Source organism: Psittacula echo, assembly GCF_963264785.1.
Source record: "Psittacula echo genome assembly, contig: SCAFFOLD_117, whole genome shotgun sequence".
Lineage (NCBI taxonomy): Eukaryota > Metazoa > Chordata > Aves > Psittaciformes > Psittacidae > Psittacula > Psittacula echo.
This window is the reverse complement of record NW_027664249.1, coordinates 1-53,758: the sequence shown is the minus strand read 5'-3', so window position 1 is coordinate 53,758 and position 53,758 is coordinate 1. Positions and strand designations below refer to the sequence as shown.

The 53,758-nt window shown below is 60.5% G+C and overlaps 3 protein-coding genes across 3 annotated transcripts; 1 reads left to right on the top strand and 2 right to left on the bottom strand.

Moving 5' to 3' along the window:
* Positions 1-6,561: 6,561 nt before the first annotated feature.
* Positions 6,562-17,008, top strand: MED25 (mediator complex subunit 25). Its single transcript, XM_080639808.1, is given in 12 exon segments — positions 6,562-6,678; positions 7,509-7,646; positions 9,367-9,452; positions 9,557-9,614; positions 9,807-9,914; positions 11,521-11,709; positions 13,931-14,020; positions 14,113-14,187; positions 14,767-14,859; positions 14,862-15,002; positions 15,175-15,313; positions 16,840-17,008. Coding segments are annotated over 12 exon segments (1,233 nt in total). The 5' UTR covers positions 6,562-6,675; the 3' UTR covers positions 16,953-17,008.
* A 1,087-nt stretch (positions 17,009-18,095) lies between these two features.
* Positions 18,096-37,186, bottom strand: LENG8 (leukocyte receptor cluster member 8). Its single transcript, XM_080639802.1, is given in 17 exon segments — positions 18,096-19,692; positions 21,184-21,391; positions 22,591-22,720; positions 22,818-22,886; positions 23,628-23,729; positions 25,760-26,051; positions 28,451-28,591; positions 30,220-30,510; positions 32,287-32,547; positions 33,355-33,517; positions 33,520-33,528; positions 34,148-34,379; positions 34,381-34,411; positions 35,137-35,249; positions 35,348-35,449; positions 36,811-36,970; positions 37,054-37,186. Coding segments are annotated over 17 exon segments (2,505 nt in total). The 5' UTR covers positions 37,092-37,186; the 3' UTR covers positions 18,096-19,529.
* Positions 37,187-38,998: 1,812 nt separating this feature from the next.
* Positions 38,999-52,828, bottom strand: U2AF2 (U2 small nuclear RNA auxiliary factor 2; the record flags this gene model as incomplete). The annotated part of the gene is given in 8 exon segments (XM_080639803.1): positions 38,999-39,477; positions 41,680-41,928; positions 48,416-48,502; positions 49,543-49,665; positions 49,846-49,925; positions 52,459-52,597; positions 52,711-52,788; positions 52,790-52,828. Coding segments are annotated over 8 exon segments (930 nt in total), but the record flags the coding sequence as incomplete, so codon positions are not given.
* Between the last annotated feature and the right edge of the window lie 930 nt (positions 52,829-53,758).

Here is a 53,758-nt window from a genome sequence, read left to right as displayed (position 1 = left end):
AAATGGGGGTTTTGGGGTGGGGAATGGGGGTTTTGGGGGGGGAATGGGGGTTTTGGGGAGGGAAATGGGGGTTTTGGGGGTGGAAATGGGGGTTTTTGGGGGGGGAAATGGGGGTTTTGGGGTGGAAATGGGGTTTTGAGGGAGGGAATGGGGGGTTTGGGGTGGGAAATGGGGGTTTTTGGGGGGGGAAATGGGGGTTTTGGGGTGGGAAATGGGGGTTTTGGGGTGGGGAATGGGGGTTTTGGGGGGGGAAATGGGGGTTTTGGGGAGGGAAATGGGGGTTTTGGGGTGGGAAATGGGGGTTTTGGGGGGGAAATGGGGGTTTTCGGGGGGGAAATGGGGGTTTGGGGGGGGAAATGGGGGTTTTGGGGTGGGGAATGGGGGTTTTGGGGAGGGAAATGGGGGTTTTGGGGGGGGAAATGGGGGTTTTGGGGTGGGGAATGGGGGTTTTGGGGTGGGAAATGGGGGTTTTGGGGGGGGAAATGGGGGTTTTGGGGTGGAAATGGGGGTTTTGGGGGGGGAAATGGGGGTTTTGGGGTGGGGAATGGGGGTTTTGGGGTGGGAAATGGGGGTTTTGGGGTGGAAATGGGGGTTTTGGGGTGGAAATGGGGGTTTTGGGGGGGAAATGGGGGTTTTGGGGTGGAAATGGGGGTTTGGGGGAGGGAAATGGGGGTTTTGGGGAGGGAAATGGGGGTTTTGGGGTGGGAATGGGGGTTTTGGGGGGGAAATGGGGGTTTTGGGGTGGAAATGGGGGTTTGGGGGAGGGAAATGGGGGTTTTGGGGTGGAAATGGGGGTTTTGGGGTGGAAATGGGGGTTTGGGGGAGGGAATGGGGGTTTTGGGGTGGAAATGGGGGTTTTGGGGTGGAAATGGGGGTTTTGGGAGGGAAATGGGGGTTTTGAGGTGGAAATGGGGGTTTGGGGGAGGGAATGGGGGTTTTGGGGGGGGAAATGGGGGTTTTGGGGTGGAAATGGGGGGTTTGGGGGGGAATGGGGGTTTTGGGGTGGAAATGGGGGTTTGGGGGAGGGAATGGGGGTTTTGGGGTGGAAATGGGGGTTTTGGGGTGGAAATGGGGGTTTGGGGGAGGGAATGGGGGTTTTGGGGGGGGAAATGGGGGTTTTGGGGTGGAAATGGGGGTTTTGGGGGAGGGAAATGGGGGTTTTGGTGTGCTCAGTGGGGGGAGAAATGGGGTCTTTGGGGGGGGCTGTGGTGTGCCCATGGTGGGGGGGGGGGGTGTCACGTGTTGGGGTGCCCATGGGGGGGGTGTCACGTGCGTGGGTCTCCCGTGTCCCCAGCGCGGGATCCACTTCTCGGTGGTGGCGCCCCGGAAGCTCCCTGCGCTGCGGGCGCTGTTCGAGAAGGCCGCGCCCCCTCCCGCCGCGCTGGAGCCCCCCCCCAAGGAGTGCGGGCAGGACCCGAGGCACCTCGTGCTTGTGCGGGGGGTGGCGCTGCCCGGTGCGGGCTGGGATGGGATGGGATGGGATGGGATGGGATGGGATGGGGATGGGGATGGGATGGGGATGGGGATGGGATGGGATGGGATGGGGATGGGGATGGGATGGGGATGGGATGGGGATGGGGATGGGATGGGGATGGGATGGGGATGGGGATGGGATGGGGATGGGATGGGGATGGGATGGGATGGGGATGGGATGGGATGGGGATGGGATGGGGATGGGATGGGGATGGGATGGGATGGGGATGGGATGGGATGGGATGGGGATGGGATGGGGATGGGATGGGATGGGGATGGGGATGGGATGGGGATGGGATGGGGATGGGATGGGATGGGGATGGGATGGGATGGGATGGGGATGGGATGGGGATGGGATGGGGATGGGGATGGGATGGGATGGGGATGGGGATGGGATGGGGATGGGGATGGGATGGGGATGGGATGGGGATGGGGATGGGATGGGGATGGGATGGGGATGGGGATGGGATGGGGATGGGATGGGGATGGGGATGGGGATGGGGATGGGATGGGGATGGGATGGGGATGGGATGGGGATGGGGATGGGATGGGGATGGGATGGGGATGGGGATGGGATGGGGATGGGATGGGGATGGGATGGGGATGGGATGGGGATGGGATGGGATGGGATGGGGATGGGATGGGGATGGGGATGGGATGGGGATGGGATGGGGATGGGGATGGGATGGGGATGGGATGGGGATGGGATGGGGATGGGGATGGGATGGGGATGGGATGGGGATGGGATGGGGATGGGATGGGGATGGGGATGGGGATTGGGATGGGATGGGGATGGGGATGGGATGGGGATGGGGATGAAATGCAATGCATTGTAGGTGTGTCTATTGATATGGGATATGAATACAAGGTACGGATGCAGGGTGTGGATGCAGGGTATGGATGCAGGGTGTGGATGCAGGGTGTGGATGCAGGGTGTGGATGCAGGGTGTGGATGCAGGGTGTGGATGCAGGGTGTGGATGCAGGGTATGGATACAGGGTATGGATGCAGGGTGTGGATGCAGGGTGTGGATACAGGGTATGGATGCAGGGTGTGGATGCAGGGTGTGGATACAGGGTATGGATGCAGGGTGTGGATGCAGGATGTGGATGCAGGGTGTGGATACAGGGTATGGATGCAGGGTGTGGATGCAGGATGTGGATGCAGGGTATGGATGCAGGGTATGGATGCATGGTGTGGATGCAGGGTGTGGATGCAGGATGTGGATGCAGGGTGTGGATACAGGGTGTGGATGCAGGGTATGGATACAGGGTATGGATGCAGGGTGTGGATACAGGGTGTGGATACAGGGTGTGGATACAGGGTGTGGATGCAGGGTGTGGATGCAGGGTATGGATGCAGGGTGTGGATGCAGGGTGTGGATGCAGGGTATGGATGCAGGGTGTGGATACAGGGTATGGATGCAGGGTGTGGATACAGGGTATGGATGCAGGGTGTGGATGCAGGGTGTGGATGCAGGGTATGGATGCAGGGTATGGATGCAGGGTGTGGATGCAGGGTGTGGATACAGGGTATGGATGCAGGGTGTGGATGCAGGATGTGGATGCAGGGTGTGGATACAGGGTGTGGATGCAGGGTATGGATACAGGGTATGGATGCAGGGTGTGGATGCAGGGTGTGGATGCAGGGTGTGGATACAGGGTGTGGATGCAGGGTATGGATGCAGGGTATGGATGCAGGGTGTGGATGCAGGGTGTGGATACAGGGTGTGGATGCAGGGTGTGGATGCAGGGTGTGGATACAGGGTATGGATGCAGGGTGTGGATGCAGGGTGTGGATGCAGGGTGTGGATACAGGGTGTGGATGCAGGGTATGGATGCAGGGTGTGGATGCAGGGTGTGGATGCAGGGTGTGGATGCAGGGTGTGGATACAGGGTGTGGATGCAGGGTGTGGATACAGGGTGTGGATACAGGGTGTGGATACAGGGTGTGGATGCAGGGTGTGGATGCAGGGTATGGATGCAGGGTGTGGATGCAGGGTGTGGATGCAGGGTGTGGATGCAGGGTGTGGATACAGGGTGTGGATGCAGGGTGTGGATGCAGGGTGTGGATGCAGGGTGTGGATACAGGGTGTGGATGCAGGGTATGGATGCAGGGTGTGGATGCAGGGTGTGGATGCAGGGTGTGGATACAGGGTGTGGATACAGGGTGTGGATGCAGGGTGTGGATGCAGGGTATGGATGCAGGGTGTGGATGCAGGGTGTGGATGCAGGGTGTGGATACAGGGTGTGGATGCAGGGTGTGGATGCAGGGTGTGGATGCAGGGTGTGGATACAGGGTGTGGATGCAGGGTATGGATGCAGGGTGTGGATGCAGGGTGTGGATGCAGGGTGTGGATACAGGGTGTGGATACAGGGTATGGATGCAGGGTGTGGATGCAGGGTGTGGATGCAGGGTGTGGATACAGGGTGTGGATGCAGGGTGTGGATACAGGGTGTGGATACAGGGTGTGGATACAGGGTGTGGATGCAGGGTGTGGATGCAGGGTATGGATGCAGGGTGTGGATGCAGGGTGTGGATGCAGGGTGTGGATGCAGGGTGTGGATACAGGGTGTGGATGCAGGGTGTGGATGCAGGGTGTGGATGCAGGGTGTGGATACAGGGTGTGGATGCAGGGTATGGATGCAGGGTGTGGATGCAGGGTGTGGATACAGGGTGTGGATGCAGGGTGTGGATGCAGGGTGTGGATACAGGGTGTGGATACAGGGTGTGGATGCAGGGTGTGGATGCAGGGTATGGATGCAGGGTGTGGATGCAGGGTGTGGATGCAGGGTGTGGATACAGGGTGTGGATGCAGGGTGTGGATGCAGGGTGTGGATGCAGGGTGTGGATACAGGGTGTGGATGCAGGGTATGGATGCAGGGTGTGGATGCAGGGTGTGGATGCAGGGTGTGGATACAGGGTGTGGATACAGGGTATGGATGCAGGGTGTGGATGCAGGGTGTGGATGCAGGGTATGGATACAGGGTGTGGATACAGGGTATGGATGCAGGGTATGGATGCAGGGTGTGGATGCAGGGTATGGATGCAGGGTGTGGATGCAGGGTATGGATGCAGGGTATGGATACAGGGTATGGATGCAGGGTATGGATGCAGGGTGTGGATACAGGGTATGGATGCAGGGTATGGATGCAGGGTGTGGATACAGGGTGTGGATGCAGGGTATGGATACAGGGTATGGATGCAGGGTGTGGATGCAGGGTGTGGATGCAGGGTGTGGATGCAGGGTATGGATACAGGGTGTGGATACAGGGTGTGGATGCAGGGTATGGATGCAGGGTGTGGATACAGGGTGTGGATGCAGGGTATGGATACAGGGTATGGATGCAGGGTATGGATACAGGGTATGGATACAGGGTATGGATACAGGGTATGGATGCAGGGTATGGATACAGGGTATGGATGCAGGGTGTGGATACAGGGTGTGGATGCAGGGTGTGGATACAGGGTGTGGACGTGGGCTTTGGGACCATGTCCTCACTCCCCCCCCCCCCCCAGGCAGCTCCACCGGCTCCAGCTCCCTCCAAGCCAAGCCCAGCGCCGCCCCCCCTGCGCTGCCCCCCTCGGCCCCACAACTGCCCCCGGCCCCACAAGCAGCCCCCCCCAGCGGGCCCCAGCCCTACCAGGTACCGCCCCCCCCCCGCAACCCCCCCCCAAGGACCATGGGGGGTCCCTTTGCTGCCCCCCCCCCCCCAACCCCCCCTTTTTGCCCCCCCAGGTGCCCCCCCCCAGCTCTCTCAATGCAGCCCAAGCTGCTGCTCAATCGGCCGTGGAGGCAGCCAAGAACCAGAAGACTTTGGCCACTCGATGTGAGCTTTGGGGGGGGGGTTTCCGGGGGGGGGGGGGGGCACCTCCCATTTAGGTCAATGGGGGGTTTGGGGGGGTCCTGCCCCATAGGGGACATCGGGGGAGTTGGTTTGGGGGGGTCATCAGTCCCATATGGATATAAGGGGGGTCCAATCCCTATCTGCTATATGGGGGGGTCCATCCCTATGTGCTATATGGGGGTTCCATCCCTATGTGCTATATGGGGGGGTCCCATCCCTATGTGCTATATGGGGGGGTCCATCCCTATGTGCTATATGGGGGTCCCATCCCTATGTGCTATATGGGGGGGTCCATCCCTATGTGCTATATGGGAGGTCACATCGCTATGTGCTATATGGGGGGGGTCCATCCCTACGTGCTATATGGGGGGGTCATCCCTACGTGCTATATGGGGGGGGTCCATCCCTATGTGCTATATGGGGGGGGTCCATCCCTACGTGCTATATGGGGGGGGTCCATCCCTATGTGCTATATGGGGGGTCCATCCCTATGTGCTATATGGGGGCGTCCATCCCTATGTGCTATATGGGGGGGTCCATCCCTATGTGCTATATGGGGGGGTCCCATCCCTATGTGCTATATGGGGGGGTCCATCCCTATGTGCTATATGGGGGGGGTCCATCCCTATGTGCTATATGGGGGGGGTCCATCCCTATGTGCTATATAGGGGGGTCCATCCCTATGTGCTATATGGGGGGGTCCATCCCTATGTGCTATATGGGGGTCCATCCCTATGTGCTATATGAGGGGGTCCATCCCTATGTGCTATATGGGGGGGGTCCATCCCTATGTGCTATATGGGGGGGTCCATCCCTATGTGCTATATAGGGGGGTCCATCCCTATGTGCTATATGGGGGGGTCCATCCCTATGTGCTATATAGGGGGGTCCATCCCTATGTGCTATATGGGGGGGTCCATCCCTATGTGCTATATGGGGGGTCCATCCCTATGTGCTATATGGGGGGTCCCCTCCCTATGTGCTATATGGGGGGTCCCCTCCCTATGTGCTATATGGGGGGTCCATCCCTATGTGCTATATGGGGGGTCCCCTCCCTATGTGCTATATGGGGGGTTCCCATCTCTATATGGGTATAGGCAGGGTTATAATGGGAGGGGGTCAGTGGGGGGGGGGTCTCGCTGGGTCTCTGACCCCCCCCCCCCATTTCCCCCCCCCCCCAAGTCCCTTCGCTGCCCCCCCCCCTGCAGCCGCCGTTCCCGCAGCCCCCGGCCCAGCCCCTCGGCCCCCCCAAGCTGCCCCCCCCGGGCCAGGGGGGGCCCCCCCCGCCCCCCCCCGCGGGGCTCCTGCCCCCCCCCGCCGCCGGCCAGGCCCCGCCGCAGCCCCCGGCCCCCACCATGGTACGAGGGGGGGGCCCCATAGGGGTGCATGGGGGGGGATGGTCCCATAGGGGTGCATGGGGGGGGGATGGTCCCATAGGGGTGCATGGGGGGGGGGAAGGTCGCATAGGGGTGCATGGGGGGGGGAAGGTCCCATAGGGGTGCATGGGGGGGGGAAGGTCCCATAGGGGTGCATGGGGGGGGAAGGTCCCATAGGGATGCATGGGGGGGGGAAGGTCCCATAGGGGTGCATGGGGGGGGAAGGTCCCATAGGGGTGCATGGGGGGGGGAAGGTCCCATAGGGGTGCATGGGGGGGGGAAGGTCCCATAGGGATGCATAGGGGGGGAAGGTCCCATAGGGGTGCATGGTGGGGGGGAAGGTCCCATAGGGGTGCATGGGGGGGGTGTTTAAGGGGGGTCCCAGCCCCATAGGGGTGCATGGGGGGGGATATTGGGGGGTCCCAGCCCCATAGGGGTGCATGGGGGGGGATATTGGGGGGGTCCCAGCCCCATAGGGGTGCATGGGGGGGGATATTGGGGGGTCCCAGCCCCATAGGGGTGCATGGGGGGGGTGTTTAAAGGGGTCCCAGCCCCTTAGGGGTGCATGGGGGGGGATATTGGGGGGTCCCAGCCCCATAGGGGTGCATGGGGGGGGTGTTTAAGGGGGTCCCAGCCCCATAGGGGTGCATGGGGGGGGATATTGGGGGGTCCCAGCCCCATAGGGGTGCATGGGGGGGGATATTGGGGGGTCCCAGCCCCATAGGGGTGCATGAGGGGGGTGTTTAAGGGGGTCCCCATGTGTTCTATGGGGGGGGGTGCAGCCCCTGAGCCCCCTCTTGTCCCCCCCATAGGCCAGTGGGGGCCCCCCCAGCGCTGCCCCCCCCCAGGCCGCTGCTCCCCCCCTGGGAGCTGCCCCCCCCCTGCCCGGCCCCCCCCAGCCCGTGGGGAACAAGGTCCTGGCCTGGAGCGGGGTCCTGGAGTGGCAGGAGGTGAGGGGGGCACCCATGGGTGCTATGGGGGGGTCAATGGGTGCTATGGGGGGGCACCCATGGGTGCTATGGGGGGGTCAATGGGTGCTATGGGGGGGCACCCATGGGTGCTATGGGGGGTCAATGGGTGCTATGGGGGGGGCACCCATGGGTGCTATGGGGGGTCAATGGGTGCTATGGGGGGGTCAGTGGGTGCTATGGGGGGTCAATGGGTGCTATGGAGGGGTCACTGGGTGCTATGGGGGGTCAGTGGGTGCTATGGGGGGGCACCCATGGGTGCTATGGGGGGTCAATGGGTGCTATGGGGGGGTCAGTGGGTGCTATGGGGGGTCAATGGGTGCTATGGGGGGGTCACTGGGTGCTATGGGGGGTCAATGGGTGCTATGGGGGGGTCACTGGGTGCTATGGGGGGTCAATGGGTGCTATGGGGGGGTCACTGGGTGCTATGGGGGGGTCACTGGGTGCTATGGCGGGGCACCCATGGGTGCTATGGGGGGGTCACTGGGTGCTATGAGGGGTCAATGGGTGCTATGGGGGGGTCACTGGGTGCTATGGGAGGGTCAGTGGGTGCTATGGCGGGGCACCCATGGGTGCTATGGGGGGGTCACTGGGTGCTATGGGGGGTCACTGGGTGCTATGGGGGGGTCACTGGGTGCTATGGCGGGGCACCCATGGGTGCTATGGGGGGGTCACTGGGTGCTATGGGGGGTCAATGGGTGCTATGGGGGGGTCACTGGGTGCTATGGGGGGTCAGTGGGTGCTATGGGGGGGTCACTGGGTGCTATGGGGGGTCAGTGGGTGCTATGGCGGGGCACCCATGGGTGCTATGGGGGGTCAATGGGTGCTATGGGGGGGGCACCCATGGGTGCTATGGGGGGTCACTGGGTGCTATGGGAGGGTCAGTGGGTGCTATGAGCAGTGCCTGTGGGTGGCATGGGATGTCTGTGGGTGCTGTGGGGTGCCTATGGGTGCCCTTGGGACTGTTCGAATCCCCTTGGGGTGCAGGAGGGGAATGTTGGGGATCAGCAAAGGGGGGAACCCCATCACCCCCTTTGTGCCCCCCCCATTGTGCCCCCCATCACCCCCATTGTGCCCCCCATCACCCCCCATCACCCCCATTGTGCCCCCATCACCCTCTTTGTGCCCCCCATAACCCCCATTGTGCCCCCCTCACCCCCATTGTGCCCCCATCACCCCCATTGTGCCCCCATCACCCCCCCATCACCCCCATTGTGCCCCCCATCACCCCCATTGTGCCCCCATCACCCCCATTGTGCCCCCCATCACCCCCATTGTGCCCCCATCACCCCCATTGTGCCCCCCCCTTTATGCCCCCATCACCCCCATTGTGCCCCCCATCACCCCCATTGTGCCCCCCTCAACCCCATTGTGCCCCCATCACCCCCATTGTGCCCCCATCACCCCCCCATCACCCCCATTGTGCCCCCCATCACCCCCATTGTGCCCCCCATCACCCCCATTGTGCCCCCATCACCCCCATTGTGCCCCCCCCTTTATGCCCCCATCACCCCCATTGTGCCCCCATCACCCCCATTGTGCCCCCATCACCCCCCCCATCACCCCCATTGTGCCCCCCCATCACCCCCCCATCACCCCCATTGTGCCCCCCCCTTTATGCCCCCATCACCCCCATTGTGCCCCATCACCCCCCATTGTGCCCCCATCACCCCCATTGTGCCCCCCCCTTTGTGCCCCCCAGAAGCCCAAACCCGCCTCCGTTGACTCCAGCACCAAGCTCACGCGCTCCCTGCCCTGCCAGGTCTATGTGAACGCCGGCGAGAACCTGTAAGGGGGGGGGCCCCAAAGCCTTTTTGGGGGGGGGGGGGGGGGCCGGGGTCAAGACCCCCCCCAATCACCCCCATTTCCTGCCCCCCCCCCCCCCCCCATAGCAAGACCGACCAATGGCCTCAGAAGCTCATCATGCAGCTGATCCCACAGCAGCTCCTGGTGAGTGGGGGGGGCCCCATAATGGGGGTGTCAATGCCCCCCCCCCCCCCCTTATGGGGCTGTTGAAGGGGGGGGGGGTGGGCATCGGGACCCCCCAAATCCATCCCAAAGCCCCCATAGGGCCCCAAAGGGGGGGTTTGGGGTGAGCCTGACCCCCCCCCCCCCCCCCCCCCCCCCCCCCCCCAATTCCAGACCACGCTGGGGCCGCTCTTCCGCAATTCCCGCATGGTTCAGTTCCACTTCACCAACAAGGACCTGGAGTCGCTCAAAGGCCTCTACAGGATCATGGGCAACGGCTTCGTAAGGCCCCCGAGAGCCCCAGAGCCCCGCTGGGGACCCCGAAAACCCCTTTGGGGACCCTGAAAACCCCTTTGGGGACCCCAAAAACCAACTCAGGGGACCCCAAAAACCCCTTTGGGGACCCCGGAAACCCCTTTGGGGACCCCAAAATCCAACCGGGGGACCCCAAAAACCCCTTTGGGGACCCTGAAAACCCCTTTGGGGACCCCAAAAACCAACTCAGGGACCCCAAAAACCCCTTTGGGGACCCCGGAAACCCCTTTGGGGACCCCAAAATCCAACCCGGGGACCCCCAAAAACCCCTTTGGGGACCCTGAAAACCCCTTTGGGGACCCAAAAACCAACTCAGGGACCCCGAAAACCCCTTTGGGGACCCCGAAAACCCCTTTGGGGACCCTGAAAACCCCTTTGGGGACCCAAAAACCAACCCGGGGACCCTGAAAACCCCTTTGGGGACCCAAAAACCAACCCGGGGACCCCGAAAACCCCTTTGGGGACCCCGAAAACCCCTTTGGGGACCCAAAAACCAACTCGGGGACCCCCAAAAAACCTCATTGGGGACCCCAAAAACCAACTCAGGGACCCCAAAAACCCCTTTGGGGACCCAAAACCTCATTGGGGACCCCAAAAACCCCTTTGGGGACCCCAAAATCCAAACCAGGGACCCCAAAAACCCCTTTGGGGACACAAAAACCTCATTGGGGACCCCAAAAACCCCTTTGGGGACCCAAAAACCAACTCGGGGACCCCAAAAACCTCATTGGGGACCCCAAAAACCAACTCAGGGACCCCAAAAACCCCTTTGGGGACCCAAAACCTCATTGGGGACCCCAAAAACCAACTCGGGGACCCCAAAAACCCCATTGGGGACCCCAAAATCCAACCCAGGGACCCCAAAAACCCCTTTGGGGACACAAAAACCTCATTGGGGACCCCAAAAACCAACCCGGGGACCCAAAAACCAACCCAGGGACCCCAAAAAACCCCTTTGGAGAACCTAAAAACCCCATTGGGGACCCCAAAAACCCCATTGGAGACCCAAAAACCCACCCGGGGACCCCAAAAACCTCATTGGGGGCCCCAAAAACCAACCCAGGGACCCAAAAAACCCCATTGGGGACCCCAAAAACCAACCAGGGACCCCAAAAACCCCTTTGGGGACCCCAAAAACCAACCCGGGGACCCCAAAAACCAACCCGGGGACCCCAAAAACCTCATTGGGGGCCCCAAAAACCAACCCAGGGACCCCAAAAACCCCATTGGGGACCCCAAAAACCAACCCAGGGACCCCAAAAACCCCAATTGGGGACCCAAAACCTCATTGGGGACCCCAAAAACCCCTTTGGGGACCCCAGAAACCAACCCGGGGACCTCAAAAACCTCATTGGGGACCCAAAAACCAATGCGGGGACCCCAAAAACCCCATTGGGGACCCCAAAAAGCCACTCAGGAACCCCAACAACCCAAGTGGGGACCCCAAGCCCCACCCACGGGCTGTCCCCAGCCCCTGTCCCTGTGCTCCCATGTCCTGTGTCCATGTCCCATGTCCAGAGCGTGTCCTTAGCGTGTCCTTAGCGTGTCCTTAGCGTGTTCTCCCGTGTTCCAGGCGGGATGCGTGCACTTCCCGCACACAGCCCCATGTGATGTGCGCGTCCTGATGCTCCTCTACTCCTCCAAGAAGAAGATCTTCATGGGGCTCATCCCCTATGACCAGAGCGGCTTCGTCAATGGCATCCGCCAGGTCATCACCAACCACAAGCAAGTGCAGCAGCACAAGCTGGACCAGCAGCGCGCGGTGAGCACCCACAGCATCCCTATGGTACCCATAGAGCACCCACAGCATCCCTGTGGTACCCATAGAGCAGCCACAGCATCCCTATGGTACCCATAGAGCAGCCACAGCATCCTTATGGTACCCATAGAGCACCCACAGCATCCCTATGGTACCCATAGAGCACCCACAGCATCCCTGTGGTACCCATAGAGCACCCACAGCATCCTTATGGTACCCATAGAGCACCCACAGCATCCCTATGGTACCCATAGAGCACCCACAGCATCCCTATGGTACCCATAGAGCAGCCACAGCATCCCTATGGTACCCATAGAGCACCCACAGCATCCCTATGGTACCCATAGAGCACCCACAGCATCCCTATGGTACCCATAGAGCAGCCACAGCATCCCTATGGTACCCATAGAGCACCCACAGCATCCCTATGGTACCCATAGAGCAGCCACAGCATCCTTATGGTACCCATAGAGCACCCACAGCATCCCTATGGTACCCATAGAGCACCCACAGCATCCCTATGGTACCCATAGAGCAGCCACAGCATCCCTATGGTACCCATAGAGCACCCACAGCATCCCTATGGTACCCATAGAGCAGCCACAGCATCCCTATGGTACCCATAGAGCACCCACGGCATCCCTATGGTACCCATAGAGCAGCCACAGCATCCCTATGGTACCCATAGAGCACCCACAGCATCCTTATGGTACCCATAGAGCAGCCACAGCATCCCTATGGTACCCATAGAGCACCCACAGCATCCCTATGGTACCCATAGAGCACCCACGGCATCCCTATGGTACCCATAGAGCAGCCACAGCATCCTTATGGTACCCATAGAGCAGCCACAGCATCCTTATGGTACCCATAGAGCAGCCACAGCATCCCTATGGTACCCATAGAGCACCCACAGCATCCTTATGGTACCCATAGAGCACCCCTGGCATCCCTATGGTACCCATAGAGCAGCCACAGCATCCCTATGGTACCCATAGAGCACCCACAGCATCCTTATGGTACCCATAGAGCACCCACAGCATCCTTATGGTACCCATAGAGCAGCCACAGCATCCCGATGGTACCCATAGAGCACCCACAGCATCCTTATGGTACCCATAGAGCACCCCCGGCATCCCTGTGGTACCCATGGAGCACCCATGGCATCCATAGCACCCATAGCGCACTCCCAGCATCCCTATGGTACCCATAGAGCACCCACGGCATCCATAGCACCCATAGCGCACACAGCATCTGTACAACATCCATAGCATCCATAGAGCATCCATAGCACCCATAGAGTGTCCATAGCACCCCTAGAGCATCCGTGGCACCCATAGCATCCATAGAGCACAATGGCATCCTCCAGGTCACCACCAACCACAAGCAGGTTCAGCAGCACCCATAGAGCACCCATAGCAGCCATATGGCACCCACAGCATCCATAGTACCCATAGAGCACCCATAGCAGCCATATGGCACCCACAGCATCCATAGCACCCATAGAGCACCCATAGCAGCCGTATGGCACCCACAGCATCTATAGAGCACCCATAGCACCCCTATGGCACCCACAGCATCTCTAGAGCATCCAGAGCACCCATAGCACCCCTGTGGTACCCACAGCATCTCTAGAGCATCCATAGCACCCATAGAGCATCCATCGCACCCATAGAGCACCCATAGCACCCTTATGGCACCCACAGCATCCATAGCACCCATAGAGCACCTATAGCAGCCCTATGGCACCCACAGCATCTATACAGCACCCATAGCACCCGTATGGCACCCACAGCATCTCTGGAGCATCCATAGCACCCATACAGCACCCACAGCACCCCTGTGGCACCCACAGCATCTATAGAGCATCCATAGCACCCATAGAGCATCCGTCGCACCTATAGAGCACCCATAGCACCCTTATGGCACCCACAGCATCCATAGCACCCATAGAGCACCCATAGCAGCCCTATGGCACCCACAGCATCTCTAGAGCATCCAGAGCATCCATACAGCACCCACAGCACCCCTGTGGCACCCACAGCATCTCTAGAGCATCCAGAGCACCCATAGCACCCCTGTGGTACCCACAGCATCCATAGCACCCATAGAGCACCCATAGCACCCTTACGGCACCCACAGCACCCATAGAGCACCCCTAGCAGCCCTATGGCCCCTATGGGGGTGTTTCCTGCCCCCCCTCACCCCATTCTCTCCCCCACAGTTGGGGGGCTCAGCCCCTGTCCCTGCAGCTGCCTCCTTCCTGCCCAAGCAGCCGGGGGCCCTCCCCGTGGCCTCGGGGGTGCAACCCCAGGTAAAGGGGGGGGGGGGGAAGGTTTGGGGGGGCCCCATAGGGAGGTTTGGGGGGGCCCTGGCCCCCCCCCATCCCCCTGACCCCCCCTATAGCTGCCAGGGCAGCAGCTCAGCCCCGGGCTGGCCTCGGTCGGCATCATGGAGGAGCAGCAGCGGCAGCAGAGCCTGGTCTGGGGGGGCTATGGGGGGCTATGGGGGGGGCTATGGGGGTCTATGGGGGGGGCTATGGGGGTCTATGGGGGGGCTATGGGGGGGGTCTTTGGGGGGGTCTATGGGGGGTCTTTGGGGGGGCTATGGGAGTCTATGGGGGGGTCTATGGGAGTCTATGGGGGGGTTATGGAGGGGCTATGGGGGGGTCTTCGGGGGGGCTATGGTTGTCTTTGGGGAGGGTTTGGGGTGTCCTGGGGGGTTTGGGGCCATGCAGCAGGGGTTAGATAGGTTTGGGGGAGCCCTTAGTACCTTGGGGGGGTCCTGGGTGGGGGGCTTTGGGGCCATTGGAAAGGGTTGGGTAGGGTTGGGGGGGTCCTGGTGGGGTTGGGGGGGCCCTGAGGACCATGGGGAGGATTTGGGGGGGCCCTGGCTGGATCTGGGGGTGCTTTGGGGCCATTTGGAGGCGGTTACAGAGGCCTAAGGGGGGGGATCGGGGTCCTTCAATGTTGGGGTGCTGGGGGGGGGTCCCTTTCCCCCATTGGGGCCCCATTTGGGGGTGCCCCCCCCAACACCCCCATTCCCCCCCCCCCCCCCCAGTTACAGCTCCGGGCCCAGCAGCAGGCAGCAGCCAATCAGCAACAAGCTCCGCCCCCCTCGGCCCCGCCCGCCCCCGCCGCGGCCCCGCCCCCTGCACCCCCCCCGCGGGGCCGCCACCGCCTGCCCCCCCCCAGGCTGGACCATCCCAAAGCGGCGGCGCGGGGGGGGCTCTGCTGCGCCCCCAGAACCCCGGAGCCAACCCCCAGCTGCGGAGCCTGCTCCTGAGCCAGCAACCGGTGAGGGGGGGCCCCATGGGACACCCCCCCCCCATAATGGGACATCCCAGAGGCAGGGAACCCCCCCTTGTAAAAAGGGGGGGGGGGAGGTTAAGTGTTGGGACACCCCCATAATGGCTTGGGGGGGGGGGTTGACCCCCCCCTCCCTGACCCCTTTTCCCCCCCCCCCAAGCAGGCGGCGGTGCCCCCCCCCGCGCAGGCTCTGCACCACCTCCCGCAGCCGCTGCTCCCGCACCAGGGCCTGAACCCACTGCTGCACCCGCCCCCCCCCGCGCAGCCGTGGATGGGGCCCCCCCGTGCGCCCATTGCTGGTGAGACCCCCCTGGGCAGCCCATAATAACCCCCATAGACAGCCCATAATAACCCCCATAGGCATCCCAAAATAACCCCCATAGACAGCCCATAATAACCCCCATAGACACCCCATAATAACCCCCATAGGCATCCCAAAATAACCCCCATAGACACCCCATAATAACCCCCATAGACACCCCATAATAACCCCCATAGACAGCCCATAATAACCCCCATAGGCATCCCAAAATAACCCCCATAGACAGCCCATAATAACCCCCATAGACACCCCATAATAACCCCCATAGGCATCCCAAAATAACCCCCATAGACACCCCATAATAACCCCCATAGACACCCCATAATAACCCCCATAGACAGCCCATAATAACCCCCATAGGCATCCCAAAATAACCCCCATAGACAGCCCATAATAACCCCCATAGGCATCCCAAAATAACCCCCATAGACAGCCCATAATAACCCCCATAGGCATCCCAAAATAACCCCCATAGGCATCCCAAAATAACCCCCATAGACACCCCATAATAACCCCCATAGACACCCCATAATAACCCCCATAGGCATCCCAAAATAACCCCCATAGACACCCCATAATAACCCCCATAGACACCCCATAATAACCCCCATAGACAGCCCATAATAACCCCCATAGGCATCCCAAAATAACCCCCATAGACACCCCATAATAACCCCCATAGACACCCCATAATAACCCCCATAGACAGCCCATAATAACCCCCATAGGCATCCCAAAATAACCCCCATAGACAGCCCATAATAACCCCCATAGGCATCCCAAAATAACCCCCATAGACAGCCCATAATAACCCCCATAGGCATCCCAAAATAACCCCCATAGGCATCCCAAAATAACCCCCATAGACACCCCATAATAACCCCCATAGACACCCCATAATAACCCCCATAGACAGCCCATAATAACCCCCATAGACACCCCATAATAACCCCCATAGACACCCCATTATAACCCCCATAGACAGCCCATAATAACCCCCATAGACACCCCATAATAACCCCCATAGACATCCCATAATAACCCCCATAGTCATCCCATTATAACCCCCATAGACATCCCATAATAACCCCCATAGCCCATAATAACCCCCATAGACATCCCATAATAACCCCCATAGACACCCCATAATAACCCCCATAGACAGCCCATAATACCCCTGGGACCTCAACCCCCTCCAAGACCCTCCCATAACCACCCCCAGCCCCCCAAATACCCTTTGGACCCCCCCAATTACCCCAATGCCCCCCCAATTACCCCCAATTACCCCAATCCCCCCCAATTACCCCAATCCCCCCCAATTACCCCCAATCCCAAATACCCCAATGCCCCCCAATCCCCCCAATTACCCCAATCCCCCCAATTACCCCCAATTACCCCAATGCCCCCCCAATCCCCCCCAATTACCCCAATGCTCCCCAATTACCCCAATGCCCCTCAGTTACCCCCCAATTACCCCAATGCCCCCCCCTTTTTCCCCCCCAGGTCAGATGCTGCTGCCCCCCGGCCCCCCCCGTGGTCCCATTCCCCCCCCGGGGCTGCCCCCGGTGCAGGCGCCCAGCGTGATGGAGGAGGACATCCTCATGGACCTCATCTAGGGGGGACCCCCCCCCCCCGGGACCGGTTTTGGGGTGTCCCTGCCCTCCCCCCCCGTTTTTTGCTCAATAAACGGGCTCCAAGGGAGGGGCTTTGGGGGTGCTCAAGGGGTTGGGGGGGGGGTCCCCAATGTTGGGGGTCCCTTTGGGGGGGGGGGGGTCTGGTGATGGTGACCTGAGCCCATCCGGAGTGCCCCAAACCTGAGCCCAAACCAGCTTGAATGGCCCCAAACCTGAGCCCAACTGCCCCAGAAGGGCCTCTGAAAGCAGCCAAACTGCCCCACACCTGCCCAAATTGCCCCCCCCCCCCGGCCTGAATTGCCCCAAAGCAGCTGAAAGTGTCCCCAGAATTGCTCTTCCTGATGCTTTGGAGCTGGGTTGGGGGCAGTTTGGGCATAGTTTGGGGGAATTTCAGCTGTTTGGGGTTGATTTTGGGCTGCTTTGGGGACTTCTGGGCCATGTGGGGGCTTGTTTAGGACAAGCAAAGCAATTTGGGGCGTCATTGGAGCCGATTTGGGGCAATTCGGGTGAGTTCGGGGCATTTCAGGCTGGTTCGGGCTCTTCTGGGGCACTTCCAGCTCCTTAGGGGCATTTTCAGGCGTTTTGGGGGCAATTTGATCAGGTTTGGGGGCGCTTGGGGTGGCTTTGGGGCATTTCTGGCTGCTTTTCAGGCCCTTTGGGGCAATTTGGGTTGGGTTTTTGCTCTTCTAGGGCGATTCAAGCAGCTTTGGGGGCATTTTGGGGGCATTTCAGGTGGGCTTTGGAGCGAGGTGAGCTGGGTGCGGGTCATTTGGGCGCGTTGGAGGCATGGAGCGAGCTGCAGTACCCGCTATGGCCACACGGTGGCAGCAGAGCCGCTGTACCCGCTATGGCCACAGGCGCCCTCCTGCAGTACCACGGCACCACCACACGCTGGCAGCAGCGAGCTGCAGTACCCGCTATGGCCACACGGGGGCAGCAGCGAGCTGCAGGACCCGCTATGACCGCAAGGGCTCCACTGCAGTACCAGCTATGGCCACACGGTGGCAGCAGAGCCGCTGTACCCGCTATGGCCACAAGGCGCCCCCCACTCTGAAGGGGAGGGGCTGAGGGGCCCCATCCTCCATTAACACAGGTTGTGCCCCTCCCCCACTCTCCGCATGGAAATTTCGTGTTTATTCTGTCCAAAAAAAGGGGGGAATCGGTTAAAAGGGGGCGGGGGGGAGGGGCCGGTGACAGCGCGGCCCCGGGAGGGGGGGTAAGGGTGGGGGGAGGGGCGTGCTTTACCTGCGAAGAGACGTGTTGGGGGGTGGGGGAGGGGCGGGAGGGGGTGGGGGGAGGGGCAATAAATTAAATACGGAAAAAAGTAACGAAAAAAAGAAAAAAACGGGGATGAAAACGGGGAAATTCGAGCGTCGCGATCGCGGTCCTGTGGGGGGAGGGGCGGAGGGGGGAGGGGTCCGTTTCTTCCCCCTTCCCCCCCTTCGTTCTCCGCAGCCGCTGTTCGCTGATTGGTGGCTTGCTTGGTTGCTGAGGCGCTGATTGGCTGCTGGCTTGGTTGGTGGCTGCGCGGCGGCTGCTGATTGGCTGCGGCTTGGTGGGGGGAGGGGCGGGCAGGCGGCACCTCGGCAGCAGGAAGAGAGAGTGTCAGTGGGGGAGGGGCGGGAGCGAGCGGCCCCTCCCCCCACCTCCCCCCCCCCCCGCAGCGCCCTTCCCCCACCCATTGCCCCTCCCCCCCCGCCCCTTCCCCCTCCCCTCCCCCCAGAGACCCGGCTCGTTATGGGGCGACCCCTGCCCCTCCCCCACCCCCAGCTGGGGGTCACTTGGGGGGCAGCCGTGGGTCACTTGGGGGTCCAAAGTGAGGCAGTGTCCAGTTGGGGGGCAGCAGTGGGGCAGCACCCAGGTGGGGTTCGGTTGTGGGGCACTGCCCTGCTGCGGGTCAGCTGAGAGTCACTTGGGGGGCAGCAGTGGGGCAGCTCCCGGCTGTAGCTCTGCTGTGGGTCACAGGAGGGGGGGCTGGGGGGCAGCACCTGGCTGTGGGTCACTGGGTGGCGGGGGTCCAAAGTGGAACAGCATCCAGCTGTGGGGCAGCAATGGGGCAGCTCCCAGCTGTGGGGCAGCAATGGGTCAGCACCCAGCAGTGGGGCAGCAGTGGGGCAGCTCCCAGCCGTGGGGCAGCTCCCAGCCGTGGGGCAGCAATGGGGCAGCTCCCAGGAGTGGGGCAGCTCCCAGCCGTGGGGCAACAGTGGGGCAGCTCCCAGCAGTGGGGCAGCTCCCAGCCGTGGGGCAGCAGTGGGGCAGCTCCCAGCCGTGGGGCAGCAGTGGGGCAGCTCCCAGCAGTGGGGCAGCTCCCAGCCGTGGGGCAGCAGTGGGGCAGCTCCCAGCCGTGGGGCAGCAGTGGGGCAGCTCCCAGCAGTGGGGCAGCTCCCAGCCGTGGGGCAGCTCCCAGCCGTGGGGCAGCAGTGGGGCAGCTCCCAGCCGTGGGGCAGCTCCCAGCCGTGGGTCACTGCCCAGCTGTGGCTCTGCCGTGGGTCCCGGGGGGGGGTGGGGGGGCGGCGCAGGTCCCGCCGTGGGGCAGCGCCGTGGGGCAGCGGCGGGGGCTCAGCAGGGGGGCAGCGCGGGGAGGCTCCGCTTGCAGTCGATGGCGCTGCCGTCGGGGCCGCTGTAGGTGAGCGGCAGCGCCCCCAGGAAGCGGCGGCGGCTCTCGGCGGTGTCCAGGGCCAGCGCGGCCCCGACCGCGGCCACCGGCAGCGTCGGCCGGAAGCTGAGGAGAGAAGGAGGTCAGGGGGGGCCGAGCCCCACACATGGGGGGCAGAGCCCCATAGATGTGGAGGGACACGGCCCCGGGGGGGAGGACGTGGCCCCATAGACAAGGGACACAGCCCCATGGATGGGGGACACAGCCCCATAGATGGAGGATGGGGCCCCATAGATGTAGCCCCATAGATGGGGGACACAGCCCCACACATGGGGGGCAGAGCCCCATAGATGAAGGATGCGACCCCATGGGTGTGGAGGGACACGGCCCTAGGGGGGAGGATGTGGCCCCATAGACAAGGGACATAGACCCATAGATGGAGGATGGGGCCCCATAGATGTAGCCCCATAGATGGGGGACACAGCCCCACACATGGGGGGCAGAGCCCCATAGATGTGGAGGGACACAGCCCTGGGGGGGGGGGGGGTGGCCCTATAGACAAGGGACACAGCCCCATAGATGGGGGACACAGCCCCATAGATGGGGGACACAGCCCCACAGATGCGGCCCCAGAGATGGGGCACACGGCCCCATAGGCATGGGGGACAGATCCCCACACTTGGGGGGCACAGCCCACATGTGGAGGATGTGGCCCCATAGACAGAGGGCACAGCCCCATAGATGTGGATACAGCCTGGGGGGGGGGGGATATGCAGCCCCCCACATGTGGGGCAGAAACATGGGCTCGTGCACTCACTATGGGGCAGGACCGGCATCTCACACCCCCCATAGGCCAAATATGGGGCACAACTGGGACTCACGCAGCCCCTATGGGGCAGACCCGGGCCTCATCCCTCCCTATCCCCATTATGGGGCAGGAATAGGGGGCTCCATCCCGCTATGGGGCAGAAAAGGGGCTTCCACCCCTAATAAGGGGCAGAACTGGGGCTCACCCCCCCTCTATCCCCACTATGGGGGTCTCTCATGCCCACCATGGGGCAGAAATAGGGCTCCCAACCCCAACGTGGGGCAGAACTGGAGCTCTCATACCCAATATGGGGCAGAAATGGGGTCTCCCACCCTACTATAGGGCAGAATGGGGGCTTCCACCCTCACTATGGGGCAGAAACGGGGTCTCCTACCCCTCTATTGGGCAGAAATGGGGTCTCCCACCCTACTATAGGGCAGAAAGGGGGCTTCCACCCTCACTATGGGGCAGAAACGGAGTCTCCCACCCCTCTATGGGTCACAAACGGGGTCTCCCACCCCTCTCTGTGCCACACACGGGGTCTCCCACCCCTCTCTGTGCCACACACGGGGTCTCCCACCCCTCTATGGGGCACACACGGGGTCTCCCACCCCTCTATGGGGCACACACGGGGTCTCCCACCCCTCTCTGTGCCACACACGGGGTCTCCCACCCCTCTATGGGGCACACACGGGGTCTCCCCTCCCCCTCACTCACCTGCTGCCACCGCCGCGGCTCCGTCTCCCCCATCCCCCCCTCCCCCCCCGCCCCTCCCCCCCCTCCCCCCCCGCCCCTCCCCCCGCACGTACGCTCGCAGGAGGGCGCGCAGGGCCCCGCGCCGCTCGCGCTCGATGAAGAGGTCAATGAGGCGCGCGGGGGACGGCGGCAGCGCCCGGTACAGGCGGAAGAAGCGGCGGAAATTGCCCAGGGCCCAGCAAGAGCGGAGCGAAAGGACCTGGGCCACGAGCGCCTCCTGGCGGACGGGAGGACGCAAAGCAGCGAGCTCCAGGGTCAGCTCTGCCATAGGGAGAGAGAGGGGGGAGCGATGGGGCTGGGCTCTGCCATAGGGAGAGAGAGGGGGGAGCGATGGGGCTGGGCTCTGCCATAGGGAGAGAGAGGGGGGAGCGATGGGGCTGGGCTGTGCCATAGGGAGAGAGAGGGGGGAGCGATGGGGCTGGGCTGTGCCATAGGGAGAGAGAGGGGGGAGCGATGGGGCTGGGCTGTGCCATAGGGAGAGAGAGGGGGGAGCGATGGGGCTGGGCTGTGCCATAGGGAGAGAGAGGGGGGAGCGATGGGGCTGGGCTGTGCCATAGGGAGAGAGAGGGGGGAGCGATGGGGCTGGGCTCTGCCATAGGGAGAGAGGGGGGAGCTATGGGGCGATGGAGCCGGGCTCCAGCATCTGCTCTGCAATGGGACATGGATGTGGATATGGGGTAACGGGGTCAGGATGTGGGGGTCAATGGGGGGACAGACGTGGGGCGCAAGGTAATGGGGTTAGACATGGTTGGGGGGCGAACCCACCTATATGGGGGTTCAGGCTATGGGGTTGAGGATATGGGGGGCAGGAAGCGGGGTTAATGGGGGGCAGGATGTGGGATGTGAACCCCAAACCCCCTCTAACATGATGTGGGTTTGCTGCAGGGGAACATGTGGGTTCTATGGGGCAGCTGTGGGTCACGCTATGGGGCAGCTGTGGGGCTCACCTCCCGAGTTGCGGGTGAACATGCAGTACAGGATGCAGGGGCTATGGGGCGCTATGGGTCACGCTATGGGTCATGCTATGGGGCAGCTATGGGTCACGCTATGGGGCAGGCTATGGGGCTCACCTCCCGAGTTGCGCGTGAACATGCAGTACAGGATGCAGGGGCTATGGGTCACGCTATGGGGCAGGCTATGGGGCAGGCTATGGGGCAGGCTATGGGGCTCACCTCCCGAGTTGCGGGTGAACATGCAGTACAGGATGCAGGGGCTATGGGTCACGCTATGGGGCAGGCTATGGGTCACGCTATGGGGCAGGCTATGGGGCAGGCTATGGGGCAGGCTATGGGTCACGCTATGGGTCACGCTATGGGGCAGGCTATGGGTCACGCTATGGGGCAGGCTATGGGGCAGGCTATGGGGCTCACCTCCCGAGTTGCGCGTGAACATGCAGTACAGGATGCAGGGGCTATGGGTCACGCTATGGGGCAGGCTATGGGGCACGCTATGGGGCTCACCTCCCGAGTTGCGCGTGAACATGCAGTACAGGATGCGATAGGCCGTGAACTCGCCCTGGTTCCCGGGCAGGTTCTCGCTGTAAAGCGCCTTCAGCTGCGTCTGGCACTGATTGAACTCCTCGTGGTCACCCTATGGGGGGGGGGGGACACAGGACCCTCAATGGGGGGGGGTCACACACACGGGGGGGGGGGGGTCCGGTTTTGGGGGGGGGTACCCCCAAACCCACCTTCTCGAGCGCGATGCGGGCGTGAGCCTCATAGACCTCAACAGTGAACTCGGTGCGGACGCCCTGGACCTGGGAGGGGGGCAATGGGGGGCAATGGGGTGAGACCCCCCCCCAATACAAGAGACCCCCCCCCAAGGAGTTCAGGGGGTCCCCAAAAGGTTTAAACCCCCCCCAAAGTGATGGGGACCCCCCTAAAGGGGTCCAGAACCCCCCATAAGTGATGGGGACCCCCCTAAAGGGTCCAGAACCCCCCCATAAGTGATGGGGACCCCCCTACAGGGTCCAGAACCCCCCCCATAAGTGATGGGGACCCCCCTAAAGGGGTCCAGAACCCCCCCATAAGTGATGGGGACCCCCCTAAAGGGGTCCAGAACCCCCCCATAAGTGATGGGGACCCCCCTAAAGGGGTCCAGAACCCCCCCATAAGTGATGGGGACCCCCCTAAAGGGTCCAGAACCCCCCCATAAGTGATGGGGAACCCCCTAAAAGGGTCCAGACCCCCCCCCATAAGTGATGGGGACCCCCCTAAAGGGGTCCAGAACCCCCCCATAAGTGATGGGGACCCCCCTAAAGGGGTCCAGAACCCCCCCATAAGTGATGGGGACCCCCCTACAGGGGTCCAGAACCCCCCCATAAGTGATGGGGACCCCCCTAAAGGGGTCCAGAACCCCCCCATAAGTGATGGGGACCCCCCTAAAGGGGTCCAGAACCCCCCCATAAGTGATGGGGACCCCCCTAAAGGGGTCCAGAACCCCCCCATAAGTGATGGGGACCCCCCCATGGCCCCCCCCCGGCCCCTGGGGCTCTCACGGTCAGGTCCTGCCGGATGGACTTGAGCTGCTCGCAGGCGAAGGCGTAATCCTGGTGCTGCTGCCAGTGCGCCCGCACCAGCGCCAGCGCCCGCACCAGCACCTGCAATGGCAGCGGAGCAGCGCTAGGGGGAGCGCTAGGGGAGCGCTAGCGGGAGCGCTATGGGGAGGGCTATGGGGAGGGCTATGGGGAGGGCTATGGGGAGCGCTAGGGGGAGCGCTAGGGGGAGCGCTAGCGGGAGCGCTATGGGGAGGGCTAGGGGGAGGGCTAGGGGGAGGGCTAGGGGGAGGGCTATGGGGAGGGCTATGGGGAGGGCTATGGGGAGCGCTATGGGGAGGGCTATGGGGAGGGCTAGGGGGAGGGCTATGGGGAGGGCTAGGGGGAGGGCTATGGGGAGGGCTAGGGGGAGTGCTATGGGGATGGTTATGGGGAGGGCTATGGGGAGGGCTATAGGGAGGGCTATGGGGAGGGCTATAGGGAGGGCTATGGGGAGGGCTATGGGGGAGGGCTATGGGGGAGCGCTATGGGGAGGGCTAGGGGGAGGGCTAGGGGGAGGGCTAGGGGGAGGGCTATGGGGAGTGCTATGGGGAGGGCTAGGGGGAGTGCTATGGGGAGGGTTATGGGGAGGGCTATGGGGAGGGCTATGGGGGAGCGCTAGGGGAGCGCTAGGGGGAGGGCTATGGGGAGGGCTATGGGGAGGGCTATGGGGAGGGCTATAGGGAGGGCTATGGGGAGGGCTATAGGGAGGGCTATGGGGAGGGCTATGGGGGAGCGCTATGGGGAGGGCTATGGGGAGGGCTATGGGGAGCGCTATGGGGAGGGCTATGGGGAGTGCTATGGGGAGGGTTATGGGGAGGGTTATGGGGAGGGTTATGGGGGGAGCTATGGGGAGGGCTATGGGGAGGGTTATGGGGAGGGTTATGGGGAGGGTTATGGGGGGAGCTATGGGGAGGGCTATGGGGAGGGTTATGGGGAGGGCTATGGGGAGGGCTATGGGGAGGGTTATGGGGAGGGTTATGGGGGGAGCTATGGGGAGGGCTATGGGGAGGGCTATGGGGAGGGCTATGGGGAGCGCTATGGGGAGGGTTATGGGGAGGGCTATGGGGAGCGCTAGGGGGAGCACTAGGGGAGCGCTATGGGGAGGGCTATGGGGAGCGGTATGGGGAGGGCTATGGGGAGGGCTATGGGGAGGGCTATGGGGAGCGCTATGGGGAGGGTTATGGGGAGGGCTATGGGGAGCGCTATGGGGAGCGCTATGGGGAGTGCTATGGGGAGGGCTATGGGGAGGGCTATTGGGAGGGTTATGGGGAGGGTTATGGGGAGGGCTATGGGGAGCGCTATGGGGAGGGTTATGGGGAGGGCTATGGGGAGGGCTATGAGGAGTGCTATGGGGAGGGTTATGGGGAGGGCTATGGGGAGGGCTATGGGGAGGGCTATTGGGAGGGTTATGGGGAGGGTTATGGGGAGGGCTATGGGGAGCGCTATGGGGAGGGCTATGGGGAGGGCTATGGGGCAGGCTATGGGGCAGGCTATGGGGCACAGATCAGCCACAGGTACCACTTGGTTCCGGGTGCCTACAGGTGTCTCTAGGGGTGTCCATGTGCATCTACATGCGTGTGCCTGTGTGCGCTTATGTGTGTCTATAGATGCTATGAATATCCATAGGTGCTGTAGATGTCTATCTGTGCCTGTAGGTGCTATAGGTGTCTATAGCTGTCTATGTGTGTCTATAGGTGTCTATAGCTGTCTATGTGTGTCTATAGGTGTCTATAGCTGTGTATGTGTGTCTATAGGTGTCTATAGCTGTCTATGTGTGTCTATAAGTATCTATAGGTGTCTATGTGTGTCTATAGGTATCTATAGCTGTCTATGTGTGTCTATAGGTATCTATAGCTGTCTATGTGTGTCTATAGGTATCTATAGGTGTCTATGTGTGTCTATAGGTGTCTATGTGTGTCTATAGCTGTCTATAGGTGTCTATGTGTGTCTATAGGTGTCTATGTGTCTATAGGTGTCTATAGGTATCTGTGTGTGTCCATAGGTGTCTATGTGTGTCTATGTGTGTCCATAGGTATCTATAGGTATCTATAGGTGTCTATAGGTGTCTATAGGTATCTACAGGTGCCACTCACCGGCACGGGCCGCACGGTGGCGGGGTCGGGGGCGCAGGTCAGCCGCAGGTACCGCTTGGTGACGTCCTGGCAGGTTCCCAGGATCTGGAGCTGGTTCCAATCGGGCCCGGGGCCGGGTCCCGGCGGCTCCGCAGCGGCCCCTAGGGGCAGCACCAGCGGCTCGGAGCGCAGGCGGCGGCCGGGGCCCGGCTGGAACCGCGCTGCCCGGCGCTGCCGCTTCGCCTCCTTCTCCGGGTCCTCGGGCTCCAGCGGCGCCCGGCGGCGGGGACGGCGCCCGGGACCTGGCTCCGGCCTGGAATAACGTGGGATGGGGTCAGGAATGGGAGGGGGGTAAGGAAGGAGAGCCCATGGGATGGGGGTGAGGAATGGGATGGGGTAAGGAAGGAGAGCCCATGGGATGGGGTCAGGAATGGGAGGGGGGTAAGGAAGGAGAGCCCATGGGATGGGGGTGAGGAATGGGATGGGGGTAAGGAAGGAGAGCCCATGGGATGGGGGTGAGGAATGGGATGGGGTAAGGAAGGAGAGCCCATGGGATGGGGTCAGGAATGGGAGGGGGGTAAGGAAGGAGAGCCCATGGGATGGGGTCAGGAATGGGAGGGGGGTAAGGAAGGAGAGCCCATGGGATGGGGGTGAGGAATGGGATGGGGTAAGGAAGGAGAGCCCATGGGATGGGGGTGAGGAATGGGATGGGGGTAAGGAAGGAGAGCCCATGGGATGGGGGTGAGGAATGGGATGGGGGTAAGGAAGGAGAGCCCATGGGATGGGGGTGAGGAATGGGATGGGGTAAGGAAGGAGAGCCCATGGGATGGGGTAAGGAATGGGATGGGGTAAGGAAGGAGAGCCCATGGGATGGGGGTGAGGAATGGGATGGGGGTAAGGAAGGAGAGCCCATGGGATGGGGTCAGGAATGGGATGGGGGTAAGGAAGGAGAGCCCATGGGATGGGGTCAGGAATGGGATGGGGGTAAGGAAGGAGAGCCCATGGGATGGGGTCAGGAATGGGAGGGGGGTAAGGAAGGAGAGCCCATGGGATGGGGTCAGGAATGGGAGGGGGTAAGGAAGGAGAGCCCATGGGATGGGGTCAGGAATGGGAGGGGGATAAGGAAGGAGAGCCCATGGGATGGGGTCAGGAATGGGAGGGGGATAAGGAAGGAGAGCCCATGGGATGGGGGTCAGGAATGGGAGGGGGATAAGGAAGGAGAGCCCATGGGATGGGGTCAGGAATGGGAGGGGGATAAGGAAGGAGAGCCCATGGGATGGGGGTCAGGAATGGGAGGGGGATAAGGAAGGAGAGCCCATGGGATGGGGGTCAGGAATGGGAGGGGGATAAGGAAGGAGAGCCCATGGGATGGGGTCAGGAATGGGAGGGGGGTAAGGAAGGAGAGCCCATGGGATGGGGGTGAGGAATGGGATGGGGTAAGGAAGGAGAGCCCATGGGATGGGGTCAGGAATGGGATGGGGGTAAGGAAGGAGAGCCCATGGGATGGGGGTGAGGAATGGGATGGGGTAAGGAAGGAGAGCCCATGGGATGGGGGTGAGGAATGGGATGGGGGTAAGGAAGGAGAGCCCATGGGATGGGGGTGAGGAATGGGATGGGGTAAGGAAGGAGAGCCCATGGGATGGGGTCGGGAATGGAGCCCATGGGATGGGGTCAGGGATGGAACCCATGGGATGGGGTCAGGGATGGAACCCATGGGATGGGGTCGGGAATGGAGCCCATGGGATGGGGTCAGGGATGGAGCCCATGGGATGGGGTCAGGGATGGAACCCATGGGATGGGGTCAGGGATGGAACCCATGGGATGGGGTCAGGGATGGAACCCATGGGATGGGGTCAGGGATGGAACCCATGGGATGGGCTTGGGAATGGAGCCCATGGGATGGGGTCGGGGATGGAACCCATGGGATGGGGTCGGGGATGGAACCCATGGGATGGGGTCAGGGATGGAGCCCATGGGATGGGGTCAGGGATGGAACCCATGGGATGGGGTCAGGGATGGAGCCCATGGGATGGGGTCAGGGATGGAGCCCATGGGATGGGGTCAGGGATGGAAGCCATGGGATGGGGTCAGGGATGGAGCCCATGGGATGGGGTCAGGGATGGAGCCCATGGGATGGGGTCAGGGATGGAAGCCATGGGATGGGGTCAGGGATGGAGCCCATGGGATGGGGTCAGGAATGGAGCCCATGGGATGGGGTCGGGAATGGAACCCATGGGATGGGGGTGAGGAATGGGATGGGGGTAAGGAAGGAGAGCCCATGGGATGGGGTCAGGAATGGAGCCCATGGGATGGGGTCGGGAATGGAGCCCATGGGATGGGGTCAGGGATGGAACCCATGGGATGGGGTCGGGAATGGAACCCATGGGATGGGGTCAGGGATGGAGCCCATGGGATGGGGTCAGGGATGGAGCCCATGGGATGGGGTCAGGGATGGAACCCATGGGATGGGGTCAGGAATGGAACCCATGGGATGGGGTCAGGAATGGAACCCATGGGATGGGGTCAGGGATGGAGCCCATGGGATGGGGTCAGGGATGGAGCCCATGGGATGGGGTCAGGGATGGAACCCATGGGATGGGGTCAGGGATGGAACCCATGGGATGGGGGGCTCAGAGACTGGGATCCAGCCCCACATCCCATGGGCATGGGGGGGATGAGGGGCCCCAGCCCGGGATAAGGGCGCTCAGGTACCTCTTGCCTCTCTGCACCCGCAGGCGGCCGCCACGTTCCGCCGGCCCCCCCCGGCCCCCCCGGCTCTTGGGGGGCCCCCGGCGGGTCCCGGGGCGCCCCTCGGGGCCCGATCCTGAGCTCTCCGAGTCCGAGTGGGAGTCACTGGAGGGGGGGCGAAAAGGGGGGGGGGTTAAAGGACATGGGGGGGGCTATGGGGGGGCACTGGGGGCAAGTTTGGGGGGGAGTTAAGGGTTATGGGGGGGTTGTGGGGGGTGGGAGCGCGTGGGGGTATTTTGGGGTGGTTTCCCGTTGGTTTTGGGGTGTTTCTGAGTGGTCTGGGGGTAGTTTGGGGGTGTTTGGGGAGATGGAGGGGGAGTTTTGGGGGGCTTTCAGGTTATTTGGGAGTGTTTCCGGGGGGGTTTGGGGTGTTTCAGGCTGATTTCAGGGTGTTTCGGGCTGATTTTGGGGTGCTTAGGGCTGATTTTGGGGTGTTCTGAGGTGATTTTGGGGTGTTTCAGGCTGATTTTGGGGTGTTTCAGGCTGATTCTGGGCTGATTTTGGGGTGCTCCGGGCTGATTTCGGGGTGTTCGGGGTTGATTTCGGGGTGTTCGGGGCTGATTTTGGGGTGTTCCGGGCTGATTTTGGGGTGTTTGGGGCTGATTTCGGGGTGTTCGGGGCTGATTCCGGGCTGATTTTGGGGTGTTTGGGGCTGATTTTGGGGTGTTCTGGGTTGATTTTGGGGTGTTCCGGGCTGATTTCGGGGTGTTCGGGGCTGATTTCGGGGTGTTCGGGGCTGATTTTGGGGTGTTCCGGGCTGATTTTGGGTGATTTTAGGGTATTTCAGGCTGATTTTGGGGTGTTCGGGGCTGATTCCGGGCTGATTTTGGGCTGTTCGGGGCTGATTTCGGGCTGTTCGGGGTTGATTTCGGGCTGTTCGGGGCTGATTTTGGGCTGTTCGGGGCTGATTTCGGGCTGTTCGGGGCTGATTTCGGGGTGTTCGGGGCTGATTCCGGGCTGTTCGGGGCTGATTTCGGGGTGTTCGGGGCTGATTCCGGGCTGTTCGGGACTGATTCCGGGCTGTTCGGGGCTGATTTTGGGCTGTTCGGGGCTGATTTCGGGCTGTTCGGGGCTGATTTCGGGGTGTTCGGGGCTGATTCCGGGCTGAATTTGGGGTGTTCGGGGTTGATTTCGGGCTGATTTTGGGGTGTTCCGGGCTGATTCCGGGCTGTTCGGGGCTGATTTTGGGCTGTTCGGGGCTGATTCCGGGCTGTTCGGGGCTGATTTCGGGCTGTTCGGGGCTGATTCCGGGCTGTTCGGGGCTGATTCCGGGCTGTTCGGGGCTGATTTTGGGGTGTTCGGGGCTGATTTTGGGCTGTTCGGGGCTGATTCCGGGCTGTTCGGGGCTGATTTCGGGCTGTTCGGGGCTGATTTTGGGGTGTTCGGGGCTGATTTTGGGCTGTTCGGGGCTGATTCCGGGCTGTTCGGGGTTGATTTCGGGCTGTTCGGGGCTGATTCCGGGCTGTTCGGGGTTGATTTCAGGCTGTTCGGGGCTGATTCCGGGCTGTTCGGGGCTGATTTCGGGCTGTTCGGGGCTGATTCCGGGCTGTTCGGGGCTGATTTTGGGATGTTCGGGGTTGATTTTGGGGTGTTCGGGGCTGATTTTGGGCTGTTCGGGGCTGATTCCGGGCTGTTCGGGGCTGATTCCGGGCTGTTCGGGGCTGATTCCGGGCTGTTCGGGGTTGATTTTGGGGTGTTCGGGGCTGTCGGGGGCGCTGGGTCCCGCCGCCCACCTGCGTCGGAAGCGGCGCGCCGGCGAGCGGGACGAGGAGCGGGAGCGGGAGCGGGAGGCGCCGCTGGAGGAGGAGCTGTTCTCCTTCATGAACACGTTCCTGTTCCCGAACTTGGTGCCCAACGCGTGCCCCCGGGAGCGGCCGGCGCCGGCGCCGCCGCGGTGCGGGGGGGGCCCCCCCAACGGACCCCCCCCGGCCCTGGGGGGGGGCTGGGACCCCCCCGAGCTTCCGGCCGCGGCCCAACGGGGCGGGGGCTTCTTGGGGCTGCCGGAGGGGGCGTCACGGGACAGGCTGCGGAGACACATCCCTATGGAGCGTCCCTATGGAGCGTCCCTATGGAGCGTCCCTATGGAGCGTCCCTATGGAGCCTCCCTATGGAGCGTCCCTATGGAGTGTCCCTATGGAGCGTCCCTATGGAACGTCCCTATGGAGCGTCCCTATGGAGCGTCCCTATGGAGCGTCCCTATGGAGCATCCCTATGGAACATCCCTATGGAGCGTCCCTATGGAGCATCCCTATGGAGCATCCCTATGGAGCGTCCCTATGGAGCGTCCCTATGGAGCATCCCTATGGAACATCCCTATGGAACATCCCTATGGAGCGTCCCTATGGAGCGTCCCTATGGAGCGTCCCTATGGAGCATCCCTATGGAGCATCCCTATGGAGCGTCCCTATGGAGCGTCCCTATGGAACGTCCCTATGGAGCGTCCCTATGGAGCGTCCCTATGGAACATCCCTATGGAACATCCCTATGGAACATCCCTATGGAGCCTCCCTATGGAGCGTCCCTATGGAGCGTCCCTATGGAACATCCCTATGGAACATCCCTATGGAGCGTCCCTATGGAGCGTCCCTATGGAGCGTCCCTATGGAGCATCCCTATGGAGCATCCCTATGGAGCATCCCTATGGAGCGTCCCTATGGAACGTCCCTATGGAGCGTCCCTATGGAGCGTCCCTATGGAACGTCCCTATGGAACATCCCTATGGAACATCCCTATGGAGCCTCCCTATGGAGCGTCCCTATGGAGCGTCCCTATGGAGCGTCCCTATGGAGCGTCCCTATGGAACGTCCCTATGGAGCGTCCCTATGGAGCGTCCCTATGGAGCGTCCCTATGGAACGTCCCTATGGAGCGTCCCTATGGAGCGTCCCTATGGAACATCCCTATGGAGCGTCCCGATGGAGCGTCCCGATGGAGCGTCCCGATGGAGCATCCCTATGGAGCATCCCTATGGAACATCCCTATGGAACGTCCCGATGGAGCGTCCCGATGGAGCGTCCCTATGGAGCGTCCCGATGGAGCGTCCCGATGGAGCGTCCCTATGGAGCCTCCCTATGGAGCGTCCCGATGGAGCGTCCCGATGGAGCGTCCCTATGGAGCGTCCCTATGGAGCGTCCCTATGGAGCGTCCCTATGGAACGTCCCTATGGAGCGTCCCGATGGAGCGTCCCGATGGAGCGTCCCGATGGAAGGTCCCTATGGAACGTCCCTATGGAGCCTCCCTATGGAGCCTCCCTATGGAGCCTCCCTATGGAGCGTCCCGATGGAGCACCCCTATGGAGCGTCCCTATGGAACGTCCCTATGGAGCGTCCCTATGGAGCGTCCCTATGGAGCGTCCCTATGGAGCCTCCCTATGGAGCGTCCCTATGGAACGTCCCTATGGAGCGTCCCTATGGAGCCTCCCTATGGAGCGTCCCGATGGAGCGTCCCGATGGAGCGTCCCTATGGAGCGTCCCTATGGAGCGTCCCTATGGAGCCTCCCTATGGAGCGTCCCTATGGAACGTCCCTATGGAGCGTCCCTATGGAGCCTCCCTATGGAGCGTCCCTATGGAGCGTCCCGATGGAGCACCCCTATGGAGCGTCCCTATGGAACGTCCCTATGGAGCGTCCCTATGGAGCGTCCCTATGGAGCCTCCCTATGGAGCGTCCCTACGGAGCATCCCCATAGAACCTCAATGTCACATCCCTACGGAGCATCCCCATCGATCTGAGGTGTCCTGGGTGGCTCTGCCCTCCCCCTGGCTCTGTGTGTCCGGGGGGCGATTCCCGGCATTCCCGGCTCACCCAGGCAGCGGCTCCCGGCTCCAGTCGATGGTGAAGGCGGATCCGTCCTGGAGGCGGGCCTGGAGCACTTCCTTGAGCAGCTTCTCGGTGCGGTCCTTGTCCTCCTCGGACTCGCAGGCGGTGAAGCAGCGCTGCACGTACTCCTTCATGTCCTGCGGCCAGTCCTCGGGCTTCCCGCTGGGAATGCCGGCACGCCGCATCAGCAAACAGGGAATGCCGGAAGGGGAGGGGGCGACGGGATTTGGGGTCTCTGAGGAACAGCTTGAGGGGATACATCCCTGTGGAGCATCCGTATGGAGCAGGGAATGGGAGAATACGGGGAATATTGGGGGTCTCCGAGGGGGGATTTGGGGTATCTATAGAGGGGATCTGGGGGTCTCTATAGGGGGGATCTGGGGGCCTCTATAGGGGGGATCTGGGGGCCTCTATAGGGGGGATCTGGGGGCCCCTATAGGGGGGATCTGGGGGTCTCTATAGGGGGGAACTGGGGGTCTATGGGGGGGGTTGGGGGTCTCTATAGGGGGCATCTGGGGGTCTCTATAGGGGGGATCTGGGGGCCTCTATAGGGGGGATCTGGGGGTCTCCATGGGGGGGATTTATGGCGGGTTGGGGGTCTCTATAAGGGGGATCTGGGGGTCTATTGGGGGGGTTTGGGGGTCTCCATGGGGGGGATCTGGGGGTCTGGGGGGGGGGTTGGGGGTCTCTATAGAGGGGATCTGGGGGTCTATTGGGGGGGTTTGGGGGTCTCCATGGGGGGATCTGGGGGTCTCTATAAGGGGGATCTGGGGGCCTCCATAGGGGGGGTTTGGGGGTCTCCATGGGGGGATCTGGGGGCCTCTATAGGGGGGATCTGGGGGTCTATGGGGGGGGGTTGAGGGTCTCTACAGAGGGGATCTGGGGGTCTCCATGGGGGGGATCTGGGGGTCTCTGGGGGTCTATTGGGGGGGTTTGGGGGTCTCCATAGGGGGGATCTGGGGGTCTCCATGGGGGGGATTTGGGGTTCTCTATGGGGGGCTCTGGGGGTCTCGGGGGGTATTTGGGGGGCTCTGTCTCCCCCCCCGCCCTCACCCATGTCCATGGTGCTTGTCAGAGCCCGGCTGGGAGGCAAAGGTGGGTGCGGGGGGGGCCGGGGGGGCCCCGCGCTGCTGCTGCTGCTGCTCGGGGGGGGCGGCGAACCCGGAGCCGCTCAGCACAAACGGGCGCTTCGGGAGCTGGAACTTGAGCCCCCCGAGCCGGGGGCCTCTGTGGGGGGGGGACATGGGTCAGGGTGGGGGCAAAGGGGTGCAAGGGGGGGAGAAAAGGGGGGGAAGAAGGGGGGAAAAGGGGGGGAAAAAGGGGGGGCAAAAAGGAAGGGCAAAGGGGGGGAAATGGGGGGAAGGGGAGAGGAAAAAAGGGGGAAAAGGGGGTGGAAGGGGGGGAAGAAGGGGGGGAAGAAGGGGGGGGAAGAAGGGGGGGAAGAAGGGGGGGGAAGAAGGGGGGGAAGAAGGGGGGGGTAAGAAGGGGGGGTAAGAAGGGGGGGTAAAGAAGGGGGGGGTAAGAAGGGGGGGTAAAGAAGGGGGGGTAAAGAAGGGGGGTAAGAAGGGGGGGTAGGGGGGGGGAAGAAGGGGGGGGATGAAGGGGGGGGAAGAAGGGGGGGAAGAAGGGGGGGAGGAAGGGGGGAAGAAGGGGGGGGAAGAAGGGGGGGAAGGGGGAGGAAAGGGGGTAAGAAGGGGGTTTGGGGGGGAGGAAGTGTGGGTAAGGGGGAATGGGGGGAAAAAGAAGGGGGTAAAGGGAGTTTAGGGGGGAAAAGGGAAGGGAATAAGTGGGGAAAAGGGGGTCTGGGGGGGGATCATGGGGTGCCCCCCCCTTGGGGGTCTCTTACGCTTCATGCGGCTCCAGAGCTGCCCCTTCTTGCCCTTGGGGCCGGGCCCTTCATTGTTGTAGCCGTGGGGGGAGTACGGGGGGGGCGCAGCGGCCGCTTGGGGGGTCCCCGAGCCCCCCCCGCCAGGCGTGGGAGGAGCCGCAGCCGCCCCCGCCATGGGGAGGGTGCTGTGGGGGGGGGGGGGCTGCGGGGGGGGGTTGGGGGGCAGCTGAGGCTGGGGGCTGCCATAGGGGGGGCTTCGTCCAGCCCCGGCACTGGCGGCTGCTGGGGGGGGGACAAAGAGTGGTTGGGGGGGGGGTGTCCCAATGCTTTGGGTCCCCCCCCATAAAGCAATGGATGTGGCCCCCCCATAATGTGGGTCCCCCCCCCCCATAACGCAATGTCTGGGTCCCCCCCATAACGCAATGTGTGGGTCCCCCCCCCATAACGCAATGTGTGGGTCCCCCCCCCATAACGCAATGTGTGGGTCCCCCCCCCCCATAACGCAATGTGTGGGTCCCCCCATAACGAATGTGTGGGTCCCCCCCCCATAACGCAATGTGTGGGTCCCCCCCCATAACGCAATGTGTGGGTCCCCCCATAACGCAATGTGTGGGTTCCCCCCCCATAACGCCATGTGTGGGTCCCCCCCCCATAACGCAATGTGTGGGTCCCCCCCCCCATAACGCAATGTCTGGGTCCCCCCATAACGCAACGTGTGGGTCCCCCCCCCCATAACGCAATGTCTGGGTCCCCCCCATAACGCAATGTGTGGGTCCCCCCCCCCATAACGCAATGTGTGGGTTCCCCCCCCCATAACGCAATGTGTGGGTCCCCCCCCCATAACAACGCAACGTATTGGGTCCCCCCCCCACAATGTAATGTGTGGGTCCCCCCCATAACGCAACGTGTGGGTCCCCCCCCACATAACGCAATGTGTGGGTCCCCCCCATAACGCAACGTGTGGGTCCCCCCCCACATAACGCAATGTGTGGGTCCCCCCCCCTCACCTGGCCAAGGCCGCTCTGCTGGGGGGCTGTTGGGGGGCCGCAGCGTAGCCCCCCCCCGCCCCATAGGCCGCTGTTGTCGGCGTCGTTGTCGCCCCATAACCCGAGTAAACCCCCTGCAATGAGACCCCCCCCCCGTCAGCGCCTGCGCCCCACAAGTGCCCCCCACAAGTGCCCCCCCCCCATATCCCTGCCCCACACTTGGGGGTCTCACCATAGGGTAGTAGTAGCCATAGGGGTAGTAGCTGCCATAGGGCTGGTACCACTGGTAGTAGGGCGGCTGCTGCAGGTTGGGGTCCCCCTGCGAGGAGGAGTACTGGGGGGGGGGGGGAAGGGGGGGGCAGTTGGGGGGTGCCCCATAACCACAGACCCCCCCCCAAGAGCATCCTGTGCCCCCCAAGAGCACACAGAGACCCATAAGAGCCCCTTAAGAGCCTCTAGGACCCCCCGAACCTCTTTAAGAGCCTCTGGGACCCCCCTTTACCCCTTTAAGAGCCTCTAGGACCCCCCGAACCCCTTTAAGAGCCTCTCGGACCCCCCCGAACCCCTTTAAAAGCCTCTGGGACCCCCCCGAACCCCTTTAAGAGCCTCTGGGACCCCCCCGAACCCCTTTAAGAGCCTCTGGGACCCCCCCGAACCCCTTTAAGAGCCTCTGGGACCCCCCCGAACCCCTTTAAGAGCCTCTGGCACCCCCCTGAACCCCTTTAAGAGCCTCTGGGACCCCCCCGAACCCCTTTAAGAGCCTCTGGGACCCCCCTTTACCCCTTTAAGAGCCTCTGGAACCCCCCCGAACCCCTTTAAGAGCCTCTGGGACCCCCCCGAACCCATTTAAGAGCCTCTGGGACCCCCCTGAACCCCTTTAAAAGCCTCTGGGACCCCCCCGAACCCCTTTAAGAGCCTCTGGGACCCCCCTGAACCTCTTTAAGAGCCTCTGGGACCCCCCCGAACCCCTTTAAGAGCCTCTCGGACCCCCCCGAACCCCTTTAAGAGCCTCTGGGACCCCCCCGAACCCCTTTAAGAGCCTCTGGGACGCCCCCGAACCCCTTTAAGAGCCTCTAGGACCCCCCCGAACCCCTTTAAGAGCCTCTGGGACCCTCCCGAACCACTTTAAGAGCCTCTGAGACCCCCCCCGAACCCCTTTAAGAGCCTCTGGGACCCCCCTGAACCCCTTTAAGAGCCTCTGGGACCCCCCTGAACCCCTTTAAGAGCCTCTGGGACCCCCCCGAACCCCTTTAAGAGCCTCTGGGACCCCCCCGAACCCCTTTAAGAGCCTCTGGCACCCCCCCGAACCCCTTTAAGAGCCTCTGGGACCCCCCCGAACCCCTTTAAGAGCCTCTGGCACCCCCCCGAACCCTTTTAAGAGCCTCTGGCACCCCCCCGAGCCCCTTTAAGAGCCTCTGGGACCCCCCCGAACCCCTTTAAGAGCCTCTGGGACCCCCCCGAACCCCTTTAAGAGCCTCTGGGACCCCCCCGAACCCCTTTAAGAGCCTCTGGGACCCGCTTTAAGAGCCCCTGGTGCCCCCTTAACCCCCTCCGAGGTCCCCAGTGCACGCTCAGGCCCGCTCTCTGCTCCCCAGGCCCCAACAGGACCCCTCTGGGCCTCCATAGCCGCCCTCAGGACCCTCCTCAGCCCCATCAGGCCCCATCCGGACCCCCCCTCTCATTCCCCCCCTTCACCTGCGCTCCGCCGCCCGCCGCTCCCTTCCCTCCGGCGGCCGCCGCTTTGCTGATGCTGGCCAGCGCCTGCCGCGCCTTCTCCCACTCGGGGTTCTCATGGGCCGGCGGCTCCAGAGCCCCCTCCCGGGCCCCGCCGCTGCCCAGCGCGTACTGCCCGGCCCTGCGGGGAGCGGACGCGCACCGGAAGGCTCGGATGCGGTGTCCGGACCCGCCCCAAGGTTCCCCCCCAAGCCCCGCGCTCACCACTCGGGCGCCCGCTGGTCCCCGATGTTGGCGGCCATCGGCGGGGCCTGGCCTAGGCCCGGCAATGGCGGAGCCCAAGATGGCGGCGCTGCCTCAGCCGGAGCTTCCTCCTCCTGCCTCCCTCCCCGAGGGCTTCACTTCCGGTGGCGCCGCGGGAGGGCCAATGGGAGAGCGGGGAGGCAGGAAAGGGGCGGGGCGAAAGGGCAGTGGGAGGAGGGGCTTTGGGGAGCGGTGGCCAATGGGAGAGAGGAACGCGGGGGGTGGTGGCCAATGGGGAGGCAGGGATTGGGGGGGGACGGTGGTCGGGAAGGGTCAAACCGTTCTCAAAGCGCAACGGGATGTGATGGGGGGGCAGGAGCAGGGCAGGAGTCAGTGCCCCATAGCAGGGGGCTCAGTGCCCCATAGAAGGGGCTCAGTGCCCCATAGCAGGGGGCTCAGTGCCCCATAGAAGGGGCTCAATGCCCCAGAAGTGGGGTATCAATGCCCCATAATGGAGAGCTTCCTTGCCCCATACCTGGGGGTATCAACACCCCATAACTGAGGAGTCAATGCCCCATGAAGGGGCTCAAGACCCCATAGCCGGGGGGGCTCAGTGCCCCCATATTGGGGGAATTAGTGCCCCATAAATGGGGGGTCACTGCCCCATAAGTGGGGGTCTGCGCCCCATAACTCAGGAGTTGGTGTCCCGTAACTTGGGGGTCTGTACCCCATAACTGGGGCCCAGTGCCCCTTAACCCCATCAGTGGGGGTCACTGCCCCACAAGTAGGGGGGGTCTTTTCCCCATAAGTGGGGGTCTGTACCCCATAACTGGAGCTCAGCACCCTATAACCCCATCAATGGGGGTCACTGCCCCATAACTGGGCATCAGTGCCCCATAGCCCCAGAAGCGGGGACTCAATGCCCCATAGCCCCATAAGTAAGGGTCACTGCCCCATAAGTGGGGGTCACAGCCCCATAACTGGGCATCACTGCCCCATAAGTGGGGGTCACAGCCCCATAACTGGGCGTCAGTGCCCCATAGCCCCGTAAGTAGGGGTCACTGCCCCATAAGTGGGGGTCACAGCCCCATAACTGGGCATCAGTGCCCCATAGCCCCATAAGCAGGGACTCAATACCCCATAGCCCCATAAGTAGGGGTCACTGCCCCATAAGTGGGGGTCATTGCCCCATAGCCCCATAAGTAGGGGTCACTGCCCCATAAGTGGGGGTCACAGCCCCATAACTGGGCGTCAGTGCCCCATAGCCCCGTAAGTAGGGGTCACTGCCCCGTAAGTGGGGGTCACAGCCCCATAACTGGGCATCAGTGCCCCATAGCCCCATAAGCGGGGACTCAATACCCCATAGCCCCATAAGTAGGGGTCACTGCCCCATAAGTGGGGGTCACAGCCCCATAACTGGGCATCAGTGCCCCATAGCCCCATAAGCAGGGACTCAATACCCCATAGCCCCATAAGTAGGGGTCACTGCCCCATAAGTGGGGGTCATTGCCCCATAGCCCCATAAGTAGGGGTCACTGCCCCATAAGTGGGGGTCACAGCCCCATAACTGGGCATCAGTGCCCCATAGCCCCGTAAGTAGGGGTCACTGCCCCGTAAGTGGGGGTCACAGCCCCATAACTGGGCATCAGTGCCCCATAGCCCCATAAGCGGGGACTCAATACCCCATAGCCCCATAAGTAGGGGTCACTGCCCCATAAGTGGGGGTCACAGCCCCATAACTGGGCATCAGTGCCCCATAGCCCCATAAGCAGGGACTCAATACCCCATAGCCCCATAAGTAGGGGTCACTGCCCCAAAAGTGGGGGTCATTGCCCCATAGCCCCATAAGTAGGGGTCACTGCCCCATAAGTGGGGGTCACAGCCCCATAACTGCGCATCAGTGCCCCATAGCCCCGTAAGTAGGGGTCACTGCCCCTCCCCCCCCCAACCGAGCCACAAACCCGGAGAATTGGAAAAATCATTTAATGGGGGCTGGGGGGGTGGGGGAGGGGCGGGTCCCCCATTGACACAAAGGGGGGGGAAGGGGGGGGGGAGGGGCCCATTATCGCGATATGAAACGCCAGATGGGGGGGGGGGGAGGGGAGGGGGGAGGGGCTACGACGAGAAACCAGCACTTGGGGGGGGGGGGGGGGTGAGGGGGGGGGAAAGTGGGAGGGGGGGGGAAGGGGGGAACCGCCAGAAACGACCTCAAAGAGCCCCGAAAGTGGGGCCCGACCCCCCCCCAGTGGGTCCATGGGGGGGGGGGGAGGGGGGTGCTATGGGGCGCGCTATGGGGCGCGCTGTGGGGCGCTACCAGAAGTCGCGCCGGTGGTAGGCGTCGGGGTCGCAGTACTTGGTGACCACCACGCGGTTGGCGAACTTGCGGCCCGTGAGGCCCTGCATGGCCTTCTGGCAGTCAAAGACCGACGTGAACTCCACGAAGATCTGCAGGGGGGCAGAGGATGGGGGGCAGAGGCACTTGTTGGGGGGCAGAGTGCGGGGACCCCGTCCCCACAGCCCCAGTACACACGGGGGGGGGGGGTGGGTGCTGTCCCCATCCCAATGTCCCATCCCCACCTCCCTGCATCCCCATCCCCAATGGATACAGGAGTGTCCGGACCAGGTCCCCATCCCCAATGGATACAGGAGTGTCCGGACCAGGTCCCCATCCCCAATGGATACAGGAGTGTCCGGACCAGGTCCCCATCCCCAATGGATACAGGAGTGTCCGGACCAGGTCCCCATCCCCAATGGATACAGGAGTGTCCGGACCAGGTCCCCATCCCCAATGGATACAGGAGTGTCCGGACCAGGTCCCCATCCCCAATGGATACAGGAGTGTCTGGACCAGGTCCCCATCCCCAATGGATACAGGAGTGTCCGGACCAGGTCCCCATCCCCAATGGATACAGGAGTGTCCGGACCAGGTCCCCATCCCCACATCCCCAATGGATACAGGAGTGTCCGGACCAGGTCCCCATGCCCAATGGATACAGGAGTGTCCGGACCAGGTCCCCATCCCCAATGGATACACACACACATGGACCTTGCTCCAGCCTGGCACCTTGATGCCCATATCCCATCCCCATATCCCACACTCACCCCCATACCCCATATAGCAAACCCCAAACCCCATTCCTATCATTTACCCCATATCCCATACACCATATCCCACACCCCATCCCCATCATCCTATCCCCATATCTCATATCCCACACCCCATCATCCCATATTCCATACCCCATATCCTATCCCCATATCCCATCCCCATATCCCATACCCCATCGTCCCATCCCCATCCCATACCCCATACGTCATCATCCCTTATCCCATACCCAGTAACTATCCCCCATCCCCACACATCCCATACCCATATCCCATTCCCATCTCCCTTCCCCATACCCCATATCTCATACCCTGTATCCCATACCCCATTCCCACCCCCAAACCCATACCCCATACGCCATCATCCCATACCCTATATGCCATACCCCATATCCCATACCCCCTCCCCATCCCTGTATCCCACACCCATCTCCCTTCCCCATACCCCATATCTCGTACCCTATATCCTATACTCCATAAACCATCATCCCATGCTCTATATGCCATACCCAATATCCCATACCCCATCCCCATATCTCATATTCTATATCCCATACCCCATATCTCATATCCTATATCCCATACCCCATATCCCAAACCCCATCCCCATACCCCATATCTCATAATCTATATCCCCATACCACATATCTCATATCCCATATCCCATACCCAATATCCCATATCCCATACCCCATATCTCATATCCTATATCCCATACCCAATATCCCATATCCCATACCCCATATCTCATATCCTATATCCCATACCCAATATCCCATATCCCATACCACATATCTCATATCCTATATCCCATACCCCATCCCCATACCACATATCTCATACCTTACATGCTATACCCCATACCCTATATCTCATACCCCATCGCCATACCCCATATCTCATACTCAATATCCCATACCCCATATCCCATACCCCATATCCCATACCCCATATCCCACACCCCACACCCCATCTCTCATACCCCACACCCCATATCCCATACCCCACACCCCATCTCCCACACCCCATCCCCACACCCCACACCCCATCTCTCATACCCCACACCCCATATCCCATACCCCATCTCCCACACCCCACACCCCATCTCTCATACCCCACACCCCATACCCCACACCCCATATCCCATACCCCATATCCCATACCCCACACCCCATCTCTCATACCCCACACCCCATATCCCATACCCCACACCCCATCTCCCACACCCCATCCCCACACCCCACACCCCATCTCTCATACCCCACACCCCATATCCCATACCCCATCTCCCACACCCCACACCCCATCTCTCATACCCCACACCCCATACCCCATACCCCATATCCCATACCCCATATCCCACACCCCACACCCCATCTCTCATACCCCACACCCCATATCCCATACCCCACACCCCATCTCCCACACCCCATACCCCACACCCCATATCCCATACCCCATATCCCATACCCCATATCCCATACCCCATCTCCCACACCCCATCCCCACACCCCACACCCCTCCCCACGGCCCGGTACCCACCTTCCCGCAGCCGGGCACCTCGACGCCGTCCACGGGCCGCGGGATCTCGATGCTCTTCACCAGCCCGTACTTGCCGCACTCGTCGCGCACGTCCTCCACGATCTCCTCGTACTCCTCGTCGTCGAGCAGCTCCTCGGCCAGCACCATGTTCATGAGGCACAGCACCTCCGTGGGGTGCCCCCCGAGCTGCACCTGCGAGCTCAGCAGCCCGGGCACCTGCAGCGTCACCGGGGTCTGGTTTATGGTGCTCTGGGGGGGGGGGGCACCGTGAGCAACCTGGGGACCCCAGGCTCAGCGATGCACCCCCGAGCGCGGCAATGCCCCAGAGACACCGAGGGACCCCAGAGACACCAATGTACCCCATACACACCAATGCACCCCATACACTCCAATGTACCCCATACACACCAATGTACCCCATACACACCAATGCACCCCATACACATCAATGCACCCCATACACACCAATGCACCCCATACACACCAATGTACCCCATACACACCAATGCACCCCATACACACCAATGTACCCCATACACATCAATGCACCCCATACACACCAATGCACCCCATACACATCAATGCACCCCATACACACCAATGCACCCCATACACATCAATGCACCCCATACACACCAATGTACCCCATACACAGCAATGCACCCCATACACACCAATGTACCCCATACACACCAATGCACCCCATACACATCAATGCACCCCATACACACCAATGCACCCCATACACATCAATGCACCCCATACACACCAATGTACCCCATACACAGCAATGCACCCCATACACACCAATGCACCCCATACACACCAATGTACCCCATACACACCAATGCACCCCATACACACCAATGTACCCCATACACACCAATGTACCCCATACACATCAATGCACCCCATACACATCAATGCACCCCATACACATCAATGCACCCCATACACACCAATGTACCCCATACACACCAATGTACCCCATACACATCAATGCACCCCATACACATCAATGTACCCCCATAGACACCAATGTACCCCATACACACCAATGTACCCCATACACATCAATGCACCCCATACACATCAATGTACCCCATACACAGCAATGCACCCCATACACACCAATGTACCCCATACACATCAATGCACCCCATACACATCAATGCACCCCATACACACCAATGTACCCCCATACACACCAATGTACCCCATATACACCAATGTACCCCATACACACCAATGTACCCCATACACATCAATGCACCCCCATACACATCAATGCACCCCCATACACATCAATGCACCCCATACACATCAATGCACCCCATACACATCAATGCACCCCATACACACCAATGTACCCCATACACATCAATGCACCCCATATACACCAATGCAGCCCATATACACCAATGCACCCCATACACACCAATGTACCCCATACACATCAATGCACCCCCATACACATCAATGTACCCCATACACATCAATGTACCCCATACACATCAATGCACCCCATACACACCAATGTACCCCATACACATCAATGTACCCCATACACACCAATGTACCCCATACACACCAATGTACCCCATACACACCAATGCACCCCATACACATCAATGCACCCCATACACACCAATGTACCCCATACACACCAATGTACCCCATACACATCAATGTACCCCATACACACCAATGTACCCCATACACACCAATGTACCCCATACACATCAATGCACCCCATACACACCAATGTACCCCATACACACCAATGCACCCCATACACACCAATGTACCCCATACACACCAATGCACCCCATATACACCAATGCACCCCATACACATCAATGTACGCCATACACATCAATGCACCCCATACACACCAATGCACCCCATACACACCAATGTACCCCATAGACACCAATGTACCCCATACACATCAATGCACCCCATACACATCAATGTACCCCATACACACCAATGTATCCCATACACACCAATGTACCCCATACACACCAATGCACCCCATACACACCAATGTACCCCATACACACCAATGTACCCCATACACATCAATGTACCCCATACACATCAATGCACCCCATACACACCAATGCACCCCATACACACCAATGTACCCCATAGACACCAATGTACCCCATACACATCAATGCACCCCATACACATCAATGCACCCCATACACACCAATGTACCCCATAGACACCAATGTACCCCATACACATCAATGCACCCCATACACATCAATGCACCCCATACACATCAATGTACCCCATACACATCAATGCACCCCATACACACCAATGTACCCCATACACACCAATGTACCCCATACACACCAATGTACCCCATACACATCAATGCACCCCATACACACCAATGTACCCCATACACACCATTGTACCCCATACACATCAATGTACCCCATACACACCAATGCACCCCATACACACCAATGTACCCCATACACATCAATGTACCCCATACACACCAATGCACCCCATACACACCAATGTACCCCATACACACCAATGTACCCCATACACATCAATGCACCCCATACACATCAATGCACCCCATACACACCAATGCACCCCATACACATCAATGCACCCCATACACACCAATGTACCCCATACACATCAATGCACCCCATATACATCAATGTACCCCATACACATCAATGCACCCCATACACACCAATGTACCCCATACACACCAATGCACCCCATACACACCAATGTACCCCATACACACCAATGCACCCCATACACACCAATGCACCCCATACACACCAATGCACCCCATACACACCAATGTACCCCATACACACCAATGTACCCCATACACATCAATGCACCCCATACACATCAATGCACCCCATACACACCAATGTACCCCATACACATCAATGCACCCATACACATCAATGTACCCCCATACACAGCAATGTACCCCATACACACCAATGTACCCCATACACACCAATGTACCCCATACACATCAATGCACCCCATACACATCAATGTACCCCATACACAGCAATGCACCCCATACACACCAATGTACCCCATACACATCAATGCACCCCATACACATCAATGCACCCCATACACATCAATGTACCCCATACACATCAATGCACCCCATACACATCAATGTACCCCATACACATCAATGTACCCCCATACACAGCAATGTACCCCATACACACCAATGTACCCCATACACACCAATGTACCCCATACACACCAATGTACCCCATACACACCAATGTACCCCATACACATCAATGCACCCCATACACATCAATGTACCCCATACACATCAATGCACCCCATACACATCAATGCACCCCATACACACCAATGCACCCCATACACACCAATGTACCCCATACACAGCAATGCACCCCATACACAGCAATGCACCCCCATACACATCAATACACCCCATACACAGCAGTGAACCCCATACACACCAATGTACCCCATACACACCAATGTACCCCATAGACACCAATGCACCCCCATACACACCAATGCACCCCATACACACCAATGTACCCCCATACACACCAATGTACCCCATACACACCAATGCACCCCATACACATCAATGTACCCCATACACACCAATGTACCCCATACACATCAATGTACCCCATACACATCAATGCACCCCATACACATCAATGTACCCCATACACATCAATGTACCCCATACACACCAATGTACCCCATACACATCAATGCACCCCATACACATCAATGCACCCCATACACATCAATGTACCCCATACACAGCAATGCACCCGATACACACCAATGTACCCCATACACACCAATGCACCCCATACACATCAATGCACCCCCATACACACCAATGTACCCCATACACACCAATGCACCCCATACACACCAATGCACCCCCATACACATCAATGTACCCCATACACACCAATGTACCCCATACACATCAATGCACCCCATACACATCAATGTACCCCATACACATCAATGCACCCCATACACATCAATGCACCCCATACACATCAATGCACCCCATACACATCAATGTACCCCATACACATCAATGCACCCCATACACACCAATGTACCCCATACACACCAATGCACCCCATACACATCAATGCACCCCCATACACACCAATGTACCCCATACACACCAATGCACCCCATACACACCAATGCACCCCCATACACATCAATGTACCCCATACACACCAATGTACCCCATACACATCAATGTACCCCATACACATCAATACACCCCATATACACCAATGCACCCCATATACACCAATGTACCCCATACACACCAATGCACCCCATACACATCAATGTACCCCATACACACCAATGCACCCCATAGACACCAATGCACCCCATACACATCAATGTACCCCATACACACCAATGCACCCCATACACACCAATGCACCCCCATACACACCAATGTACCCCATACACACCAATGTACCCCATACACACCAATGCACCCCATATACACCAATGTACCCCATACACACCAATGTACCCCATACACACCAATGCACCCCATACACATCAATGCACCCCATACACAGCAGTGAACCCCATACACATCAATGTACCCCATACACAGCAATGCACCCCATACACATCAATGTACCCCATACACATCAATGTACCCCATACACACCAATGCACCCCATACACATCAATGTACCTCATACAAACCAATGTACCCCATACACATCAATGTACCCCATACACACCAATGCACCCCATACACATCAATGTACCTCATACAAACCAATGTACCCCATACACATCAATGTACCCCATACACATCAATGTACCCCCATACACACCAATGCACCCCCATACACATCAATGTACCCCATACACAGCAATGCACCCCTATACACATCAATGTACCCCATAGACACCAATGCACCCCCATACACATCAATGTACCCCATACACATCAATGCACCCCATACATACCAATGTACCCCATACACATCAATGTACCCCATACACATCAATGCACCCCATACACATCAATGCACCCCATACACACCAATGCACCCCCATACACACCAATGTACCCCATACACATCAATGCACCCCATACACACCAATGTACCCCATACACATCAATGTACCCCATACACACCAATGTACCCCATACACATCAATGCACCCCATACACACCAATGTACCCCATACACATCAATGTACCCCATACACACCAATGTACCCCATACACACCAATGTACCCCATACACATCAATGTACCCCATTCACATCAATGCACCCCCATACACACCAATGCTCCCCTATTAAATGGGACCCAAACCCAGTTAAATGGAACCCAATAGCACCTAAACCCTCTTAAATGGAACCCAAACCCCAGTAAGTGGAACCCCATAGAACCTAAACCCTATTAAACTGAACCCAAAACCTGTTAAAGGGTACCCAAACCCCATTAAATGGAACCCAATAGCACCTAAACCCTATTAAACTGAACCCAAACCCTGTTAAACGGAACCCAAACCCCATTAAATGGAACCCAAACCCTGTTAAATGGAACCCAATAGCACCTAAACCCTATTAAACTGAACCCAAACCCTGTTAAATGGAACCCAAACCCCATTAAATGGAACCCAAACCCTGTTAAATGGAACCCAAACCCTGTTAAATGGGACCCAAACTCTGTTAAATGGGACCCAAACCCCATTAAATGGAACCCAATAGCACCTAAACCCTATTAAACTGAACCCAAACCCTGTTAAACGGAACCCAAACCCCATTAAATGGAACCCAAACCCCGTTAAATGGAAACCAAACCCCATTAAATGGGTCCCAAACCCCATTAAATGGAACCCAATAGCACCTAAACCCTATTAAACTGAACCCAAACCCTGTTAAACGGAACCCAAACCCCATTAAATGGAACCCAAACCCTGTTAAATGGGACCCAAACCCCATTAAATGGAACCCAATAGCACCTAAACCCTATTAAACTGAACCCAAACCCTGTTAAACGGAACCCAAACCCCATTAAATGGAACCCAAACCCTGTTAAATGGAACCCAAACCCCATTAAATGGGTCCCAAACCCCATTAAATGGAACCCAATAGCACCCAAACCCTGTTAAATGGGACCCAAACCCCGTTAAATGGAACCCAATTGCACCTAAACCCCGTTAAATGGAACTCAAACCCCATTAAATGGAACCCAATAGCACCTAAACCCTATTAAATGGAACCCAAACCCTGTTAAATGGGCCCCAAACCCCATTAAATGGAACCCAATCCCCCCCCATCCATCTAATGTGTCCCAATGGCACCACTCCCCCCAGTAGTGCATTGGCAACGCTGCCGACCCCCATCCATAGGGATCTATGGACCAGGCCTCCCCCTTCCCACCAAACCCAGGGATAACCCCCTCCGGTGCCCCTAAATCCCCAATTCCAGCCCCAAAGCAGGACCCGGGTACCCCCAAACCCCATAGGACACCACCAAGGGGGCCCCATAGGACACAACCAAGGGGGTCCCCTAGGACACGACCCCCCCCATCCAACAGGACCCCAACCAAGGGACCCCCCCCCCCCCCAAAACACGACCCTCTTAGACCCCCAAAGTGCCCCCCCCCCATAACGGGGGGGTCCCCCCCTCTGTGCCCCCCACTCACCAGGGTGGCGTTCTTGGCCCCCACGCTGGCCCTTTGCACCAGCAGCTTCTTGTCCCCCAGCTGCATCCCATTGAGCCCCGCGATGGCCTGGGGGGGGGGGGACATTGGGGTGCCCAAGAGGGGGTTTGGGGGCTCTAATGGGGGTTTTGGGGTCCCCAATGGGGGTTTTGGGGACCCTATGGGCGGGTTTGGGGTCCCCATGGGGGGGTTTGGGGAATCTAATGGGTGTTTCGGGGTGCCCACGGGGGGTTTTGGGGGCTCTAATGGGGGTTTTGGGGTCTCAGGATGGGTTTGGGGGTCTCAGGTTGGGTTCTGGGGTGCCCAATGGCGGTTTCGGGGTGCCCAGGGGGGGTTTTGGGGCCCACAATGGGGGGTTTGGGGCCCCCATAGGGGGGTTTGGGGGCTCTGAAGGGTGTTCTGAGGTCCCCAATGTGGGTTTTGGGGTCCCCAATGGGTGTTCTGGGGTATTTCAGGGTGTTTGGGGGCTGTTTCGGGGTGTTTCGGGGAGCTTTGGGGCTGTCTCGGGGTGTTTTGGGGCTGTCTGGGGGTGTTTTGGGGTGTTTCGGGCTGTTTGGGGGTGTTTCGGGCTGTTTGGGGGCTGTTTCAGGGTGTTTCGGGGTGTTTCAGGGTGTTTCGGGGCTGTTTCGGGGTGTTTGGGGCTGTTTTGGGGTGGTTTGGGCTGTTTCAGGCTGTTTTGGGGTGTTTCGGGCTGTTTTGGGGCTGTCTCAGGGTGTTTTGGGGCTCTTTCGGGGTGTTTTGGGGCTCTTTCGGGGTGTTTTGGGGCTCTTTCGGGGTGTTTTGGGGCTCTTTCGGGGTGTTTTGGGGTGTTTCGGGCTGTTTTGGGGCTGTCTCGGGGTGTTTCGGGCTGTTTTGAGGCTGTTTCAGGGTGTTTCGGGGTGTTTTGGGCTGTTTCAGGGTGTTTTGGGGCTGTTTCGGGCTGTTTTGGGGTGTTTCGGGCTGTTTTGGGGCTGTTTCGGGCTGTTTTGGGGTGTTTCGGGCTGTTTTGGGGCTGTTTCGGGCTGTTTTGGGGCTGTTTCGGGCTGTTTTGAGGCTGTTTCAGGGTGTTTCGGGCTGTTTCGGGCTGTTTCGGGGTGTTTTGGGGCTGTCTCGGGGTGCTTTGGGGGTACCTGGTCGGTGACGTTGATGTCCACGTACTCGCAGAAGGCGTAGCCCTTGGAGAGCCCGGTGGCGCTGTCCTTCACCAGGTTAAAGGCTTTGAGGGGCCCGAAGGACGTCAGCAGCTCCTTCACCTGGGGGGGGGGGACACCCCAAAACCTTTGGGACCCCCCCTTGGAACCAGGGACCCCCCCGACGCACCCCAAGGGTCCCCATCCCCCCCCGAATCCCATGGGGATCCCAACGGGGGGTGGCATTTGGGGGGTGCCCACCCCCCCCCCCAGTTTTGGGGTGCTGGGGGGGTCCCCCCTTACCTGGTCATCGTTCAGGTAATTGGGGAGGCCCCCGATGAAGAGCTTGTGAGCGGAGTCGGGGACCACGGTGGAGACAACACCTGCACGGGGGGGACATGGGGGTGAGAATGGGGGGGACTGGGGCGTTCTGGGATGTGCCAAGGGCATTTGGGGGATGGGTTTGGGGGTTTCGGGGCGGGTTTGGGGGTTTCGGGGCTGGTTTGGGGGTTTCGGGGCTGGGGTTGGGGGTTTCGGGGCTGGTTTGGGGGTTTCGGGGCGGGTTTGGGGGTTTCGGGGCTGGTTTGGGGGTTTCGGGGCGGGTTTGGGGGTTTCGGGGCTGGGTTTGGGGGTTTCGGGGCGGGTTTGGGGGTTTCGGGGCTGGGGTTGGGGGTTTCGGGGCTGGGTTGGGGGTTTCGGGGCTGGGTTTGGGGGTTTCGGGGCTGGGGTTGGGGGTTTCGGGGCTGGGGTTGGGGGTTTCGGGGCTGGTTTGGGGGTGTCGGGGCTGGTTTGGGGGTGTCGGGGCTGGGGTTGGGGGTTTCGGGGCTGGGTTGGGGGTTTCGGGGCTGGGTTGGGGGTTTCGGGGTGGGTTTGGGGGTTTCGGGGCTGGGTTGGGGGTTTCGGGGCTGGGTTTGGGGGTTTCGGGGCTGGTTTGGGGGTTTCGGGGTGGGTTTGGGGGTTTCGGGGCTGGGTTGGGGGTTTCGGGGCGGGTTTGGGGGTTTCGGGGCTGGTTTGGGGGTTTCGGGGCTGGGTTTGGGGGTTTCGGGGCGGGTTTGGGGGTTTCGGGGCTGGGTTTGGGGGTTTCGGGGCTGGGTTTGGGGTTTCGGGGCTGGTTTGGGGGTTTCGGGCTGGGTTTGGGGGTTTCGGGGCTGGGGTTGGGGGTTTCGGGGCTGGGGTTGGGGGTTTCGGGGCTGGGTTTGGGGGTTTCGGGGCTGGGGTTGGGGGTTTCGGGGCTGGGTTTGGGGGTTTCGGGGCTGGGTTTGGGGGTTTCGGGGCTGGGGTTGGGGGTTTCGGGGCTGGGTTTGGGGGTTTCGGGGCTGGGTTTGGGGGTTTCGGGGCTGGGGTTGGGGGTTTCGGGGCTGGGTTTGGGGGTTTCGGGGCTGGGGTTGGGGGTTTCGGGGCTGGGTTTGGGGGTTTCGGGGCGGGTTTGGGGGTTTCGGGGCGGGGTTGGGGGTTTCGGGGCTGGGGTTGGGGGTTTTGGGGCGGGGTTGGGGGTTTAGGGGCTGGGTTTGGGGGTTTCGGGGTGGGTTTGGGGGTTTCGGGGTGGGTTTGGGGGTTTCGGGGTGGGTTTGGGGGTTTCGGGGCTGGTTTGGGGGTTTCGGGGCGGGTTTGGGGGTTTCGGGGCGGGTTTGGGGGTTTCGGGGCTGGTTTGGGGGTTTCGGGGCTGGGTTTGGGGGTTTCAGGGCTGGGTTTGGGGGTTTCGGGGCGGGTTTGGGGGTTTCGGGGCTGGTTTGGGGGTTTCGGGGCTGGTTTGGGGGTTTCGGGGCTGGGTTTGGGGGTTTCGGGGCTGGGTTTGGGGGTTTCGGGGCTGGGGTTGGGGGTTTCGGGGCGGGTTTGGGGGTTTCGGGGCTGGTTTGGGGGTTTCGGGGCTGGTTTGGGGGTTTCGGGGCTGGGTTTGGGGGTTTCGGGGCTGGGGTTGGGGGTTTCGGGGCTGGGGTTGGGGGTTTCGGGGCTGGGGTTGGGGGTTTCGGGGCTGGGGTTGGGGGTTTCGGGGCTGGGTTTGGGGGTTTCGGGGCGGGTTTGGGGGTTTCGGGGCTGGTTTGGGGGTTTCGGGGCTGGGGTTGGGGGTTTCGGGGCTGGGTTTGGGTGGTTTTGGGGTGATTCAGGAGCGTTTCAGGGCATTTTGGAGTGGTTTCGGCTGTTCCAGAGGTGTTTTGGGGAGTTTTCGGGGCATTTCAGGCTGGTTTTGGATGTTTTCGGGTGTTTCAGGGGCATTTTAGGGTGTTTTGCGGTGTTTCAGGCAGGTTTTTGGTGTTCCAGAATGTTTTCAAAGTGTTCCAGGGGTGGTTTTGGGTGTTTCAGGGGCGTTTCGGGGAGATTTTGGGGAGTTTTGGGGCATTTCAGGGTGGTCTTGTGGTGGTTTCGGGTGTTTCAGGAGCATTTTGGGGTGTTTTCAGGGCGGCTTTGGGGCATTTCAGGGGCATTTTGGGGCGTTTCAGGAGCATTTTGGGGCATTTTGGGGTCTTTTCGTGGCATTTTAGGGTGTTTTGGGGTGCTTCATGGGCATTTTTGGCTGTTTTGGGGTGGTTTTGGGGCGTTTTGGGGTGTTTTGGGGTGATTTGGGGTGTTTTCGGGGCGTTTTGGGGCTTTTCAGGGGCATTTTGGGGCGTTTTGGGGTGTTTTCAGGGCGTTTTGGGGTGTTTTCGGGTGGTTTTGGGGCGTTTCAGGGGCATTTTGGGCTGTTTTGGGGTGGTTTTGGGGCGTTTTGGGGCGCTTCAGGGGCATTTTGGGCTGTTTTGGGGTGGTTTTGGGGCGTTTTGGGGGGTTTTGGTGCGTTTCAGGGGCATTTTGGGGTGTTTTGGGGTGTTTCGGGGGCGTTTTGGGGTGGTTTTGGGGTGTTTCGGGGCGGTTTTGGGGCGTTTCAGGGGCATTTTGGGGTGTTTTCGGGGTGTTTCGGGACGGTTTAGCCCCCCTCACCGGGCACGTAGACCGAGGGGTTCTCGGACATCCCGGGCAGCGGTTGGTAATCGTGGGGCCGCCGGATCTTCAGGGACTGCCCTTGGAAAATGATCCCATCGAAGGCCATGGCCTGCGTGGTCTCATCCACGGAGCGGAACTGCGGGGGGGGGGGGGGGGGGGGGAGGAATGAGCCACAAAGCAGGGGGGGGTCGCCAAGATCAGGACCCCCCCAAAGGCACCCAACGGGGGGGGGGATGGAGCCGGGGGTACCTCGAGGAAGGCGAAGTTCTTGTCCTGGTTGATCTGCACGGCCAGGACGGGATTCCCGGGGGCCTGCGTCAGCCCCCCCCAGGCGCATCTGAGCGTTGAAGAAGTCCATCATGGCCTCCTGCGGGACAGAGGGGCATGGGCGCCGGGAAGGGAAACCTCCATTTCCCCCCCAAAACCCCCATTTCCCCCCCAAAACCCCCATTTCCCACCCCAAAACCCCCATTTCCCACCCCAAAACCCCCATTTCCACCCCAAAACCCCCATTTCCCACCCCAAAACCCCCATTTCCCCCCCAAAACCCCCATTTCCCCCCCAAAACCCCCATTTCCCACCCCAAAACCCCCATTCCCACCCAAAACCCCCATTCCACCCCAAACCCCCATTTCCCACCCCAAAACCCCCATTTCCACCCCAAAACCCCCATTTCCACCCCAAAACCCCCATTTCCCCACCCAAAACCCCCATTTCCCACCCCCAAACCCCATTTCCCCCCCCAAAACCCCCATTTCCCTCCCCAAAACCCCCATTCATTTCCCCCCCAAACCCCATTTCCTCCCCAAAACCCCATTCCCCCCCCAAAACCCCCATTCCCCCCCAAAACCCCCATTTCCCCCCAAAACCCCATTCCCCCCCAAAACCCCCATTCCCCCCAAAACCCCATTTCCACCCCCAAAACCCCATTCCCCCCCAAAACCCCCATTTCCCACCCCAAAACCCCCATTTCCCCCCAAAACCCCATTTCCCCCCCAAAACCCCCATTTCCCCCCCAAAACCCCCATTCCCCCCCAAAACCCCATTTCCCACCCCCAAAACCCCCATTTCCCCCCCAAAACCCCCATTTCCCCCCCAAAACCCCCATTTCCCCCCCCAAACCCCATTCCCCCCAAACCCCCATTTCCCACCCCCAAAACCCCCATTTCCCTCCCCAAACCCCCATTTCCACCCCAAAACCCCCATTTCCCACCCCAAAACCCCCATTTCCACCCCCAAAACCCCCATTCCCCTCCCAAAACCCCCATTTCCCCCCCCAAAACCCCCATTTCCCCCC